At 36.1% G+C, this 62,409-nt stretch overlaps 6 protein-coding genes, 1 long non-coding RNA gene and 1 other non-coding gene across 13 annotated transcripts in view; 3 read left to right on the forward strand and 5 right to left on the reverse strand.

Annotated features, from left to right (window-relative positions):
- LOC130735801 (uncharacterized) overlaps window positions 1-1,735 on the reverse strand; it is a 3,610-nt gene extending 1,875 nt beyond the window's left edge. The window contains exon 1 of the mRNA XM_057587694.1: window positions 341-1,735. Coding sequence (XP_057443677.1) covers window positions 341-1,101 — 761 coding nt within the window. The 5' untranslated portion in view covers window positions 1,102-1,735. The remainder of the gene's footprint in view (window positions 1-340) is intronic.
- Window positions 1,736-4,597: 2,862 nt separating this feature from the next.
- On the forward strand, window positions 4,598-5,331 carry LOC130740476 (histone H4). The gene is made up of 2 exons (XM_057593108.1): window positions 4,598-4,733; window positions 4,816-5,331. The coding sequence occupies exon 2, from the start codon at window positions 4,835-4,837 to the stop codon at window positions 5,144-5,146; it is 312 nt and encodes a 103-aa protein (XP_057449091.1). The 5' UTR covers window positions 4,598-4,733; window positions 4,816-4,834; the 3' UTR covers window positions 5,147-5,331.
- Window positions 5,332-6,902: 1,571 nt separating this feature from the next.
- LOC130740477 (receptor-like protein kinase HERK 1) lies at window positions 6,903-10,305 on the reverse strand. Its single transcript, XM_057593109.1, has 2 exons — window positions 9,923-10,305; window positions 6,903-9,782 (listed from the first exon to the last, which is right to left on the reverse strand). Exon 2 carries the CDS (start codon window positions 9,745-9,747, stop codon window positions 7,231-7,233), a length of 2,517 nt encoding a protein of 838 aa, XP_057449092.1. The 5' UTR covers window positions 9,748-9,782; window positions 9,923-10,305; the 3' UTR covers window positions 6,903-7,230.
- A 3,037-nt stretch (window positions 10,306-13,342) lies between these two features.
- On the forward strand, window positions 13,343-22,047 carry LOC130740479 (probable NOT transcription complex subunit VIP2). Of its 3 annotated transcripts, XM_057593115.1 has the most exons (15): window positions 13,343-13,541; window positions 14,418-14,556; window positions 15,359-15,467; window positions 15,542-15,720; window positions 15,877-15,925; window positions 16,040-16,249; window positions 18,992-19,201; window positions 19,285-19,386; window positions 19,919-20,007; window positions 20,109-20,300; window positions 20,463-20,885; window positions 20,970-21,022; window positions 21,113-21,154; window positions 21,443-21,587; window positions 21,692-22,047. In XM_057593115.1, the coding sequence occupies exons 2-15, from the start codon at window positions 14,539-14,541 to the stop codon at window positions 21,749-21,751; spliced, it is 1,881 nt and encodes a 626-aa protein (XP_057449098.1). In that variant the 5' UTR covers window positions 13,343-13,541; window positions 14,418-14,538; the 3' UTR covers window positions 21,752-22,047. The 3 variants fall into 3 exon arrangements, with proteins under 3 accessions (XP_057449098.1, XP_057449097.1, XP_057449096.1); XM_057593114.1 differs by having other exon boundaries at window positions 15,359-15,428; window positions 15,877-16,249; XM_057593113.1 differs by having other exon boundaries at window positions 13,344-13,541; window positions 15,877-16,249.
- On the reverse strand, window positions 15,387-15,467 carry LOC130741660 (small nucleolar RNA snoR35). The gene has a single exon (XR_009020546.1). It is a non-coding gene; the product is annotated as a small nucleolar RNA snoR35 (small nucleolar RNA).
- A 515-nt stretch (window positions 22,048-22,562) lies between the features above and the next one.
- On the reverse strand, window positions 22,563-30,883 carry LOC130740478 (E3 UFM1-protein ligase 1 homolog). 2 transcript variants are annotated; one of them, XM_057593111.1, is made up of 20 exons: window positions 30,587-30,883; window positions 30,139-30,450; window positions 29,798-30,064; window positions 29,446-29,493; window positions 29,145-29,210; window positions 28,906-29,009; window positions 28,047-28,140; window positions 27,914-27,970; window positions 27,052-27,490; window positions 26,815-26,969; window positions 26,590-26,655; window positions 26,438-26,506; window positions 26,261-26,353; window positions 26,037-26,087; window positions 25,823-25,869; window positions 25,659-25,722; window positions 24,533-24,610; window positions 24,390-24,452; window positions 23,445-23,537; window positions 22,563-23,045 (listed from the first exon to the last, which is right to left on the reverse strand). In XM_057593111.1, the coding sequence occupies exons 1-20, from the start codon at window positions 30,758-30,760 to the stop codon at window positions 22,941-22,943; spliced, it is 2,445 nt and encodes an 814-aa protein (XP_057449094.1). In that variant the 5' UTR covers window positions 30,761-30,883; the 3' UTR covers window positions 22,563-22,940. The 2 variants fall into 2 exon arrangements, with proteins under 2 accessions (XP_057449094.1, XP_057449095.1); XM_057593112.1 differs by having other exon boundaries at window positions 30,555-30,730.
- Window positions 30,884-32,764: 1,881 nt separating this feature from the next.
- LOC130740480 (ankyrin repeat-containing protein At5g02620-like) lies at window positions 32,765-37,308 on the reverse strand. Its single transcript, XM_057593116.1, has 4 exons — window positions 36,971-37,308; window positions 36,003-36,537; window positions 35,122-35,531; window positions 32,765-33,794 (listed from the first exon to the last, which is right to left on the reverse strand). Exons 2-4 carry the CDS (start codon window positions 36,343-36,345, stop codon window positions 32,922-32,924), a joined length of 1,626 nt encoding a protein of 541 aa, XP_057449099.1. The 5' UTR covers window positions 36,346-36,537; window positions 36,971-37,308; the 3' UTR covers window positions 32,765-32,921.
- An 8,778-nt stretch (window positions 37,309-46,086) lies between these two features.
- Window positions 46,087-48,300, forward strand: LOC130740481 (uncharacterized). Of its 3 annotated transcripts, XR_009020134.1 has the most exons (5): window positions 46,087-46,421; window positions 46,616-46,843; window positions 46,978-47,413; window positions 47,631-47,909; window positions 48,006-48,300. It is a non-coding gene; the product is annotated as an uncharacterized LOC130740481 (long non-coding RNA). The 3 variants fall into 3 exon arrangements; XR_009020133.1 differs by having other exon boundaries at window positions 46,553-46,843; window positions 46,978-47,909; XR_009020132.1 differs by having other exon boundaries at window positions 46,978-47,909.
- Window positions 48,301-62,409: the final 14,109 nt, after the last annotated feature.

Below are 62,409 nucleotides of genomic sequence, written 5' to 3' on the forward strand. Positions count from 1 at the left end.
TCTTTTTAATCGAATAGTCTAGGCCCCCAATAGCCATTTTTACTAATTCGAATTCAGGCACATGAGTAGAACATCTAGTTTTCATATGCCTAAATCGAATTAAGTAGTCATCAATTGGCTCATTCGGTTGCCTCTCAACATTAGCCAAGTCCATTAATGTCACTTTGGTTTCTCCTCTAAAGAATTGCTCATGAAAAGCCATCTCCAATTCATTCAATTATGGATCGAATTAGGAGGTAGAGTAGTAAACCAAGTGAAAGCATTTTTCGTCAAGGAACTTGGAAAATATTTCATTTTCAACAATTCATTGTTAGCAAGATCACAAATTTCAAGTTGGTACCTTGCAATATGCTCAACAGTCGATTCACCTGTGTCTCCTGAAAATTTAGTAACTTTTGGAACCTTTCCTCCCCTTGGAAGTTCTGCTTGAAGAACTACTTCAGAAAACGGAGACGTGACATTTGGACGATTGGCATATCCAACATTGAAACCATGATGATTTAGAACTTCTTCGACAGCATTGGCCACATTTTGTGGCCCCCCATAGTCATTTTGATTTCGATTAACTAAGACATTGTTGTCTAAATTTTGATCAAAATTCTGTTGCTGATTTTGGACTGAATTTTCTTGTCCATTCAGAACTTCGCTTGGACCAAAATTCTGATCTTGAGGCAAATTTTGAGGCTCATTTTGACTAAAATTCTGAACTTCATGTTGAGTAAAATTTAGAGGCACACTTTGACCATAATCAGGAACTTGCTGGAACGTTTGGTTCAAAGGCGGTGCTCCAAGAACATCAGCAATTCGACACAATTGTCGAGTTAAGTGTTGAGTATTTTGAATGAGAGGATTAAACATAGTTGATATTTGTTGTGTCAACATGTTCACCATATTGTACCTACTTTCATCAATTTGTTGCCTAATTGATTGTAAATCAATATCAATGGTTGAATTTGATGGAAATAAATTCAATGAACCACTTTGAATCAAAGGCATAGCCATTCCCAATGTGTTGAACTGTGTATGTTCTTGACCATTTTGATTTGCTCCTTGCCCAGAATTTTCAGAAATGACATCATTTGTCATTCTGCCATTAAACATTTTCACAAAATTCTGAGTACTACCTGAACGAAAAATATCAATATACTAATTGGTGGCCAAGTTCCAATTTGAACTCAAATAGAATTCAATTCGTTGCACAGTAGCACAATACGTTGGCCTTCTTGATATTGGTTTTTAAATTCTAAAAACCAATTCTTGAAATCAAATGGTCAATTTAGACCAATATATCAAATCAACGAGATGACGTCAATAACTGGAATTCAGAACTGGACCATAAATGACACTTAAAAACTTAGTTTTCACTAAAATGGTCCCACCAGGTGTGCCAATTTGTTTACACTGATTTTTGGTAAACAAATAGAATCCAAAAGCAATTTAAGGACCGGATTCGGAGTCCTTTCTGGGTTCTTTAGTGAAGACGTTTTAAATGTCAAGGCTGGGTTTTTGTGAAGAACGATATGAACAAAAAGGAAAAAAGAGTAGAGGATCGAAAGGAAAAAGAGGAACAAAAAGTAAAAGGAAATCAAAATGGCAAAGGAAATGAAATTGCATTGAAAATTAAAGGTGAGAATCACATCACACTCTTAGTCTCTTTGTAGCCATATGTCACATGAGACTTGGAGGCATCCATGGAGAGTTTTGAGTAATTGTGTGAGTCTGAGTAATTTTACAATCAGATTTGCTACTTATAGAATAAGAAATGAAACTACCACTAGATCATACGGTAGAGATTAAATCTTAGAAAATAACTCCCTACACTAGAGCCATACACTTGGCATAATTACACATAAAATAACTTGCAGCAACTTGTATCAACTTCCCGTAGCTATATTTATGGTAACTCCTTGCACCACTTCCACCTCCATGATTGCCACGTTGTTCCGCTTTCTATGACAGCTGCCATCTTCAATTTATTCCATTGTGTCTTCAAGTTAGTTTCATCTTCATGCTACATGGATAATAACCACCTTCATCTTCTTGTCTTGGTCGAGGAGCTCCTTTCATGTGGCTATATATTACAAAGTTTCCACTTAGTATTGTTGCATCTTCTCCTTGTCGAAGTTATGTGGTCGAAATATATACATTGCAAATGCCACGTTATTTTAATTCCCTATGAACTCTTGACAATAAACACTTTGGCATTAAAATGGTGCCATCAACATATAATCTGGACCTCAAAACCAAGGCCATATTTCGACTAGGCCATATTTCGACTAGGAAAGCAATTGGCATATGATTTCAACCAATATATGTAATAATAATTTGGTAGAAAGTAGATATTATGCTAACACATGCCATGCATTTACATACTCAGTATATCACTGATAAATTTTCAAAGCTATAAATTTTGGTGTTAACACATACAAATTTGGAAGCTAATTTAAAACTAATATATAGTTATGATTTATCATTCATGTTTATCAAGGTTCAATTGACATCAGTGTGACTGAAGAGTTTTGAAGTTCTGATTTGGATCCTCATGCTCATCAACTTGAAAGAATAAATAAGTGCCTAATATATGGATGGTGGAAGCCATGATACTGAGCTACGGGCTACGAATAATGCTGCGCCTATCATATTGGAAAAGGCTTTTCTTAATCATTACTCTCTCTGTTCCCTTTTAAGTGTCATTTTAGCATAAAGCTCTCTAATTAAGATAGTGGATTATTAGAGTTGTTTTTCCCATTCTACCCTCTCACATCTCAATCATAAAGTCATAAATCTCTCCAATCAAGATAGTGAATTGTTAGTTTTTTTTCCCACTCTCTCATATCATTAAACCACCTACCACTCTCACCCAATCATAAAGTTTTAAAGGTCTTCATAGTTATTAAAAAAGAAGAATTTTATGGAAAATGTGAACTGAAGTTATTGAAAAAATAAGGGTATAATTGACAAAATGTAACCTAAAACATTAAAATGACAGTTAAATAGAAAAAAAAATTGTTCTAAAACGACACTTAAAAAAAATGGAGAGAGTATGATCCAACTTGTTAAAGCCGAAAAAAGATCATATGAGGGGCCTGCAGGACACTTAATTTTTTTTATCAACAGCTAGCGGGCCACTTCCAAAAAGTGTAAACTCCACTATAGGGTCTAGAATTTGTATGTGATGAAGTGATGGTTCTTTTCTTTGATTTTGCTTTAAGTTTTAGGCTTCGTTTGGTTGGAGGGAGGGGGAAAGAAAGGGAAAGAAAACACGGAAATCAAGGAGTGAACTTGGATTAAACTTTAGTTCAAATTCACTCATCGATTTAATGTGTCAAATTATAATTTCTCAATTAATACCTTAAAATATGTGAAATTTTGTTTACGTTTGAATAAAACTAATTTACATCTTGAAAAGTATAACTAACAATCATATGAATCATTTGCCATGATAAAATTGGTGAGATCATTGTCAATTACCACTGTAACTCTGAGGCTTTGATTTTCTCTTAAATTTAAGTTGTTTGTGTCTATAGAGATTTCGTCACGGGGTTTGTGAGGTGATGGTGATTTGAAGGGAAAGAGAGGGAGGCAAAAAATAGAAGGGGTGAGGGTTTGGGTTGGTTGTCGTCACAATGAGGGTTTTGTTTTGGGAAGGAGGGAGGAAGAAGACTCGATGATGGCTATGACAAGGCATGTTGGGTTTGAGGGAGAGGTATGGAGGAGGAATAGGAAGACGAAGAGTTTGAAAAATGAAGAATAACAAATTATTGAAAATTTGCATAAATTGAATCTAGCAATAAATTCATAACTCTTCATCCGATTAGGCCCACCATATAGGTTGGTGATTGAACAAAAATTGATTCATATAATCACTATTTTTTTTTACAATGAAAAGATAAATTACTCCTTTTAAGGATGTCCCCGAGGGTTAGTTAGAGGACATACGGGTTGGGAAGGGGAAGGTCCATGATAGGGTTCGAATATTTGAAGGAAAATTTGAAGGAGTTTTCTAATTTACTAACAACTAACCACTAACATTTGCCTATAAAAAAAAACTTCCTTTTAGGATTGATCCCTAAACCTTCCATTCCTCAACTCATATGTTTCCTAACTCTTACCTCTTGAGCTATCATATAAGCATTATGACATTATGTGTTTTATGTTTAAAAAAAATAAAGAACCAAAAAATACAATTTTCTTTCAAAAATCAATTTAAATTCTGGGAACATATAACACAAAATTTAAGCGGCGGTCCCAAGAAGGCAAATGGGCAGAAATCTGTTGAGTTATGATATATACATATCTCTCTATTTCTTTTCCACCTTTATTCTATTTATTTATCTCTTTTTTATCAATCAAATCACATATCACATATTTACTTTCTCTCTCGTTTCTTTCTATCTCTCTTTTCTTCCAAATTTCCACACCTCAAAAGTGAGGTGTGAAGATATAATTATCCCGATTTGCTTCCAAATTTCCCAAGGCGCCAAATTCCACGAGCCACTTACTCCTTTTTCAAACACTCAAAATCATCCACGTCATCAATCCGCACCCACTCCCATCTCACAATCTCAACCGCACATTAAAATCCCATCAACCGTCCAAAACGCCTCACAGAAACACCCCTCGGATCCACACCCTTGTTCCCATTTCAAATCTGGATCCTATATATAACACCACCCGAAAAAACCAACCCACACAGTAATCACCCAAACTACACATAATCTCTTTTTTTCTCGGTAATTAATCTACTTCATCAATTGCTTAATTAAGTTTCATCCAACTCAATTTCTTGTTCTATTTTTTTGTTAACTGTTGCAGATTGTGATTAGCGATAACAATGTCAGGGCGTGGAAAAGGAGGCAAGGGATTAGGAAAGGGAGGAGCAAAACGACACCGTAAGGTGCTGCGCGACAACATCCAGGGCATAACCAAGCCGGCGATTCGGCGTTTGGCGCGTAGGGGCGGCGTGAAGCGTATCAGCGGCCTTATCTATGAGGAGACACGCGGCGTGCTCAAGATCTTTCTCGAGAATGTGATCCGGGATGCTGTTACGTACACTGAGCACGCGAGGAGGAAGACGGTTACGGCGATGGATGTGGTGTACGCGCTCAAGAGGCAGGGGAGGACTCTGTATGGATTTGGGGGTTAGGGTTTGGTTGTTGAATTTGATTTTGTTGTTTGGTTCTAGCTGTTTTGTGTTGGTGTTGATGGAATGGGAATTGGAAAGTCTTGCTGTCAAGAAAAATGAATGGCTAGGATTGGGTGAGAATAGGTTAATATGCATTGCAATTATGTAATCTAATTACCATTGTAATGGAAATTTTAAGAACCATACATTGTTCCGTGTTTTTAACTTTAATCATTCAGTTCTGGATTCTAATTATGAAACTAGGAAGGTTCAAAAGATCGCTACCGATTGAAAAATCGTGTACAAAGTAATTCCTAGAATTTATTTATAAAGTTTTGGTTGATTATTTCTTGATCCCTGCATTATTATAAATTATGTTTTAGTGTACGAGCAAAGCTAGACAGAACATAGGCTAAGCAAGCTGAGTCATGAAGTTCATTGTTGACAATTCAAGTAGTAGTGTTCCATTGTTTACTCGAGGTATTGCTGAGGAACTGGGGGCCTTATCGAGCACAGGATAGGCCTATTCGTGGGGAATTATTCAAAATGTCAATATTTTACTTCCTTGTTGGACCAATACCAAAGGACAACAAATGTGTGGACTATTTTTTCTAGTAATGGTCAGCTCTTAAAATTGCCATTTTCCTTATAGTTATTTTTAAAATATAGGAACTGAGGTTAAAAAAGAAAATAAAAAGGGATTAAAAACAATAGTTTTTAATAATGCAGGGAAAATATATATTAAAGCTTAATTTTTTTTAAACACAACTCATTCTTTATTTTTATAACATTCCATTTTTTCATCTCACTTTCTAACTCACCGGAAAAGAAAGATCGACATTTTATATATGTATGAAGAATTTTTTCATATGCTTTTTTTTTTTGAAATTTTTGTGCTTATTTAATAAGTCGTTAATATTAGTTTGTTAATAAGTGCTTATAACTTATAAGCCATGCTATGCTTATTTTAATAAATTTATTAAATTAACTTATGAATAAATATGTGTCATATAAGCGCTTAATTAAATTATTTACTCAAACATACCCTTTTGTAACCTTTATGATGATTATGATGGATCTGATGTGTAGTCTTGCATAAATCTGCACTCCTGGATCTCCCTTGTGATATTTTGATTACAAAGGAATCTTGATTCAAAATCAAGATCTAAGGAAGAGAATGCAAACTAAGATCCCTAATGAATAATCAAATAGTTGTCTAAATTACACAATATTTACTTTGAGTAAAATCATCCTAAGTCCCTAACTTAGGTGACCCAATAATATTTTGACATTTATCTTAAAAAATAGTATATCATGACACATGTTAAAATATTATTGAGTCACAAGACTAGGGTGATTATTTTACCTAATATTTACCTCTATTTAGAGAACCCCTTAATCAAATGATTTACATTACTTGCTATTTGGAGAAAATTTGACCCGGTACTGAGTAGAACATCCACATATGTATGTGCATCTAATAAAGAAAGATAAGGCTAAAGAGTTTTGAAGCATATAAAACAAGCCTTTTAACTCAAATCAACTATAAAGAGAAACAAATCAAAGCATGGTGAAAAGAACATTTCAGGAAATCTGCATACTTGGCAGTTAGCTAAAACAAGTTATGTTTCAGCACTTATCTTGTACAAAATAACCACATCTCTATTTTGCAGTTTATAGCATGTTTGGAAATCCTTCTATAATTGATTCTAAACCCAAAGTTAATTCTAGAAAGTAGTTTCTAGGTGCTGCAATTGATTATGAGGAGAAATAAGCGGATTCAAACATGTCATAATACATTTCAAGATTCAGCTGTTTCTGTAAGTGGTAAGGTACCTCAATAATACATTCACACAACTTGCATTCACTTTTTTTCAAAATAATCAAGTCCAAACTTCAGAAATCTAAACATGGAAATGTATTGTTCAGATACCAATTAACCAAACATGTTTCACTAACTCTGGTATTTCTATACAACTCTATAAATTGTGAAGTGTCTCAATCCTCTGTGAGGGGGCAGAGAATTATTGTGCAGAAGACAAGTCACCAACATCATAAAAGAAAAGTAATGTAATTGCAGATTTTAGAAAATGTAGTATTCAAATTCACCTCCCCTCAGACTTCACTAGCTGTGAGAACACCTTACTCATAGAAACACCAGATAGATCATCAAGACTTGATGCTTCAAACTGAACCGCAGAAAAACTCGCTTCATTGCTGAAGTTGTTGACCTGTGGAGAGAGTTCACCGATCATATTCGTACTGTTCTCTTCAGGATCACCTTGAACAACAGCCTCTTGAAGTTGGAGAGCATACTCCAAATTCCACAACACATCTCCCATTGAAGGTCTGTCAACACCGAAATCAGCCAAGCATTTTTCAGCGGTTTCACCAAACTTCCTTAAAGAATCTGGTCTGATTTTCCCAGCAAGTGTTGGATCTATGATTTGATCCAGTTGCCCTCTCTTCTGCCACTTCATTGACCATTCTGCCAAGTTCACCATTTCTCTCGGAAGCGATGGGTCTATCACCGGCCTCGCGCATAGGACCTCGAGCAGAACTACCCCGAATGAATACACATCAGACTTTTCTGTTAGCTGTTGCCTCCTAAAATACTCTGGATCAAGGTACCCAAAACTCCCTTTAACAGCTGTGCTCACATGAGTCTGGTCAATTTCTGGCCCCGTCTTTGATAGTCCGAAATCAGCGACTTTAGCCATAAGGTTCTCATCAAGCAGGATATTCGCAGATTTCACATCGCGGTGAATAACCGCTTTAGCATAACCAGTATGAAGGTAATGCAGTCCTCTCGCTGCTCCAATGCATATCTCAAGTCTCTCCTTCCAGCTTAAGCTCGGGAGACCTGAACCATACAAATGACTCTTGAGAGTTCCTTTCTCCATATACTCATAGATCAAGATCATCTCATTCTTTTCATCACAATAGCCAATCAAGGATACCAGATGGCGGTGGCGGAACTGAGACAGCATTTCAATTTCGGTTCGGAACTCAGCAAGCCCTTGCTCCGACCAAGGATTCCCCCTCTTAACAGCAACTTTAGTACCATCATTCAATTCTCCCTTGTACACCTTGCCAAAACCACCAATGCCAATAACCCAACTCTCATCAAAATTGTTTGTAGCCTCCAGAACAGCCACAATAGGGATGCGGTACCCGAAATTCGAAGCAGCACTTGCTGCCGTGCCATGGGAATATTTACTTCCCATTGTGTGAGAAGTTCCACCATTGACTGATATAGGAATCCATGTCTTCGAATCTGTTTCTCGTGCCGACCATGTTCTCTTCTTGCGCACTACAAAGAAAACTCCAACCAGGACTAGCGCAACAAATATCCCAACACTCACCCCAACCATCACAGCAACTTTCTTAGAACTTGAACCAGAATTACTACTAGAAATAGGAACAGCTATTGATGCACTGAGACTGCTCTCAGAATTGTTCATTTTCATGATCTCAAGTCCATTCAAAATAGCATTAGGATAATCACTATTCAGAGTAGAAGGGCCAATACTCACAAGAATTTTGTTGCTGACAGATGGGGAAGTAACCAAATCCATATAATAAGGAGTGGCCAAAATATTATCATTTTCTATACTGAGATCAAGATCCTTCGCAGCCAAAGAGGAATCAACGTAAACATTGAAATAGAGCTGATTGAGACCTTTACTAACTATGTCACAGAAGTGAAGACGAACAAGGTACTGAAATCCAGGTTCCACATTAAACTTCCATGTCACATTGAAATTACTACGAGGATCGTACTCCGAGTTCATCTCTATCAGAGTACCATAGACAGAAGGCGGTGCAGTATTTTGTGTTGGTCCACCCTCTACATACTTAACAGAACCTACGCTAGAAAAATTCTTAGCCGTGTTAGGTTCTATAAGAAAGCTACGATCTTGAACCCAACTACGATGAAGGGGGTCACTGAAAGAGGAAACAATAGGACCACCCATGTTAACCCTGAAAACTGTCTCAAATGCTTGTGCCAACAACCCTGAGTAGCTTGTTCGCGGATTTAGCGTGGTAGCATCATCAGCAATGAGATCATCAGGGACTGAAACAACTTCAATGGCATTCACAAAAGCAATGGAATTGGTGGAAGGGGTAAAAGTGATCACAAGGGTTTCTGAGGTCACATTCACTGAGTACTCCTTCATAACAGGATTTTGATTCACAGTAAAGTTACTGAGAAGGACATTGTTTTGTGTGGTGACAGCGAAATTCGCAGCACTCAAATTGTGATTCTCATATGCAAATGCAAAGAAATAAAGACGGATCCAGTGCCTCCCCTTTTGGTTCATAGGGAATGTGTATTTTGAGGATGCATTGAAAATCCTTGCTGTTTGATAGAGAGGTGCATCAGTGGAGGAAGTGATTGATTTCAAGGAGGTATTGGCAAGAATGTCTTGTGGGGTGGAAAGGAAATTCTTGAAGAAACTATCTGATGTGAAATTTCGGCCATTTATTGAAGTGTTTGAAGGTGCACCACAATCTATAAGATAATTATCTAGAGGAACAAATTTAGCAGAAGAACATACCAAGGGAAAGATTGATATGGCACAGATGAATAATAAGCAAATTTCTCTACAACCACACATGGCTTTGATGGTGTTTTTCAATCTTAGAAAGAGTGCTGGTACATGCAAGGAAAGAAAACAATGAACTTTCTAATCAAGAATCACAAAACTGAAGAAGTGGCAAACAGAGAAACAGAGAAAACAGAGAATGAATAGAACAAGAATGAAACTGAAAAGTGAAGATTTCTGATTTCACCTTTGAATTGAATGCCTTCAGAGCTGCAACAGAACCAGCAAGACTCAAGCCAGAGAGAGAGAGAGAGAGCACGAGACAACTATGAAATACAGACTACCCTTTTGCTAAATTGAAAGGAAATCGATGATGCACATGGGTGGAAGAAGAAGATGAAACGCATGTTCAAGACAAGCTGGTATAAACTGATGACAACCTTAGTCCTAGATTCTTTCATGTTTTTATATTCTGAGAGAGAGAAAAGAGGAAAGAAAACGCTGAAACAATCAACATGGTCAAAACTCAAAAGGAGTATTAAAATTGAAACACGGTGTTTAATGAACTGGTTTATGGAGTGAAACCATGATTACCGAATCTAATGTCTGTGAAGGAAAAGATTAAAATATGGATTAAAGGAAATAAATTAAGGCAGGTGAGTTGGTAACTCGTTGATAAGCAATAAAAACATACTGTTATGTATCGGCAAGCACAAGTAACAGATGATGAATGTTTATATACCATTAATATTTGCTTGTGGGCTCGCTTGCTTTTGCTGACAGTATGAATGAACCGATAAAGGTCGGTAAGCGTGACAGGAGTATATAATACTATAGTTTATATAAGATTTCCTTTTACAAGTAATAATATTTTATAGTCCCTCAAGACTCAAGTAGTTGAGTTTCATTCCTTTTGAATGAAAAAAAATCTATTAATCAACCTACTATGTTTACAATGAAATGAAAGACTAGTCTTATAATTATTGAAAAAGTAATAGTATTGCAGTTCGTTAGTTAGATTTAAAATTGAGACTCAATTTGTCCTTTATGCCAATTTGGACCTTTTTTTTTTTTCCATTTTATGTTAAATTCGCACCTCATTGAGTATTTTCATGTTTAGAAACGATATCATATTTAAAAATGGATACAACTAAATAAGAGTTAAAGCAAACTTGTCCAAACCTGTTTCATGAACACCCCTCACAGGGAAAGATGATTCAAAACCTAACAAAAGACTGAAATTGATCACTACCGGTTACCACCAGTATAGGAAAGGATAAGGAATGGTGAAATTAGGCAATATTGCAGGGCATAAATTATTGGATTGCACGTTATAATGTGACATTAGTTGCCACTCGTTCAGGAGGAAGAAAATGTAAAGGAGATAGAGAGAGAAAGTGTTACTAAAACACCTGGCTGATATATGGCATTATCAATGACACATGCAGTTTCCACTATTATTGGGTGCGATCTGGAATCCATGTCAGTAATGAATTGTTTTCAAAATTGAAAATGATATTGATAGATAACATTCTACAATTCATTCCTTTCGTGGGTGCAAGAGAATAAACCCTTTTTTTTTTTTTCAAATTCTGTGGTACCCTGGAATTCTTTTGGGTACGGTACCCCGAATAGATGAAATTGTGAAATTGAAGGGTAGAGAAAGAGAGACAATTAGACATTTTAACTTTTGTTGGAATCTTAGAAATCATGCTCGTTGTTGCAGCTCTTTTTAAGTCAGAATCTAGTGGTGGAAGTGAAAATGTATGCGATGTAAGAACAAGAGAGTTATCGACCACAATAAGGGTGAGATATAAATTGGTGTCTGGCGAACAACAAGATAATGAGATAATCTACTAAAATGCTCATGAATGATGGTGCTAGAAGCTTTTAGAAGTTAAAATTTTTGGAGATAAATAAGTTTTACATCATTTAAGGTACCGTACCCTCATTTGGTGAAATGCAAATACAAACGGATATAAACGGGTATGATAAACAACTTAATTGGTGTTTATTAAATAAATACTTTATTATATGTATTTTATATCAAAAGAAATCAGCAAGGGGGTTCGCGCGTCTTAGGAGTGGATTTTCTTTTCTGGTCTTTCCAACATGTTATTGACACATTACCTGATAGATTGGAAATGTTTTATCTTGATTCGACCAGTTTAAAATTAAAAAGCAGTTTATATTAGAGGTTGTCTACATGAAAGTAATCGTAATTATAACTTAATCAAGATAAGGTTCAAGTTGAAATTCAAATTAGAATTATGATTATATCTTTTTTTTTTATATGAAATCAAATTCCTTTTTTATAGTTTTAATTTGTTATGGTCGGGACATGGGAAATTTGGGATGCATTTGTTTATTATTCATATCTCGAACATTGCCCTATGCCTTTGAGACTTAGTGGTTCATAAGTCATAACCAGTGAGATTTGACGCGACTTAATACCATGATGCCATAGGAGATGGTGGTCCATTTCGGTAGCGTAACTCCGAGGCTTGAACCAAACAACGCTGATGTGTGGACATGGGATGGTAACAAGACTGGTAGGTACACAGTGAGGAAGCGTTACTCCTAGCTCCGCGATCAAAACCTGCCACCTACATCAGTTCAAAATTGAGATTGGATGTGGAAGCTCCTTAATTATTTCGGAGAAGGCCCGAATGTTTGTGTGGTTGTGCCTCCATGATGCGATTCCGGTGAACTCCAATGAGTTTAGATGCCACATGGATGTGCCTGAATCCTGTACGAGGTGCTCTTCACCGAGGGATGAAGATATTCATAGTTTGAGGGACTGTCATCACTCTCATGAATTGTGGAGCAAAATGGGTGCATGGAGTTGGGTGAACTTCGGGTCCTTGGGTCTCTCGAATTAGACCATTTTCCATACGAGGAGCAGCCACGCTCTTTGTTTCCTTGCCGGTCTTTTGGGTGTGTGGAAATGATGTTTTGTCACGTGATTCTGGTCCCTTACCCATGGCCGCTGGAAATTGCTTGGAGGAAAATTTGCCATGAACATGATGAGTTCCTTCGGTTTCTCCAACCAGACTTGCTTAATGGAGAGCATGACATGATGGGCTCAGGCTAGCAACGCCCTACAGATTTTATGGAATTGAACGTGTATGATAGCTTTTGGGAGGTTGATGGTTCCATGGGCGGTGGTGGTGTCTTTCGTGACAATACATGTGGTTGGGTCGTTGGCTTTATGGAGCGTGGTAGGGATGGGAGCTCATTTTTTTGCAAAGGCACTAGCTCTTTGAGACGAGCTTCATTTTGTTTGGGACCATGGAACTCATAAGCTCTTGTGTGAATTAGATTGCCTGGACTTGGTTACCACAATAGCAAATCAGGATAGTGCGGAAACTTATATCCATGGCTCTATCCTTCGTGAGATCAGGGAGGTGTTGGGTAGGAGTTGGCGTATCGATCTTTCTTGGGTTGCTCGCGAGGGAAATTCGGTAGCGGATTAACTTGCTAAACATGACTCTTTTCTCCCCTCCCTTAAAATTTTCAGTTTTTTTTTTTAAATCGCAATTAAACCGACTCAAAGTCTGGAAATTGGGCCCAAGGTGAAGGTGGTGTCCAATCCAATCTAATCTATATTGGCAGCTAGGCCCCACCGACTGCAGAATTATATCCTCTATTTTCATTTTCCAACTGAATTTTATAAATCGTAAAACAGAACTTTCCTTTCCTTTCCTTTCCTTGTGTCCGTCGTCGTTGAAAACTGAATTGAAAACCCACCCAAACCGAACCTCAATCTCTATCTCTCTCTCTGCACCTTTGGCTTTCGTTTTCTTGCTCCGATTTAGGGCACTCAAACTCGCTCGTTGACTCAGTTGCTTTGATCTACTCCTCAGGTACTCAACTTCGATCTACTCTGCTTTCCACTCCTTCTATTAGATCCTCGTTGTTACATGCTTTCCTCACTCATAATTCACTGCTTTTGCTGCTTCTGTTCAACTTCTTAAGCTTCGGTTTATATTTTCAATGCTTAGTTTGATTTGAAATCCTTCTGTTGCCAATGGTTGTTGCGTGGTTTATTTCTTTGTACAGTGTAGTTTTTTCGTTTACTGTTTGTTAACCATAGGGAAGAAACAAGGTGTGTGTATGCAATTGGAGATTTAGTGTGATTAATTGAACTTAACTCATTGTTATTGATTCAGTGTACTGCTTGGACAATTTGGTTTGACTGTGGTTTCTGCTTCTTCGCAATAAGAGCAAATGAGATCAAATTTGACTTAGGGTTCAAGGTGTAATGATGCATAATTCACTTTTAATGTGTCAAAGTATGCTTATCGGATCTATTTTTGTGGTTTAAATTGTGGTTGGAGTTAACAATTTTTCTGTAAACAGAAAGTTGTGGTCTATGTTGTATTGATACAGGTACAGTGGCCGTACGGCACCGGATACGTGATTTAAAAAAAAAAACTGGGGTACGGGTACGCCTAAGTTGCCGATCCCGGCAGGTTCCCATCCCAGCCTTGGATGTTTTCACATAAATTATAAGGAGAGTTTTACAGAGTATCATGAGGATTAAATGTTAAAACCTGGAGGACTTGTAGGTTCTTTAGTTTAGAAAAGGGAACTAGATTGCAGTGGGACAAATTGTCATATTTGGATTTAACATTCATTTTTGTGTTGCTTTTGCTTTTTTGTTTTCATGTATGCTTGCAAGTTTCAACTGTTTTGCCACATACCTTATTATGTCTTTAATGCCATGTTATTCTATTTAGGTTGTTGGTTATTTGCAAGGAAGCTCTCTTCAGTCTTCAGTTTGTTTTGGACAATTCTGGATACAAAGGAGGATTGTTTCAGCAAGGAATGAATTTTGGCTCGACCTTTTGAAATTCATCAATGTCGGGGTTACTAAATGTATTTCCATATAACCTGAAAAACTTATCATTTTTTTTCATATCTCTTGGAGATTATGTGTAATATTTAATATTTCCTTTCACTCTTTTGCTTGGCCATGGCTACTCAATTGCTATAATGTAGTTGTTTGATTCATTTTCATTGAAAATATTGACTTTCTCTTCCTAGGTTGGAGTAGATGGCTTATATTGGGGTTTGATTCAAGTAGGTTCTAATATTTGATCTGTTTGGTAAATGATGTATTGCAGACATGCATGGTGGCTTTGAGTTTTATTTATTTTAAGAGTATTATGTGGTTAAAATGTTTCACTAATTCATCACACGCCAATATGCCATCGATTCTTGCTTTTTGTGGTTTGAGTGTGTATGCGGTTTTTAGAATGCTCTGCCAACATTTTTTATGCATGGATTTGAAGATTTGAGATGTTTGAGAAACTATCCAAAAGGAAAGTGACATAAATTCAAAAACTAGGTTATGTAGTTGGGGCAGAATAGTAGGACGTTTTCCACACTTTTTTTGTGACAGATTTTTTGTTTCTTTTTTACTACTGACATTTTCCTCTGAACATGGTTAGGAAATTATAGATTGCCAGGAAACTCTTAATATTTAAAACTGAAGCCTGTTATTAAACAATACAGGCCTTATACTTGTTGGGGGCATCAAATAGAATGATAATGCATTTCATAACTTGTAGTATTAATATTTTTTAAAATCTCCTAAGGCGTTGATTCCCACTTCTAGATTTTATTGCTTTTAACATGTTTACCATAAATGTAAATAATAACTGATTTTTATTTGCAGTCTTCTCTGAATGGATCTGCTTCAAATCTTCCAGATGGCGCTGGGCGGTCTTTTGCTACATCATTCTCTGGTCAGTCTGGTGCAGCCTCCCCAATTTTTCATCACACTGGTGGGGAGCATTTGCTGGATATATTTCATATTTTCCTCCTATTTAGTTGTATAATTACTAGGTTCTTGCTGCAGGATCTATTCAGGGGTTGCACAACATTCATGGGAGCTTTAATGTTCCCAATATGTCTGGTACACTCACATCAAGAAACTCAACAATAAATAATGTTCCGTCTGGGGGTGTTCAACAACCAACAGGGAGCCTTTCTAGTGGAAGATTTACATCAAACAATCTCCCTGTTGCACTTTCACAGGTATGTGTTATTTCATGTGTTTGACTATTAAGACAGCTTGGGGTAATACCGTAATAGCTGAAATATTGGGTCTACTATCACCTCTTGTTTCTGTAAATTTATTTTTGCTGTTATGTTATTTACCATTTTTTCCATCTGTTGCGTATATATTTGCAGTTATCTCATGGAAGCTCCCATGGACATTCTGGAGTCACCAATAGAGGAGGTATAAGTGTTGTAGGAAACCCTGGATTTAGTAGTAGCACAAATGGAATTGGTGGTTCTATTCCTGGGATTCTTCCAACATCAGCTGCGATTGGTAACCGAAATGCTATTCCAGGATTGGGAGTATCCCCAATTTTGGGAAATGCAGGTCCTCGAATCACAAGCTCCGTGGGAAACATGGTTGGAGGGGGAAACATTGGAAGGACTGGTGGAGGATTGTCTGTGCCTGGTCTTACTTCTCGTCTAAATTTGGGTGCAAACAGTGGATCTGGTGGTCTAAGTATTCAAGGACAGAATCGATTGATGAGTGGTATGCTTCCCCAAGGTATGCATCTTTATAGCCACAAACGCATTAAAATGGTGTCGAAGTAATTTTTCTCCTATGTGATTCTGTTCTGATGATGACTTGTTGATGTTATCTTCACATTTTGCATCAATTTCTTTCTGAAGGCTTATGTATTTATTTGCTCCAAAATTTGTTTAATTAGTTCCTTTACTTATAAAATTAATTGTGCAATGAAATTTATTACTAGACTCCTTTTCAAGGATAAGTTTATTTTCTTGCTAGTTTCAATTTCTTGGATGCTGTGTAGTAGTGTCTTGTTCATAGCATCGATCGGTAAGTGATTTGATAATTTTTAGAAGTTAGTCTCTTACAACCGTGATTGGTCAACATAATTTAGTTTCTTCAGTCATGGTCCTGCTATGGGGTAATGCTTTCTTGTGTATCTTACCATCTTTCATTTTTGTGTGATGAGGGAGGGGTAATGCTTTAATGCTTCATGCTATGGACATACTATATATATCATCTCTGTCGTCTCAAGTATCACTGGAAATATAGTAGTTTTTTTCCTACTTTTCTTCCTCCCATCTGTATTATGGAGTACTGTGAAGTTGAGAGAAAGTGTTGGAAACAGACAAGAAATCTGAGAACTTTTTAGAATAAGATTTTGATTTCATTATTACTTAATGTGTATGTAGAATGGTATTTGTTTATACTTTCTATACAAAGACAAGAGATGGCTTTAACCTCTAACAGCATCAGGCAACCGTTATGATGACAACTGTCATCCAACTGCCGGATGTGCCAGCCCCTCGATAATACATGTGAAATATAATTCTTATTGTGATGAGTTTAACTACAGAGTCTCAGAATAGTCAAAACCATGTCTTTGATGGAATCCTTTGGCCACTAACCTGGCCTTGGACTTGTTGATAGTATCATTAGGGTTCTCCTTTACTCTAAACACCCACTTACAGCCAATAGGGTACCAGTTAGCCAGGAACTTTACCAATGACCAAGTATTGTTTCTCATTAAGGCATCATATTCTTCTCTCATTGCAGCCAACCACCTAGATCAGATAAGGTATGTTTAATGGTTGCAGGTTCAGCTTGTGCGAGTAACAGGGCAGTGATAAGTGAAGTGTTGTTACAATCTATCTAGCACGTGGTTGCATGTGCACATTAGCAGGATGAATGAATGGTGAAGGCTGGGAGATACTAAAAGGTGTAGGTGAGGTGGGATAGGAATGTGAAGTAGAGGGAGGCTGCTGAGAGGAGTGTTGAAGGGCTGTTGAGAAACACTAGCAGATGCAGAGTGCTGTTGAGAGACACTTGCAGCAGAACTGACAGAGCTGTGGTTTGGCACCAAAGATGGTGCTGGAAGGTTGGGAACTAGAGGAATAGTTGCTGGGATACCAGAGGAAGGTACAAGAGACTGATTAGATTGAAACAGTTTTATAGATAAAAATTCAACCTGCAGTGTCTAGATATTTATCGTCTTTACGGGTAGGGGAATAACCTAGAGAAAGCACTCTTGAGAATGATATGGCAGCTTAGATGTGTTGTATGGCTTAAGAAATGGAAAACATGCACATCAAAACAGTTTAATAAACCTGCGATTAGGAAGTTGACTGAACAATTTGAAATAAGGACTTTGGTTTTGGAGGGCAAGGGTTTGCAGCCGATTTAAGTGGCCGTAAGAAAAGCATAGTCCCAATAATGAAGTGGCAACTTGCCATGTGCAGCACTTGCTAGAAGAGACAGACCAGTCTCAACTATGTGCATATGCTTTCTTTCAACACTCCCATTTTGGTGGTGAGTAGGGGGTCAAGTCCCAAATCAGCCAAGAACTGTGGCAGGGATCTAAATTCTCCCCCAATCAGTTTATACGGCCTTGAGTTAATGATTCAGTTACCAAGTTAGCCATGGTTTAAAATTGGATAAAGGTTTTTAAATGTGTTAGATTTGTTTTTCTAACTCTAAGGGGATAGATCCAAGTTAATAGGCATCAACATATGTTAGGAAATAATATATCCACAAGAGGTCTCTTGGGAATCTGGTCCCCATAAATCTGCAAATGCCAATTCTAAGGGAGTGTGATAGACAGTAGATGATGTGTATGATGGTAATCTGTGAGCTTTGCCCCAATAGCAGGTTCTAGAATCAGTGAAATTGAATTTATTCTGGTAATGGTATATTACAATGAATTTATTTCGTATTACGATGAATAAGGGCAGCTTTAAGAGCCTCATTATTAGGGTGCCCGAATCTATAATGGCACATTTCATGCACATAGGGACCTAAAACTACTGAAAAACTTGTTAAAGAACTTTGCATGTTTGAGATTTATATATAATGCGTGTTAAAATAATTTTTTTGATGCATGTTGATAGAACCTGTTGCAGAAGAAAAGAAGTAAATAAGTAGTTAGAGTTGAATAAGGATAGTTGGTTGTATATTAGTTGGGTGGTTAGCTTAAATAGATGGAGGATAGTAGATCACTCATTCTGCTTTTTTATCATTTGAGGCCTGAATCAATAGCTCTGTTGTACAAAGGGGAAATGCTTTGTGAGAGGGAAACCCTTGCAAGGTAATTGTGTCCTTACGGTATAAACAACTATCAAAGCATTCTTTTTCCTCTTCTTTCTCTATTTTATCCCATTCTGAACCCATTTCTGGTTCCCAAAACAGGATGAATACAAACATATTTTTTCCTTTAATTAATGTCAGTTGATTTTACATAAATATATTTTACTTTGTTGTGACAACATCTCCTTGATTCAGGATCTCCACAGGTACTTTCAATGCTAGGAAATTCTTATCCTAGTGCTGGAGGCCCATTTTCCCAAAGCCATATTCAAGGAGTGAATAACTTGAACTCTATGGGGATGTTGAATGATGTGAATTCCAATGACACTTCACCTTTTGATATCAATGACTTCCCTCAACTGACCAGTCGTCCTGGTTCTGCTGGAGGGCCTCAAGGACAGTTGGGTATGTGAAGGAAAATATTATTATATATTTGATATGTTTGTTTACTTTACAGACAAAGTAATGATACAATTGAAAAATTCCAGGTTCGTTACAGAAACAGGGTCTTGGAGTTAGTCCCATTGTTCAACAAAACCAAGAGTTTAGCCTTCAAAATGAAGAATTCCCTGCTTTACCAGGATTCAAAGGTGCAGTATGTTTGACAACGATATTCGACATAATTGGTTATTACACATTTGTTTGCAATTTTGGCTGCAATTATATAATCATATTGTATAAATACCATCTAGTTTGTAGGTTAAGATGTTTCCTTTTAAAGAGATGAGTGGTAGGATGAAATTTATGCTTTCTCTTTAGAATCTTCTGGATCTGCATCCACATTTACTTTCAGTGCTTGGATTTATTTCTATGTATTTTATTCCCATATTGCTTTTTTGATCAATTTTGCTATGTATATGTCCTATTTTTGAGTGTCAAGTTGATCATCTGTATTAGCTGTTATAAGATTAGTGATGATGCTTTAATATCTCTAAATGTTGCAGAGGATTTAACTATTTCTTAGGTTTGCACTGATGAATCTTTGATTTATATGATGAAAATGACAACCTAGTGACTTTCACACCAATTTTGCTCACCTCTCTTTATTTGCAGAATTCTTCTAGATTTAAAGTTGCTCAATTTACTTCACTATTTGTTTATATGACTATATTATTTATACAGGTGGTAATGCAGATTATACTATGGATATGCACCAGAAAGAACAACTTCATGACAATGCTGTGTCAATGATGCAATCTCAGCATTTCTCTGTGAGCTACATGTTCTAAATGATTAACAAGCCTCTATATACATATCCTGTCTATAATATTCATGGATCAGAAACTGTTCTTACCATGCTTTCAATCTTCAGATGGGGAGGTCTGCTGGTTTCAGCTTGGGGGGAGCATATTCATCACATCGAGCACAACAGCAACAACAACATACTCCCTCCATCAGTAGTGGCAATGTTTCGTTTTCATCTGTTAACAATAACAACCAAGATCTTCTCCATCTTCATGGGTCGGATATTTTTCCATCTTCACATTCAGCCTATCATTCACAGGTCTGCATGTCTGTATTCTTGTATAGGGGAATTTGTTCTTTTAATGAATAAGCCTCTCTCATTTAACTTGTCTTTCAATATGAGGTGCCCTCTCAAACTAATATTGTCTTTCCCTCTAGCAAGCATTCCTGACATTCGAACCACTTATGGATTTTGATTTAGACCAGTGGACCTCCTGGCATTGGATTAAGGCCTTTAAATTCTCCAAATACAGTTTCTGGTATGGGTTCATATGATCACCTCATTCAGCAATATCAACAGCAGCAGAACCAGTCTCAGTTCCGTCTTCAAATGTCAGCTGTAAGCCAATCTTTTAAAGATCAGGGCATGAAGTCTATGCAAACTGCACAATCTACCCCAGATCCATTTGGTTTGCTTGGCTTGCTAAGCGTGATCAGGATGAGTGACCCTGACCTGACATCTCTTGCTCTTGGAATTGATCTTACTACACTTGGGTTAAATTTGAATTCATCAGAGAATCTTCACAAGACTTTTGCATCTCCATGGTCTGAAGACCCAACTAAGGCTGACCCAGAGTTTAGTGTGCCACAATGTTATTACACTAAACAACCACCTACTCTTCATGTAAGTTCTTTTATTATGTTTTGTAATTTCATTTCCCTATTGTCAAACCTTTCCTTTGGGCTAATTGTTTATTGCATGATGCAGCAAGGTTATTTTTCAAAGTTTTCGGTGGAAACATTGTTTTACATCTTTTACAGGTGCTGTTAAAATCTAAAACCTTGCTTTTTCATTGACTTGCTTGGTATTATAATCAAATATAAGATTTATCTTTTTTTAATTTTTTGCAGCATGCCCAAAGATGAAGCACAGTTATATGCTGCAAATGAGCTGTACGCACATTTCCTTCATTCCATCGTTTTTTTTTGTTTTTTTAATGTTTGGTTAATTTGGGCTTATTTTAAAATTATTTTGGGATGGTAACAATTTTGGGATCAAATCAACTGGTTTAGTGGTTAATCCAGACAAGGTTGGCACATTAACCACCCTTTGTTAACCACTTATCCAGTTTGAGTATTTGTGAATTACAAATATTGTGACAGGAATTCCGTAATTGTTATTATCTGAATTGTTTTTTCCAATCCAATCATTTCTAACGATGTATGGGTTATTGCTTTCAGTAACAACAGAGGATGGTTTTATCACAAAGAGCTTCGTCTTTGGTTGATAAGAGTTCCCAACATAGAGCCACTGGTTAAAACAAACACACATGAGAGAGGATCATATCACTGTTTTGAACCAAACACATTCGAAATCATCCGCAAGGTTAGTTTTAGACAACATTATATCAGTGATGTTCCTTAAGTTCTGCTGTTTTCCCGCTACAAGCATTGTTCTATTTTTTGCCTCTAATTTATGACCTCTTGCAGGATAATTTTGTCCTACAGTATGAGTTGTTGGAAAAGAGACCTCATCTGCCTCAACATTGAGGAGGATTCCAAAACATCATTGTAAAGTGTCGATTATGGTTTTAATTCCTTAGAAAGTCATTTTGTAGCTGTGGTGTTCCTTCATTTGGGCATTTCTTATAATCTTGTTGATTTAGCGATCCAAGCCAGTATCTATCTTTCCCCTGCCTTAATATTAACAATAATCAAGTAGGTGTCAAGATAACCTAGCCGTCTGTCATGATTTTCTGCCAGCTTTGTAAAATACACAGAAAAACAACTGAATTAAAATTGGTTGTCTTGGAGTTATTCTCCTAATGCTGAAATAATTTATCTTAGGGTGTGTTTGAGTCTTAATTAAACACTTTCAATAAATACTTATCATAAGCTTATTTGAGAAGTTTATTTCAAAAGGACCTTATATATAAGGATAAGTGCTTATTTATTAACTAATTAGGTTACATAACATCTATTTAAGTGTTAATGTTATAAGATAAAAATAAATTAGCACTTCCAAATGCATTCTTAGCTGTTAGGATTGCTGGATGGAGTTCCTATGTGTAAATTATTCCCCAAACATAGTTCATATTACAGCCTGCAGGAGAACATTTCATTCTGCTGAAATCAAATACATAAATATGGATGAAAGAAACAATGTTTTACAAAGAATTTCTTTTTCATCTTATAGAAATTATTACAGGTATCAATTTATTCAACAATTTGGGTCGTTGGCATTTTTGTATTTCTAGTTTAGATATTCTTTCCAGATGTAATTGTAATTGAGCTGAAATTGTAGCTATTAAAAAGTCAGATGTTTAATTTTTAAATATAAACCCAAATAACAATACCAATATTTAGTTCAGGAATTTGAAATCTGAAACAAATGCAGTCTGGCCTTTTTTTTGTTAGAAAACAAATCAATATAATGGGTGGGAAAGTTGAAAAAACTTAATGCCAACAAGTTCCTTTTTTGTATAACCATAGGTATCTTCTATTGTGGCAATTCTAATCGGCCCGAGCGTGATAAAGGGCAAAGGTCTCCCCAAGAGTGTGTCTTCTAAGGATTGAATTTTCGACTTCGCGGGCGCAATGTTAACAAGTTTATATGGACTAAACTAATTAATTTATATTTTACACAAGTTTATGTGGACTAAAATATTAAATAAGAAACATGAAATTAGCTCATCCCTACAATAAAGCTCGATTCAGGTCACCTTGCCTTACAAATGGTTTATGAAGGCTGTGAGGTGCTCAAAACCAAACTTTTGAGGTCCGGCATTTTGCTCTCCAGAAGCTCCCTTTTACTTAAAATTCTATCGGATGCACAACTCTCCTCCTGCAAAAAGATGGAAAGAAAAAAATAGATCACAATCTATACTTTGTTCTAATTATTCAAAACTCAAACTAATCAACATATTCAATTAGTAGATCAAAACACTGACTTAAACATCTCCCTTCTCAAAAATATTAAGAAATATATTGCTTTTTAATTCTTATTTTCCGTTTGGATAAGCTTTCTAGATAACTGAATAAAAGCTGTTTTCAGCTGCTGCTCTATTTATTGTAATTTTTATAAAACTTATTGAAAAGATCTCATGTAACTTCATAAGATTTGGATACTGCATATAATTTGGGGTACTTTGATATTTATCTCAGAAGGGAAACATAAGAATTTTACAAGATGTAACTTAATATAATATGCTTATAAGAGGAATGCATGATCATAATTACTCACATCATCAGGTGCAGCTGATAATAGTGCCAAAAGAGTCACAGTAGCAGATTGATAATCAGTTAAAATCTTGTATGCCGACTCATCTAGCTTATCCTGACAAACAAAACACGTCAAACAAAATCAAGAAGTTTTGAAAAAACAGGGGAACCATTAAAGCTCCTGCACATAGCAGGGGGGAGGTCTGAAAATTGTTATCATAAACTATTTCATGGACTGAATTGATTAGACTACTTTGGGTCGAAAGATATAAACACTCCTTTAGTCCTTTAGGTGCCCTATGATATTCAGCTTTTGATGGCAGTTAAATTAAACATGTTGCTGTGGAGTTTTTCAATCCCTAGTATTCCTTGTTCTTGCTGGAATCTTGAGGATTCCTTTTTCATGGTTATCTCGTGCTAATTATTGTCAGGGTAAAAACAATCACAGAATCTAAAGTATGCAAATTAGGTATGTGATGCAAATCTTTCAACAAAGTGAATGCATAGGACATATGATTGTGTTGAAACATACTGATAGTCTACCAAATTTGAGCCAGTAAAATCCATATGATGGTTTAATGCATCATACAAGAAATCAAGAATCATGAATAGCTTTACATTACACAACAATACAAGTGTGATATAGGATAGGCTATGCTCAGATCTAGGTTCTATCTCTGAGATATTTGACCCCCAAAACAAGTCTGGGGGAATACTCCAGCCACCACAAATTAAATCTTAGTCAAATATCACCACCAGGTCTCATTGCAGTAACACAGTAAATTTCAAGCTTTCAACTCAATTTAATTTTTTTACTAACTGTCAGTAGCAAAATAAAAACTGGATAACCTATTTTGATGACCATTTATTCATTATTATTCTATTCCTTAGTTTAGTTTGTGCAATCCAATTTACTTATATTTGGCATTTATTTTACTGTTTTCTTTGGTCATGTGACAGAACATACCTTCAATTGGGAAACTGCAACCGAAATGGCCCTTCCAGGGGCTTGAAGAGCTTTGTGGTGAACCTATCAATGCAAATATCCATGTTATAATGAGAAAAGCATGTTTCATCTTTTGTGGGTGGGGGTGGTAGCACTCAAGTTACCTGGATATAGAGTAAAGACACAACTTTTGGCAAAAGTGACACAGGGTCAGTCTCAGCAGAAACTTGAGATGTCAATTCCTGATGGTAACAATGATAAAAAATGCATTTTAAAAACTGGCTGAAAGTTCTATATGGAGTTGGGTCATTAACAAATATAAGGGAAATTACAATTTGAGAAATCTTGACAAACATGTCCAATATTAGAGGAAGTAAATGAAATTGTAAAGAATAGCAAATCAATGTTGAATGAAAGTCAATTGTGAAGCAAATACTAACTAAATTAATTATAAATCTCAACATAGTATTTTCCCTCCCTAGAACATTTTAGATATTTATGGTAGCATACTAAATCTGTAAACTCACGACCACCTTGTAAACATTTTCACTAAGGCCTTTGGACATGTGAGACAAGTTGTTAGCCAAGATACAAAGTTTAGGATTCAGCAGTGAAGCAGATGTTACGTGGCACCAAGATTTGGAAGAGGTATCGCAGTCCTAGGAGAGAATAATAATATTTTATTGGTGTTTGTTTAGTAGAAGATCATGTATTCTGTTATGATACAATAATATACATTCTGTTGAGTGTTCTGCTATCAAGTTAGTAAATTGTTAGGAGTTATGATACAATAATATACATTCTGTTGAGTGTTCCCCCTTGTCCCAACCGGTACCAGCTTGAAGCGGAGTGTTAGAAATTTAGAATGTCTTAGATATTTATGCTGGCATATTGTATATGTATGGTAGAATCAATTATCTGCAATCTTTGGATCTATTCAGGATCTCATATCTATATATTTAAGACTGAATAATTTTAACTAACACTAAGACTCTGAAGAGATCTTGTGTGAACTGTCAAGTAATATCCTAATCAAACTGTTCTTAAAATTCTTCCATTCCCTATAGAAAATTTGCATGCCAAGACTTCTTAGACTAGATTTCTCCCTGACAGTTGTTGTGAATAACTCATTTTTCAGTAATTTCTCGCTATTCTTAAGTTTTACCAGTCTGATAGTTTCAATGCCACAAACAGCATCATCAGATTGTTACATTTCTCCCTGACGATTTTATGTGAATCTAGCCTCAAACAAATTCTAGTAAATTTCACATAAATGTAAAGCATAAATACCTTCCGATATGAATGTAAAAGTGTCCTTTCTAGTTTCTTGTCAAGTTTTTTCAAAGGTAACCCACTGGAAAAAAAATTAACCACATATCAGGTTTCACATCAGAACTGAAGCTGGGAAGGGCAAATCAACAATGAAGTTCTAGAAACAAAGACAGACACATTACCTCTCTTCTGTTACCATTCTAAATGCATCCATGAATACTTCCATCCTCTGTAGTAGTGAATATTCAAATATTAGTCATACTATTTAAAAACCAGATAGCTAAGTTTCACAGATATTTCCAGCCAACCAGCTGCAATTGTGAACTTAAAAGTGACTTAGAAAACATGTACAATGTAATAAGACTAACGAGAATTGTTTCAGTGAAAAATCCTAACCTTTCCTTCCAATGCTTCTACAGCAGCAAGAGCTCCTGGAAAACTCTTAGACTGCAAAAAAAATAATAAATGAGATATTTGAAGTCATTTTAATTTTTTAAGTGCTCCTCCCAAATGACAATATTCTACAAAAAAAAAAATATATATGGCATGCAAAATTTGATACACCAAAAGTAAAAAAAAAAAAAAACTTATAGTAATGCAAGATAAAGCCTTAATCTTACAACTGCAGCTCTGTCTCCAGGACTAAATGAAACAGATTCGGAATTTGGAGCTTCCTGCACATCAAGTCCATTCTTTAATTTGTTGTGCTCATCCTACAAATGATGAATCCAATGTGTTAGAGATAGACCTCATTATACCTCATGAAATATTAACAAAGAACTCATTGTAAATATTACCAGGTTATGAAGAAGCATATCCACCATAGGAGCTGCTACAGTCCTTAGTAAATGCCTATGCAGAACAACCTGGGCATCATGTGCTCATTAACCTACTCATGTTCCTCAATGAAAATAGGTCATCAAATTTCAAATAACTTAAACAAACTTACAGATGTTGATTGGTCATCTTCAAACAATTCTAAGGCTTTTTCATACAGCTGCATGTTTAAGAAAGACTGCCAGAAAAATAAACAATCAACATAAAACTGAAAAATTAAGGCTACAAATTATATACACATCGGAATAAGTATTCTTTAGGAAAGAAAAATAGATATATAAAAATGGAATAATAATGGATCTATAAAATACGAAAAAATGTTACTTAGCAGTCAAACCTCATCAAGCTTCTTCTGCAAATTATCAAGTAAATGTCTCATTCTTTCTGCATTGTCTGCAAGTAATGCCTTCTTTTTCTCCATCCAAGAACTTATTATAGTAGGCCTTAATCTGTTAGCCAAAGGCCTAAGAATTGTTTCAGGATCATCCATACCTATGAATTTAAAGCACAGATTTTGAGATACTGGGTAACAAGTACAGGAAGAAAGAACAGATCTAAAGTCAGAATCCCAGACCTTGTTCTTCCAAATCAGGAATCAAGGTTGCAATCTTCTGCATGATCCATTCTTCTGAGGGACTACTGTGATTATCCTCTTTCATTTGAAGTGATTCTTTCCTAGAACTTGGCTTTGAAACTGACATTTGTGAAGATGTATCCTTACCCCTTCTCTGGCTTTTCTTAGATTTTGTGGAAGTCTGTTCTTGGTTATCTGGACCACTTTCAGATTGATTTGCTGCATTTCCAGAGGCTTTACCCTTTTTCTTCTTTGACCCTTTATCAGCATGCCTGCTGGCACCACCATCACTCACCATTTCATTAGATTCATTCAACCTACTTGAATCAAACCCTACTTTTGCTTCATTGGCTGATTGTGAATCACCAGGTATCGCAGTGCCAGAAGACCCTAAAATGCCCAACGTCTCCAATTTTTTTACCATGCGATCACAGATTTCCTAGAAGATGAGGGAGAGAGAAACACACAGGCATCAGGAAACCAATGATAAAAAATAGTTTAAGCGAGAAAGGAGAGAAGATCATGAAATCAAAAGCTGAATATAGTAAAGGAAATAAAAGATAGAAAAAATATTTCAAGCCCAATAGGGTGTATAGCGCATACATAATAATCTAACATCTAACTCAGTTTTGTATAGGTGATTATACTGCAGACATTTTATACCACCAACATCTTATTTTTTGTTCTCATTAGTCATTAACGATACTAACTGAAAACTTATGTCCATTAACCAAATCTATTGAAACTAATATTCAAACAGGACTTTATTAGTAGCATGTAACCCACAAAATGAACAATGCGGAAGTTAAAGTTAACTCATTAAATTGATGTGCATATGCCTATATTAAAAGCCACAACACACCTTCATAAAGCTGCTGCTGAACACATAAACATCCCCAAAAATGTGTGCTTTGTTAGACTGCAAAGAAAATTAAGTTTATCAACATTTGAATCAAAAGAGCTGAGCATAAATTCACAATGTGGTTGAATATCACCTTAAGAGCCAATTGAACAGATTGACAGAGGGACAACATTTTAGATGCATCTTGAGGCGTAAATGATGAGGGCAATAAAGAAAGAGAATCACTCCTGCAACATTATTATGAAAGAATATAACAATGAAAATTTGTCTTCCAAAGAGTAAATATAACTAGCCAAATTTTTTGGGAACAATGTCAAGGGATCTCTTCCACTAAATCTCACACAGCATAAGGAGTTTTAAAAAAGTGAAACAAATTTTTCATGCATGAGTTTTAAAACCCAATGACACAAATGCATCTAGACAGGCCCTGTCTCGGAGCATGAACGCACAGCCGCACACAGAGCGAGAGAAAGCAGAGCAGAGAAAATGGGATCAGTCATTGTCATTCAGTTGGAATAATCATTATCCATACAAAGTAAATTTCAAATAACAAGGGTTAACAGAGGCAGAGGTGCCCCCTATCCACCCACTCATCCAGAACCCCACAAAATAATAGTCACGCATATCAAACAGTAGCCTAGGATGAGCATCAGGTAGCAAATTAAGGTTACATAATATGTTTTGTAGTCAAATTTGGATTTCTTTTTTTGCTAAGCCAATAACTAGGTGATGCAGAAGTCTATAACCGTTATTACATTAAATGAAGGGACCGAGGAGACAGAGGAAGCTTAAACTTTTACAACAATTATCCATCAGATTAGAATGCCACCATTATATACAAATACAAAACAATAGTAATACAAGTTCTTGGTATATACTTAATAGCTTTAAGGGAGGATCAAATGATGGTATTCAACCTGGTTCAATTCAGTAAAGTAGAAAGGAATGAAAACCGAAACTGACAAGAAAGGGGCAAATGCTAAGGCCCTTACCAGGTACCACGCTCAAGAGCATCCTCAGTAGTAGTATCTAGCATCTCGATCATAGATGGGTGAACAAATGTTGTAACAAGAGGTTTGCCTTCAGGATATCTGGACTAAATTGGATTACACAAACTTAGGCTTCACTAACTAAGCTAGGGAAAACAAGTAGTACAGGTATATATTTCACACATGTCTATGATCCTAATAGCTATTATTTGGAAATAGAAACATAGGAACAATTTAGTTACCTGCAAAAATTGAATGGGCTGGGGAATTCCAAGTTTGTGCAGAACCTCATAGTTGATAAAAGAATTCTATAGCATAAAAAGAAACACAGCACAAAATGAATACAGCATTTCAGATTTCCCCCAACAGAATAGATACAGGGTAAAAGAGACATCTTACTAAGAATAAAAGGGGGAAGTGAGTATAAAAATTCAATCAAACAAACTTAGTAGTTCACGTGAATGAATCATATACTGTAAGTAGGTAAAGATTTATATGTCTTAAATGAAAGGAAAAGATGATAGAAGAAGTGACAGTTCATACCTGTGAAAAGAATGAATCCACAGATTCCTTTTGAGCAACAGCAAATACCTGACATGTTAAAAAGTCAAAATCACAATAAATACCTTATAGGAACTAAGTTAACTCCACCAATGCATATGCCACAGCAGTTGAATACAGCCATTACCGCCCATAGACACTATAAGCCAAAGGACTACATCTAATAAACTTAAAATGGAACACATCTAAATAATTTGAATACTCTCCTAACTGTTGCCACTAAAACACTGATTGTAGCAAGAATTGAACCACTCGAAAGGCTCAAATACACATGAAAACCATAAATCAGCTAATATCACTTTAACAATGTCCAATCAAAACATGCAACACTTACAGCGGGTGTCCAATGCACTCCAGCACGAACCGACCCTAAAATCTCCCCTCCCTTCACAAGTCCATTAAACAACGACTGGAAGAAAGCTCCTTCAACAGCCACACCACTAGCTCCATCCATTTCTTGCAGCAACTGCTGCAAGGAGCTCCACAACACCGCCAGATTCGTCGGAACCGTGATTCCCCTGGCAGCGCCACGAACCATAGCACTAACACGAGCAACATATGCAGGGGTGTACAATTGACCACCTTCAAGCCTTCCTTTCACCTATATCCAAAATAACCGGTCATCAAATCAATCATTTCGTCATTCCAAACACAATGCCATCACAAAAAACTTACAATAGTTCCCAGGCGCGGCTCCAACACTGAGGCAACAAGGTCCAAACCAACATTCAGTTGTCCCGCAATTTCTGTGAGTGCAATCTGGCTGCATTCCTGAAGCCGCTCGTTAATCTCTTCCGCGGTCGAGTCCCAATACGATTCCGTGATGATTTCCCCTTGCGTCAACATGAATTCTCGGTGATCGGTTACAATGCTGTGAGCGAGCTTCTCAACATAGAACAAGTCCACTCCAGTAGCTTCAGCAAGATCGATGACAGAAATTCGCCCTAATTTGTTCACCTCCTCCACCATCTCATTTCTCAGTTGATCCTAATCACATTAATAACAATAATAATAATAATAATAATAATAATAATAATAAGCATTTGATTAGTGATGAAATTCAAATTCAATGAAATTGCGAATGAGAAAACCTAATCGAGAAAAGGAAAAGGGGAAAACGAACGAGAGTGATGTATTCTTTGCCGGAAACAGTGTGGAGAAGGTCGAAATCGATGATTTGGAGTTGCTGCAGTTTCTGGACCAATTCGACGACGTTCCGATCAGATAATCGGATGCTTGATTTTGCTTGCTGTGCGAACTCGAATTGTCGCTGAAGCTCCAGCAATTCGTTGTCCATGATTCAGGAAATTGCTATGCGTATCTTCTGCTCCTTCTTCTTCTTCTTCCGGTTCTGGGTTTTGATCACCGAGACTTCGGTTTTATGTGACGCCTCAAACTATGACGGTTGTCACTTCATTTTTTTTTCATTTTGATGAATGTTTTTTTCCTTTTTTTATACACTTAAAATATCGGCAGAGACTATTTGGACCATCCCTCTTTACTATCCACACCATCCCCTTAAGTGCAAAAATACATTTATACCCCTAAATATTTTAAAAAATAACTGCTCCAATTTAAAAAAAAAAACCCTAATCCCAACATAAGGGAAATCGACGTCTGTTAAATTTAAAATCTTCCGCAATCAAGATAGCGATAACTACCGCAGTCAAGATAGCGGTAACTTCCGCTATCAAGATAGCGGACACAACAAACGTGAGCATTAGACAAAACATAAGGGAAATCGACGTCTGTTAAATTCAAAACATTCCGCAATCAAGATAGCGGTAACTACCGCAGTCAAGATAGCGGTAACTACCGCAGTCAAGATAGCGGTAACTTCCGCTATCAAGATAGCTGTAACTTCTGCTATCAAGATAGCTGTAACTGCTATCTTAATAGCGGAAGTTACAACTACCTTGATAGCGGACGTTACAGCTATTTTAATTGCGGTAGTTACCGCTACTAAGATAGCGGTAGTTACCGCTACTAAGATAGCGGAAGTTACCGCTACTAAAATAGCGGTAGCAATTAAACGTCCGCATTTTAAGTGGCGGAACGAACCAGAACCCACATATTCAACCCAGATTAACGTGAAAAACCCGTAAAAATCCTAAAATCTCACCTATTTTGAGCTTCTAATCTTCTCTTGATCTCACCCACTTATCTTCTACACTGATTTGGAGCTTCAAGGTGTGTGATATATTGATTTAGAAGATGAAATAGGGATGTGGGAAGGTGAGAGTGGAAGAGGAAGAAGGAAGAAGAAGGTGAGATTGTGAGAGTATTTTTTTTTACTGCTTTGTTTATTTTCTATGTGGGGGGTATTTTTGGAATTATAAAAAAAGGGGATGGTGTGGATAGTAAAGAGGGATGGTCCAAATAGTCTCTGCCTAAAATATCTTTATACGAGGAAATGAGTCGAGAATATCCACATCATGACAAAGTTTAACTCTCTTTGGTTTTTTTCATACTCAAAAACTTGAACCGGATATCTCTGTTAAAGATAATTAAATATATATCACTTGAATTAACCACTCGTTCGTAACTCGTTCGTAGAACATTTTTTACTTTGCTAAAGATTATTAAAAGAGTTTAAAAAAAAAGATTATTAAAAGAAATTGCAAGCTTTAATTTTATATATATAATAATTATGAATTTAATTTTGATGTACTATATAATTATTTAATGTGTCACGTAGTTTAAAAATAGTTATTTTTTATTTCAATTAAATTACAGACTTGTTTTCTGCAGTTAATTATTGGATGTTTTTATAAAAAAAATTATACTGATTGTTCAAATTTTTAGTGTAATTGTCAAATTGAGTATTAATGGTTTATTTGACAAGCTCACAATTGCCCTTATTTAGGGCGTTGCTCTAATACCTATTAAAAATATGAGGGTTTGGTACCTTTTCAGTTAATTTTTAAAAATTTAAAGAACTAAATTGTAAATTATAAAAAAATTATTATGGAATAAAACATAACAAATCAAGGCAAATGAGTGTGGAACCCCCTCCACTTTTGGATAACTAATAGTTAGTTGTTACTAACAGCATTGATTCAGTGTTATAGTAGGTTAGAATTTGCTTCTTCTGTAAGCTTCCGCTTGTAGTATATATATATATATATATATATATATATATATATCAGTGAAGCTGTTGTAAGACAGTTAGTTGAATCAGTGAGAATTCTTTCAAGTTTTAGTTATTACTCTATTATTTATATCTTCATAACTGAAAATTGAACCACTAACAGGGTGGGGTAAAAAAGAGACTATAAAGCATATAAAGTGCAAGTGAAAAGGAGAAAAAGGTCTAATATCATATTATGATTCCACGGTAAAAATGCTCTATAACCACTTCTCATAATCTCATTAGAAGCTACAAGTCTTATCTTCTGATAGAATGTGCCTTAGATTATGTGCAAACCGTGAAACTAGACATGTTGCTATAAGTAACTCTATATCGCGTACATTACATTGTTCAGTAGCTCAGAATCTGATAAAACAGATGCTGAAAAAGACCTTGACCTGCTTCCCATTGAAGATTTCCTAATGCTCCTCAAATTTGAGGCCTCAATTCTGTGCCTAATGACCCAATAACTCATGGTGCCCAAAGTTGTAGCCATTATAGTAGTCCCTATAATTGTTACTCCAATTGCAAGCCACCTCTGATCCTTCCCTACCACAATAAAGGACAAAGCCAAGAAGGCCACAGAAACTGAAACACAAGCCAGCCACATTAGCTTGTTAATAATGGCCATCATCTGCTTCTTGGCCTTGCTTTCTATAATGACGATCGACGTCTGAACCACCACCACGGCCAGTGAAATGAAGAGCGCGATAGAATCGAACACGAAGAAGATGAGAAAGGCAGGCTGTGGGGCTATGTTCGCTTCACCGAGCGTCATCTTCTTAGGAATTTGCTTCGGATCATCAACAAACTGGCCCGGGACGACGAAGATGGCCGCGAAGGCCACTGTCGCGATGAGGACTGCGACCACGGTCGTGGAGGTGATTGCATTGTTTAGCCCTTCAGCGTGCATTTTGTTGAGGCGTTTCGCGATGCCTTGCACGCTTTTTCGCGTCTGGCGCGTGTGTTCTAGCTGGTAGTGGACTTCATGCTTTATGTCACTAACTGTTTGTTTCAGTTCTCGGGCTGTGCCGGTTGCTGGCTTTGCCTTTATAGATTTGGCACTTTGAACACCAAGTTCCACCAAAATGTCTTTAATTTCAGAATTCCCGGTTTTCTCAGCAGTGTCTAATGCAGTTTCACCAGACTTATTAACAACCAAGGCGTTTGTTTCTGAATGTCCAAGTATCAACTTAATAATCTGCACAAACAAATATTAGAAATTCAGCCTGTAACTTTAATTTAATCCAACAACTTTGAAATAGATATTGAATTCTGTAATGAGTTCATCAGCATTAAAGCAAATTGAAGAAGAGTTGAATTCGAGGGATAGATTGAGATGACTCAGATGCACATAGGGTCATTACTCATTACACTTCCTGCTAGTAGGTAAGTAGAAAAGGATGGTTTTTAAAATGTATCTAATGCTACCCTTTACAGTTGCATCTGTTTCCTTCATGATGAATATCTTATTCCATGTCATTACTTAATACTAATGACATGTTTGGATCTGCTTCTCTTTTTTTCAGAGTCAATTCTTAAGTCTAGAAGCTACTCACATAATAGTTTCTCCCCATGATTGATTCTGACTTCAGAATCAATTGTAGTTGAATTTCCAAACATGCATTAATCCTGTTCCTTTACCCCAATAATGCATTTGCCATCAATGTGAAAATGGATTAAGATTGATTCCAAGTCAAGAATGTTTCAACATTATTTTTGGTAGTTGATTCAACTTAAGAATCTAGGGATTAAAATAAGGTCTTGTTCTCAGAAATTTCTTTACTTTTTATGTTTTTCATATTTTCCAATAACCAAATCAGTAAGAGATTGTCCCAATAATTTATATGGTGTCCGACTAACACAGTCTCAAAGACACTTTCAGAATTTAGAAGCTAAGGACTATAATCTTCAAAAAGGATCATACTGCGAGACCTAGGCCTCAGCTAACAAAGACCTGTACTTGAACAATGTTATGAATATCACAAATCAAACATTGACTGGCTGAATAACATATTTGACATTTATAGAAGTTGGAAACTTGGTATGACTGCACATATGGTTGAGCTGGAAAATTGTTCAAGTCTAAATTTGGTATGTCCACTCCTGCAAACTTTCCACTCTAGATGCCTAGCTCTGAACATGAGGGTTGTCAGTCTCATATAAGTCCTTATAGAAGGGTAGTGCAATCCCCCCCCCACCCCAGCTAGTTTTTTGGGTAGAGTCATGCCTAGTCCAAATTCTAATACAAACAATGCAAGGGGACCAACTAAGTAATAGGTCATAGCAGAAACTCTTAGATCAGATTTCAACCCAAATGTTACCCAAATATATTCTTATCATTTTCATTTGTGGCGGGAACAAGCACTTACCAGTTACCAAGCACTAAATGCCTGACTCAAGATAGCTTAAGATAAATGTCTCCAATTTGTGACAAAGATTGAGTAGTGATATTCATCACAACCTTATATGTGAATTTTTTTTATAGTAAACATTAGCAGAATTATGGCAGGCATAGACTAAGTTACCTGAGCTCTGGCCTTCCTGGTTGCTATATGCAACGCCGCATTACCCTTATTATCAACCATGTTTATTGTTGAAGGGTCTGCTTTTATCAGCTCCACCACCACCTCAAGACTTTGCCCCTTCACCGCCATGTGAAGCGCCGTCTGCCCCTTCTTATCAGTCCGTGTCGCGATCACGGGCTCCTTATCCAGAAGTGATTTCACAACCTCCAAATGCCCGTTCCTCGCAGCCGAGTGCAGAGCTGTTTTCCCATTACTTCTAGCAATGGTTGCCAAGCTACTTCCTGATCCCAAAAGAAACTTCACTATCTCAGTATGCCCTTGTGTTGCAGCCGTGTGCAACGCCGTGGTGTTTGATGGATCCACAGTCATTGACAATTCAGGATGAGCCTCCAATAGTATCCTCAGCACATCTGCAACAGGCAAAACAAAACAAAACAAAAATTATATTCCCTATGAAAATCGAATTAGGATCCTCTCATGTGGAAACTTGAGAAATTGGTTTTCATAAATCCAAATCCTCTCGTGTGGAAACTTCACATGACAAAATATATAAAGATCGAAATAGCTGCTCCTAGGAACATATCTATTTGGATAGAGGATAGTAGGATACAGGGAAACCTGTCATAGAGCAGTCGAATAGAAGTAGAAGACTGTTAGCCTGAGAGAAGGCAGCCTCCCTCAAGAAACAGTCATGTGAAACTTTGTCTATCTCTCACTTCATAGATATTTAGAGGCTCATACCTCTCTAATAGGTATAAAGAGAGAGATTAAACAAAATGTTAACATGACAGTGTCATGTGAAGTTTTCAAAGAATCCTGAACCCTGAAAAGCACAAACTACACAAGAACAAAGTAAATAAAAGACCACAACAAAGACAAACCTAAATCCCCTTGTTTGGCAGCAATGTGGAGTGCATCAAAACCATTTCTTGCTTTGATTCCAGCATCAGCAAGATCATAATGTTTAATCAACTCCCTCACCATATCAACATGTCCATATTCAGCAGCAACATAAAGTGCTGTTTCTCCAGCTTGGTTCTGCTTTACCAACAACTCTCTCAATTCCCCTTCTTCAGCACCACTGAGTGTGTCCTTCAGAGCTGCCAGATTTCCTGCCCTTGCTGCAGAGTGTAAAGGTGCATCATCCCTTTTCCCTGTAAATTGTTTGGCCATTTTTTTCCTTGGAGGGCTTGCTTGTGGCTGCAGCACAGTTTGTGTATCCATTGGATTCACCTTCCTAATGAACCCCTTTTGTTTTCAACTCTAATTAGTGTATCAGAACCTTCTTTTCTTCCTTCCAGCAAAAACCCAGATCAAAACTAACATCTTTCAATCCACATAATTATCATCTAGGAGAGTATCATCCAAAAAAATCAGAAAATTTTGATACTTCAGCAAGCCTCCATAATCATTGCTCTGATCACCAAAAAACAAAAAATGGTTTAAAAATTAAAACCACGCCATCAAGATATATATATTTTTTTGGAATTTGTCCATGTTCAAGAGAAAGAGAGAGAAGGGTAGGGAGGTGAAGTTCTAAAAGAAGCAATCACAAAGCTGAAAATTTAAGAAAACAAAAACAAAAACATCATCAAGTGTTGGATTAAATTGATGAACAACTCAAATAAGAACATAGATGAAGCAGATTCTAAACCGTGTCCCGAACTAGATTCACTGTCCTCAAGAGTTTTATTCAGGTTGACACCGAACAAATGAAAAATGTGAACCTTTTGAAATACTCTAATTTTCCAACATCAAAGTAATTCTATGATGACCAAATAGGTGCAAAGATAGAATAAGAAAGGTGCTGAACTTGAACTTCAAAAGAAAAAAGAAAAAAAAAACTCACCTTTTGTGTGTTGTAGTGTTCCTTCTACAACCAAGAAAAGCATTGAGATTTGAGGGTATAGCTTATAGGGAGCTATGAACTTGATCTTACTTCTTACACCCTGTAAAAACGAGCTTTTCTGGAGAAGTGCTTACAAAAAGTGATTTCAAAGAGTCAATAGATTTTTTTTGAAGGAAAGGACAAGAAGAAAAGGAATAACACAGGCAAAAGAGTCTAATGATTAAGAATCAAAAGACAAGATAAACAACTTTATGTGAATCTAAATCAGTGGCATAGGCTCAATGCTCATTATACACACCATAAATAAAAACTGAATGATAAATAAAGGGAGTGATGATGAAAGGAGAAAAGTGGTGTGAATATTATTTTAGAGCATCAAAGTGAGGACGAGAAGTGAACAGAAGAGAAAAATAAAATAAAATAAAATGATAGAAGTGGCAAAAACTAACCTCGTGGCCAATGCAGTGAACGACAAAAACTGAAACTGTACGAGGCATGACAACGGAATTAACAGAACCACGCGCACTGGCGCGAATGGACAATATATGCTTTCTTTTGAAGAAACAGTTATTCAGTTGACTCTACTTTCGTTAATTTAAAGTCCACGCGTTATCCACGTCTTTTCTTTCCACTTTCACTTGTTTTCTTTTTCTTTTTCAAGGATACAACTGAATGAAAATTCTGGGGATAAATATTGCCTCATACTCCAATATTTTGGTTCACTCTAAATTAAGGGTAAATCAAGTAGAGAGAAAAGATATAGGAAAAAAGAGAGATAAAGTAAAAATCAAAAGTCTAGAATATGATAGGCTGGCCAATTTAAAAATTTAGAACTACCTGACTAGCCGTCGTTCGGCTAATAGTGGATTAGCAGTAGTTCGTCGGCTAAGAGTTGACCCAAGAAGCCAAAATTAGCTATCTAATTTGGAATGTCCTAATCAGCTAATTAGCAGTTAATCCATCGGTAATAATTAATTAGCAGTCAATCCATCGGCTTACGATTGATTGATGGTCGGTCCATCGACCAACAACTAATTGACAATCGATCGGTCAATTAACAACTGATTATCAATCAATTCATCAACTAACGATTGGCATAGTTAGCACATTGCAACTCATCTAACTTAAATCAAATGTCATATACTCAGACAGTCTAAATCAGTTGATTAACAGCTAACGCAATTCACTGAATTTCTCTTTATTTTTGAGTGCTAAAAATAATTATTAAAATATTTTTTTTATTCAAATAAATGTCTACTATAGAGTTAGAATATCCCCATTCCCCACATACATGGATTTTTTTATAATGTACCAAAAATCAGAAACATTAATATGCATTTGATAACAGTGTATATATATACATAATAAAAATATTAATCAAGTATTATTGATTTAATTTGTATATGTTTTATTCTTCTTAAAAAACTACTCATATATAAACCTCATTGAATTCATAATTTGAATATTATCGACTCAAATAAGATTGCACATGTATTAAGCCAAAAAGTGCAAATATTACAAAAATAATATTCACTTCACAAACTAACCTGTCATTATGAGTAAACATAAATTGCATATTTATCCTTTTTTTTAAATAAAAATTGCACATGTATGCTTAAGAAAACTAATTATAAGTAGTTTTATAATGTGTAGGTTAAAAATCTAATTTCAAATTTAAGATTGAATTGTTAAACTTAATATTTATAATTAATGAAAATAAGAAAAGTATGCCAGTAAAGTAGATTTAATATTTTATTGAATTAAACTTTAATTTAATTTATTTTTCTAATTAAATTTTAGCACCAAAAAACTATAATAAGTCCAATTCTATTAGCCTCAACATTGGGGGGGCCCATGAGATTGGACTTTGAGGGGTCGCATTTGGATTTTGGACGGACGTGGAAAGTGGCACATCCCACGCCCAATTATTATTTAAATTAGATGAATATTTATTATTCATAACATACTCATTTAAATATTGGGTCAATATTTAAATGAAGGTAACGACCCTATTGAAGAGGAACCAAAAAAAATATAGGGTCAATAATGGCCCTCTCAATTTTCCATTTTTTAAATTTTATGTCCTTATAAAGTTTCTACACATGATCTTCGAGAGAGAGGAAAAAAAAAACTTACACGATCGAACTTGCTCTCCCCGTGCAGTATAGTATATATAGATTTGTCATGTTAGAAAATTATCACTTTTTTACCTCATGGTTACTTGATGATGCTGGATTTGCCACCCCAACCATTAGATTTCACACCCCCCATTTTCGGATTTTCAAGTTCCGAATTATTTCAGAATCTTAGATTCCAAAATTAATTCGTGATTTGTAGTGCAAAATACATGTAACACCCCACTTTTGAGTGAAAAATGCTTCGGAAACCTTATTTCCGAAATATTTCGGAAATTAAGTTTCCGTAAATGGGGTGACATTTCTAATAAGTAGGGTGTCAAATCTAATGATCTTACTTGACTTGAGGAAACACCTTTGGGTCTTGCTTCTGAAGCTCCAACTAACTTGTTTGAGTTTAATGTTATGAACTGATTTACCCTTAAAAAAAGTTGATTCATGTTGATATAAATGTAACAAAATGTACTATGTATTGATATATAGTTTAGGATAAGTCTATAAGCTGCTTTAACTATTTTTATAGTTGTTCAGATTAACTTGTGAATACATATATATATATATATACAAGTTATAAAGAAACATGTATACCTATTCACAATTTATTTAAAAAGAAATTATGAATTTTTTTTTGTTCAAATTTACGTGATAATCATATATTAACACTTAATTAAACTATTCATACAAATTTTCCAAATGCTACCCAAAAAAGACTACTCATACAAACGTATCTACGTTGAAATTTGAATCAGTATCGAGAATTGAGATGCTCCATTTGGGTGACCTGCCCCGACAAACACTGAAAAACGCATATGGTATTATCCCCACAGGACCACACAACTAGTGTAAGAGATTCTAAACTATCTATCTTGTCTTAAAATTCATCCATCACAATTAAGTACATTAATTACATCGATTTATTTTTAAAAAATAAGCAACAACTTAGTAATAATTCCTTAATTACAATTACTTGATTATATACATTAATTATACAAAATTATGTGCGTTAATTAAGTAAATAAAACCTACATACATAAATAAAAAATTCAGAATCAAGTAAAAAATTGAATAACACATTAAATTTTTTAAAAAGCTCAACTTATACTAATAAAAATTCAAGCTTCAACAAAAAATAATAATAAATCAAAACAAAATCAATTAGGAATCACAGAAGAGCAATATATATATATATATATATAAATCACAGATGTATACTAAAGTATATATATATATATATATATATATATATATATATATATATATACTTTAGTATACATCTCCTTGTATACACAAGTTCAGGCCAAAATCAACATACGTTAGTTTTCATCTCCAAAACTTCCTTGATATATATATATATATATATATACTTTAGTATACATCTCCTTGTATACACAAGTTCAGGCCAAAATCAACATACGTTAGTTTTCATCTCCAAAACTTCCTTGCATCATGAATCCGAACTATAGCCTACTTGGCCAACTTACTCCTTTAGCACATGATTGGACTGTTGTCGTTCGAGTAATAAGGGCGTGGTTTGCTGAAGAAGAGGAGGAAGAATATGAGGAATAACACGATGGTTCGTTCTATAATCTGTTGTTGATGGATCGAAAGGTATGTAAACCAGAAACAATTTCGCTATTATTAAATATGTAATTGTATTTTAATTTAATTCACGGACATAAATTCATATGAAAGTCCTTCATTTCTAGGGTCAAACAATCCATGCATAGTGTAGGTGTAACCTTCATGAACGTTTTGCCAACAGAATCACAGAAGGTTTGGTATACCGTTTTGAATATTTATGGGTATGACATAATTTCCGAGGTCTTAGTGCATCTAGGCATATCTACAAGATACACTTGAAAAGTAGAACAAGGATTGTTCCATATAATAAAGATGTGTTTTCTGTGCGTGATCTGATATTTGACAACGTGCATGAAATTCTAAATCCTGACTTTGACGAGCGGTTCTTAGTTGGTATGTAAATATTTACCTTCATTTAAATAACTTCAAATACATCAACACTTTCATGTATTGACATTACCATTAAAACAGATGTTATGGGCGAAGTAACGCACGTCGGAAATTACAAAGGATTTGAGCGGAATGGAGTCCATACGCAGAGTAGAGACATTGAACTTGAATCTCAAGGGTAAATTTGCTTTTATCAATAAAAAATTAGTATTATTAATTTCTATAAATTCCTACAGAAGAAAGTTAAAAACTTTTATTTAATTTTTTTCCAGCAAAAAAATTAAATGTTTTTTATACGGCCAATTTGTCGACGAATTGGATGCACTTCTAAATTCAAAAGACAACAAACATGTTGTGATTATCATATTGTTGAGAGTTGTAACAATTCATCAAGGTACATTTAATTATTTTGAGCAACAAACAAACATAAACTTCTATATAATAAATCAACATGTTCAAACTTAAACTTACCATCGATCGCTAATTTTTTTTGAGGGGAATATAAACTAACTGCTGGGTTAAACTGCACAAAAATAATGTTCAATCCTTACATTCCACAAGCAGTGTCCTACAGAGAAAGGTATGTATGTACTGTGGATTTCATATTACTTTGAACAAATTTAGATGATAAATAACAACATAATTTTTGTCTCTTCGAAGATTATTTGAGTGTGATGGAGTTCATACTCAAGTAATGAACGTTATGATTGAAAGATTAAACGTTACTGAAAAAGATGAGTTCCTGACGCTTTTCCCAAGACAAGTATTAAAAATTTGGTTACTTGCATATCAGTATGTTCTCATCACTTTTAATTTAATTTATTAGACTTTTTTTTATTAAAAAAAACAGACATTGATTTTCATTCAACGTTTTAATTAAATAAAACAATTACTCATTATATTATTAACTTAGTATTAATGAATGCATTATTAAATTAGTAAATAAACATATAATGTTAGGATTACACTAAACAAAAATGCGTTTTAAATAAAAAATTCATGGGGTTAGAGATTTTTAAACACTAACTACAAACTTAAATACTTATTAAACTAATTTAATAATCACCTATTATGGGAAATTAACAACACATGAATAATGAGATAAAATATCAATTAATTAGACCATAAACTCTTATACTCTTTCATTGAATTTAATTGCTTTAAATTCATAATGTTATAATAGGAAAAAAAAAAGATTTTGATACACGTTTTATATTCATAATGGTTATTTATATCTACATCATGATTTCTGATAGACTTAAATGCATTTTTGGTGCTCCATGAATATGTTTCGTGCAAAATGAGTCCATAACCTTCAAAAATAGCATTCTTGATCCCAAACGTTATACTCCGTTAACAGTTTTGGTCCCTCTTCACTTTTCCATCCAAAAACTAACAGTTTCTGCATTTTCCAGAAAATTCAACCACTTCTTCATACATCCTTCCATTATCTTCATCATATTCTTCAAACCCATCACTCTCACAACATAAATTTTGAAACTTTTCGCACTACCTTCATATCCAACATTTTCACTCTCTGACTCTTTCTCTCTCTCTCAGACCCAAACCCAGAGTCTCCTCTTCTCCTTCAAAGCTCGAGTTCTTCTTCTCACAAGATTAGCCACCACTTATCTCTCCCCAGATCGCACCGTCGCCGCTCCCACTCCTCTTCTCAGATAAACCGCCACCACTTCTCTCTCCCCCAGATCACCCTAACCACCGATCTAACCCGACAACCGCCTTCTTTGTCCAGATCGCACCACTTCCAGTATTCCCCTTTTCAGCGCCGCCGAGACTTCACCCAGCCACATCCAAACCAAATCGAGACCTTCTCCTCTTCCCATATCACGCCGCCGACAACCATCTGCTCCTTCTCCTCCTTCCAGCAAAGCCATCAATAGAAAGAGAGAGAGAGAGAGAGAGAGAGATTTCAAAGATGAAATCCTCATATCACTCTTCGGCTGAGGTGTTGTGAAGGTTTCGTTGGCTATTCATGGTAGTGGGACGAGATTGTGAGGAAGGTTTCAACCTGGGTTTTCAATTTTTATTGCTTATGGGTTTCAAAGCTTGAGCAAGGTTGAAACTTGAATACCAGATTTAGGGGAAAAGGGTTATGTTGTTGAGAAATTTCTGAGTTTCTCACCAGATTTGGGGGGAAAAGGGTTTTCAATAATGGAGTTGGGGTTACAGTTTTGATGGGGTTGGATGAGTTTGGGAGATGTGGTTTTGTAGTAATAGGTTGGGAAAAGCTTCATAAACACCAAAGATTTTGCTGGGTTTGTTGTTTCAATAAAAAAAATTCAATTTAAATTTTATTAAAAAAATCCACATAAGCACAAACCGTTAGTTTTCTAACGGAATAAGGAAAAGGGACCAAAACTATTAACGGAGTATAACGTTTGGGATCAAGAATGCTATTTTTGAAGGTTAGGGACTCATTTTGCACGAAACGCATTCGTGGGGGGCCAAAAATGCATTTAAGCCTTTCTGATATTTCCGATTCAAATGTAAAATCTCTGACTGAGGTACTGGTCATCACTATTGTAAAATAGGTTTGGTTTAGACATTGGTCATCACTATTATAAAATAGGTTTCTTTTGCAGACAATCACTAAAAGTGGTAAACGAAACACACCTCCAGCTATAGTTGAATACTCCAACACACCTATTAAACGTCGTTCAGACGATGATTCCATAACAGAAGTTGTTGGAAGTAAAGATGCAAAAATGTTGAAAAAGATCAAGGTTTCAAAGATTTAGTTGCATTTCCTTAAGATTGTTTGCAAATAAATAGCGTTTGTTCTAAACTTTCACTTTTATGTCTTTACCCACGTTGACAAATTTTTTTTTTTTGGTAAATTGACCTCGGTGGTCATTTTCAAACATTTTGACTTTTTTTTTTCGTATATTGACCATGTTACTAAAATATTCAATAAATCATTTAATGTTTGCAAATCTTCGTGCATACGTCAATTTAAATGTACTTTCAACCCTTAAACACATTACTTTGCAAAAAAAATAACCTACACCACAAATGTGCAAAAAACGAAAAATAAACCAAATACCTATATAGAATAAATAAAAAAAGATATTAATTGATTAACAAAAATAAAAAAAATAAATTCAAAATTAAATTCCCTGTGCAAGGCACGGGTTAAAAACTAGTTGATTAATATTGAGACTAAAAATTATGAATTTTTTTTAGAGGTTCAAATTCAATGTACCGTTATTTCACATTGACTAAAAACATATTTAAGGCTAAGATGCATCTTGTGAATAAATTAAAAAATCTTAGTAAAAATTTTGACTAAGATGTAAGTTGACTCAAAGTGGCGGTCAATTCAAAGTAGATGCAATGAATATTGAATTTCACCACGTTCACGCGTTAAAGAAAAAAATGTAACCAATGGTAAATATATATACATCATAACAATCCTGATACACGTACTACGATACAGTCTAGACCACTTCGGACACCCACTTTTGTGGGAATATATGACCTCTACAAAGTAGGAAATGAACGGAAAAATCAACTTTATCACTTTGTGGCAGTTTAAACCGCCATAAAATGTGGTGTTGAAAGTGGTCTACTATTGTTACGTGGGCTACGAATCTTTATTGATACACATATATTTGGAAAAGAATTTAATTGATATACTATCTTTCTTTTTAAAATTATAATTATCATATATGGGGCAAAATGGTAAAGTTCTATTGGATAACTTTATCTAATTATTTACAAATGTTTTATTAAGGAAATTAATTAAGAAATCTAAAAATATTTGATTAAGTAGTTTTTTTATGTAATTGAATTGTTAATTTATAAGAAGAAATTAATTATTTAAAAACATGAAACACAAGTCATAATGTGAAAATGTACATGAGGCCCTTGCCGTTCTTAATTAATTAGTGTTATAATCTGAAGAAAAGCAAGATGACCAAGAAGGGAAAGTACCAATGTGGGAAAGGAGGGCTTGGCTTAGCTTGGTATGTACTATATATGCTAATGTTAGTGATTATCTCATGATGATTTTGTGCAAGTTGCTTCTAAGGTCCTTCAAAACAAAGTTGTTTCTAAAGTAAGATCATTTTTATATATCATGCAATGTGTCTTTTTTTAGTCCAAATTGACTTATCTCAATTGAGGTACAATATTTTGTGCTTAATGTACACATGTGGCATGAGTATGGATAATTGCTTCCTTTCGAGATGGTGTCGATATAGAAATTTAACTGGTGATGGATGATAAGGAAGCAGTTGTGCCCAGTGTTTTTTTTTGTAATTATGAGAGCCTAACATGTGAGGACAGTGAGGTAGAAAAGCCTCTCAACCTTGCCAAAAATAGTACTGAACCACAACTGAAAAGCCTCTCAACATGTGAGGAATTTTCTTTCTTATAGAATATTGATATATATATGCATATCACAGTTTTTTCGAAATATACTACATATGTATGAAGAAAAGGGGAAACTAACAACTGAAAATATTCGGAAATTATAAAGGACACTATAGAAGCTATATAACACTGTTACACTGTACTAACCTCATTGAATTTTCTTTTAAAAAACACACTCGTTGAATTAAATTAGTAGCTATATAGTAGCTGTTGGTTAACACTTTCATTTTCATGATGGAAAGTTTACCCAACTTTGCAATATCCATAAATATAAATATATGCTGACTGCATCCACTACAAAAAAACTTGTTTTTAGTGGCACTAAATTTGTGGCATTTACCAAAAAGTGCCACAAACAAATTTTATTCTGGCATTTAAGTAGAATGCCAGTAATTTAAAACACATTCCTAGCTAATTGGCAGCCATTTGGCAGTAATTTTCTGAAGTGGCACTTAACTTAAATGCCACTAGTTTAAAAATGTATTCTTAGCTAATTAGCAGCTATTTGGTAGCAATTTTCTGAAGTGGCATTTCACTTAAATGCCACAAATAACTCTTTTCAATTTTAATATATAAATTTTTTTGTTAACTTTTACTCACACAGTTTCAGATTTTTAAACCAAAAAGGAAAAACAAAAACTTGTTTCTTTCAAACTCTCTCACGCGATTCACACCGTTTCTCCCAAACACTTTCTTCTGATTCACGAACGCTCGCGGAAGCTTTGTGTCGCAACGCAACAGCCATCGTCGTCCTCGCCAATCGTTCGTCAATCTCGACCATTGTGAAGCAACCTTCGCCGCCGTCGAGCGACCACCGCTCCATCTCCATCGCAGCCACACACCACGCCTCGCCGGATCTGTTCTGCCACTCGTTGGATTTGCTCCATTTGATCGCAATTCTAGATCCATTTTCTACCAATTGAACACATAGGTTAAACCTTGTGAAGCAGGTATTCTTCTGATTCAATCTTTCTTGCATTTGATCACTGATTCTCAATTCATTGCATCGAACATAGCGCAATCGCCATCTTATGATTTTGAAGAAACAAAATTATTTTCCATGGGTAACTTTTTTGTTAAGGCTTATCTTCTTCGCTTTGATGATCAACTATGGCTTTTGGTGGCATGGAATTTGAATCTGAAGTTGTCTGCAACCGAATCACAAGGAAGTTGTTGCACACTCAGAGTGTGCTCCATCTCCGCTCGTAAACGTCGCGTTCGTCACTGGGCGTTGGAAGATCCGAACGGAAAAAGTTCCAAATCATCATCATCAAAGCCAAGAGTTGGATCGCCGGGAGAAAGTTCGGCCTGTGGCATCTCAACGACTGCGGCAAATCATCTTCATCGACATTCTAGTTCTTCCACTTGTGAGGTCAGTTCCAATGAATTCCTTTGATTATTCATTTGGTTGTTGTGCTCATTTTTCCTTGTACATAGAAATCAGAACTATTCTCAATTGTTTGACTTTCATCTTTATTGCAACCATTCAAATGGTAAATGGTGCAGGTTCAAAGGTTTTGGTCAAGCAACCAAGAAGGTAAGCCACGATTAATATACTATATAGTGTTTTGAATGTTTTCATTAAGTAAATATTCCATAGATGCAGCTTTTTTAATTTGTTCCCATAGACATCCTGTGTTTTGAGATACCTTATGCAAGTTCTAGTTTCATTTGGCACTACTAAATACTAATCATTGCAATATGTTGTTTCTATCTATCTTTTGCTTCTCCATTGTTAGATCTGTTTTAATTTGATGCTACATAGTTTGATTTATAATGATTTCTCTTCCTATCTAGTAGAAGGAAAAGAAACTGCTAGTGGTTTCAGATGAAATCTAGATAAAAAGAAGTCCAGGATTAGGTCATGAATTATCTTATTCGAATTCAATAATGGCAATAGTTGAAAACAAAGAGTTATCTGCTCATCAGCAAAGCCTCTGATGTAAGCTTCTCTGCTCTCTCATCTCATTTAATTGCCACTTGCTTGTGTTGTCATTCCAATTTCATGTGATTTTAATGACAGTAGATTTGATTTAGAAATGATTCTTATTGAACTTTATTCACTATCATGTTGTTTACTTGTTATGTTCCAAGTAAGAAGCTTCATTAGTGCTAACTCTCTCTTCCCATTGGCCCCAAACAAACCATATTACTTCCAGTGAGATATTCTCACTGATGCATTCTTTGGAAGGCCTAAAACATCACGGTCCTGCTGAAGCAGTATGGCTAACTAAAAGATCTTTCTTATGACATTCTTTTTCTATTTATTCAACGGTTAGTCAGCAATAGACATATCAATATAACTCCTTCCATGTCTGGACTGTTTATATATTTGATAAAAGAAAGTAGGAGAACTCAACCCATAATGCTAATGTCTAACACATAACTTCCTCTATGTTTATGATGCAGGAGCCTGTTGCAAAGAACCTGCTTCTGAGGTATTAAAAGTTCTGAATTTTTTTATAGCAGAGGAATGTTGGACTTCTTTATCTTAATGATGATTAAATAATAATAAGTTTTTATGTTCTATGCAGATCCTTCCAATACCAATTTTGACAAAGTACTTGCTAGGAAAGACATATAGTGAGCAAAGCTGATGAGAACCCCTTTTTGCTTTCAATGCTATTTTTCATTTCTTAGGTATTGATATAGTTCGTTTTTTTTTGTTTATAAGAATAATTCTTTGAAGAGAGATTATTGAAGGGAACATTGTAGTTGTTTGTGTTCTACTATGCTTTTGAGGCTATGTAGTTTCAAGCAAAAAATTTCATGTGGCAATTTTAACAGATACTAGATTATAGCAATCTTTTATGTGTTTAGTTTTGGTAACTCTGGTTTAAATTTGACTTAATCTATCCATTGTGTCTATGAGATTGCATGGGAACTGTTGCTGGTCTAATTCTATCCATGATTTGTGCTAGAAAAAAATGTGTATGGATAATCAATTATTGAAAATTCAACATTTATTAATATTCATTTTATTTGTAAATTCAATACTGAGTGTGAGGACTGATGAGTAACACCTAATTTGGATTTTGTGTATATATATTGTGGCATTCAAAAGATGCCAATAAAATTTTAGTCTAATACCACCGTTGATGAATTTTGTGGCATTTAAAAGGTGCCAGTAATTGCAGTGTGCAACAAAACCGGCATTTAAGAAAAAAATGCCACAAACCAAGTTGTGGCACCTGTAATAGAGGCACTTAAGGTAAATGCCAATAATAACACTTGTGACATTTATTAAATGCCACAATTTAACAATATCAATGCCATTAAAAATTACTTTTTTTGTAGTGATTGTTCAAAACTTTAGGGGATGACTTCCACTCATTGACTTTGCCAGAATAGGGGTGGCATTGTCAATGGCTCATCGTCATTCATTGATGATAGGGAAATTTTGAGTAATGTTACATCCACACCTCTCTTTTGATTACTATATTGATATTATAAATATATATTTTTCATAGTTATTCAATTAGGTTAATTTACCGATGTATCATATTATGTTTTTTTTTCTTTGGTCACCAGTCTCCACGGGGAAAGGGGTCTCACGTGACTAATCTGACTTGGGATACGGTAGTGATGTCCCTGTCACAAATGTATTATTTTTTAATTTACCTCAGAAGGGATCGAATCCGGGTCAGAAACCTAAGTCAATTGAAATCTCTTAAGAAAATGTACATTCCCCACTTATGCCACCCCTTGTGGTTATATTATAGCTAGTTGCACTAAATTTGAATTGAAAAGTCTTTTAAAAAATTGAATTGAAAAGTATTTAAAATAAAAATTGAAGAAATATGCTAAAATATAAAAAGTTATACATATAATATAGTTTTTTTAGTAAGAATATATATAGTTTTAGGGCAAACAAATGTATAGTAGTGCTATTTAACAAATAACAAAAATGCCTAAAATAAGAAACTTAATGATTAAAATTAAATATAACTTGAATTTGAGTTGTTGAAAAAAGAAAACCATATTGTGTAGGGAACCCAAATTATTATGTTGTCAGCGACATATCGCATGTCTTGTGCATATGCAAATTATCTTTTTTTCGTGGGGCCTGTATTATTGTGTTATATATTTTTTAGTTTAGAATTCACAAACAATAATGATTAATTCCTTTGTTGCATATGTTAGATTAAGTGGTAAATGGATAACTATAAAATGTGATTAATTTTCATAGAAAATCATTTTTTTCTGAAAGATTTATAGAAAATTGTTGAACTCTCAATCCTGTGATTAAATGATAAAATGAGCTAATTAAACTAAGCACTATACGACACCTTATTTTTTTGTGTTATATTCTTATTTTCACAGACACTGTTAAATTAAAATAGGTATCAATATCTAATAGAGCTTATATAAATAATACTATTAGATTTTGTAATATTAGTTATATTTTTTCGTAAAATAAAATAAAAGAAGTAAAGAACTAAACCCCGTTCATTTGCAGAGCAAGTGGATGAGTCTGAATATGACTATCAATAAGATGCCGTAATAATTTCGAAGCATTCATGTCATGAGTTTCAAAACCTAGATATTAATTTCACACGTGCTGTTGTGCGCACGTGGTTGGCACACACCACAACAAGAGAGGAAAATAACACCACTAACATAACAAGAATGAAAATATATTTTCAATATAACTTTTTAAGATACTTTTTATAATTAATTTATAAGATTAATGTATACTTTTTATGTCATTTCTCCCTTGGGTCATCGTTTTACATTTTTATTTGTTTTCCGATGTAAAAAAAAAAAGGAGGATTGTGTTGATTTTTTCAAAATGATGACTCCTAAGTTCTAATTGTTGGTCATTATCACAGATGTAGTTCATCATCTTGTGTATATGCGTAAATGGGAGCTCTCTCTATCTCTAATCTAAAATGTTATTCACCAAATAACATTAGAAAAGGAAAACATTCAAATGCGTAAAGAAGAGCTATATTTCTAGAAGCTTGTTTAGCCGACTCACTTGTAATTAACAGTGCTGCTTTTTTTTTTCTTTCTTTCTTTATGAATTGAGCATAACATTCCAAACTAACTCCTCATGCTACTGATACTTAAAATAATATTCCTTAGCCTACGATTTTAAACGTCAACATCACTAGAAACTAGCTCTATAGTCTCCATACAATTAGACTCGTAAGCAATCTCCTTGTATTGGGCTCCAATGCATGGCATAACCTCCTCCACCGCAAGTAACTCAACATGAAGAGGTTCCAAGGCAACTTATTTACGTTTTTACATCAGCCTCTTTCTGGTCACCTTCACACCACAGTCTCTTAACACATAATACAATCGTCTGCGCTTTCCTAATTTTCATATTATCTCTTGCGCAATCACCATAAAATTGTCCGATGCTTGTGACTTGGTATTAGAACTCAACCATTCTAATTTACCAGTTCTCAAGACAATGAGCCATAAAAAGATGAAGTGTGTGTCTTCAAGTATAAAAGAATTGACTTGAGACATATCATCCAATATAATTAATGAATTCTACAAAAAATTCAAATAATTTATTTTCTTTTTGGCTCGTGAAATATTGATGCTTAATTATATGAAAAATGGGAGAAGAAATATATGAAAGCGATAATTAAAGCCTAGATTACTAAATTTGCTACAAATTGCTTATGGATATTTAATCAACGAGAACCAGGAAGTTAATTGAAAAGGGAAGGCCTAAATATTTTTTCTTAAGAAAAAAGGATGTCAAGAAAGGGATACAAAACAAAACGTCAGAAAAGATTATATATACTTCACAACCTAAAAGTCACATGGACAAGGTGGGCAAGCACCCAACCATAAATCCAAACAAAGGTGCTGAATACCTCTTTTTAGCTTAGTTAATTGTATTATTCAAAAATAAAAAACTTAGTTAATGGTAACATTTTTGTGGAACCTCATTAAAGAAGGAATGTTTAAGAAAAAAAGCTGACTGAGAGGCAGTAGCAAGATATAAAACAAAACAAGTTATCTTTAGATATCGTTGAAATCAGTACAAATGTATATTAATTAGCACTCATTAAAAATATGAAATTATTTTTATAAATTGATATGAAAATTCGTTTCATTACACTTAAGTAATATCTAAAAATCAAGAACATAAATGTGCGTGAACCAACAATTATAAGTCCACCCACGGGTCATTGGATTTATCATTATATAACATCGTGCCTGAGAAATGTTTTTGTCACTCTGCAAATAACTTGTAAAAATTGCCCATTAGTATCCATATACACTACTTTATTTTAGTCCAACGAACACAAAAAAAATTGGTTTGATAGTGAAATACAAGTTGACTGGGTAGATTAAGTTTCTGGTTGTTGAGTGTTGACGATTGACTGAACCAATAATTAAGCATGACTTGACTTGACTTGTGGGTTTTATGCTATTGGACCATCCATACTCTCATTCACACACATATCTTTTATCCAGCATAGTCAGTCACTTTTGGCATTAAGTAACTGTGTTCATGCCATATGTTACAGCAAAACTTTACCTGACATGGAGGCATAATTCCAAGACATTAGGTGAGATTATGTAAATAATTGAAGTGGGGAAAATTTAAAATTCATGAAAGCCAGTAGATGAATTGAATAAAATACTAAAAACAGTTTACACAGGAATTTTTCTAGTTCCATTCTACCCTTGTACCAGGACAAGATTTTTAAGATCTGTTTGGTAGCTGAAACCTATGCATAAAAATTCATTCTAGCAACAAGAACTGGAAGTAGAAGCAACCATCTTGGAAGATGGTGCTGTGACATCATCCACCAGATGGAACACAACAAGTGATGAACCAGAGTCAGAACATGGTTAATCTCAAATGGATCAATTTGGAACAAAGACATGCTTATACAAATTTGAATTCCTGTTAGTAGAGGGGATAGGCCTATTCTATTAGCTAATAACCTTCTATTTTCACTTGATTTAGGGTTGCTAAGTACAGAGAAATTTTTGTGGGGTTTTAGTTCTCAGCAGTAATCCTTGCAAAGTCTGAAAACCATCCATTTTATTCTTTCAAAATCCCCACTAATTGTTATGAGAGATTACCTAGTAAACTTAAGGAGGTGCTCATGGATATGTATGGACAGTTCTCTCAATCTGCTATTAAGGTGAAGGGAATTAGGAAAAACAACAAAGAGGACAAAGCTCTTAAGGAAAACAACAGAAAAATCACCTAATGGGCTGAAACCATTAAAGTAAGATGTAGGCCCAGAATATATTAGAGCCTCTTCAGGAGGCATAAATATGTTCAATTTTGTTATTCTAGACACATTTAAGAGTTAGAGCAAATGGGGCTGGGAGATGAAAAATAGCAGAGAAAAAAACATAATTATAGTCTTTTGTTATGGGGGTTTTGATACAAATACTGCTACTGTTTTATAAAAAATGAGGTTGCTTGAGCTAATCATGGGTCCAGTTTTAATTTTCTTACTTCATGAATAAGTTGTCATACGCTTAATTTGGCCAACTTGGCATAAGAACCTCCACTATGGTATGGTGAACATGGCTTGGTATTCAGAAATTCAGTCCGCGATTATATTGCAATAACATTTTTGGTGCCATTTGCAGGATCGACATTCAAACAAATACAAGGTGTTTCCAATCTCTATTATGTATCATGTGAATAATGTTGTTACTAAGCTTCCTTTTCCAATTGTTTTTTTCAGTACCTCTTGGATGATGTTGCTTTACACCATAGTCGATTGAATAAAATTCCTGTCCAGGTACCCTATCAGTGTTTGTTTTTGGCATTAGAAGATACAGCCAACAATTATTCATTGGGTTTTTTGTTCATATTTTTTTTTATTCATCGGAAAAGTATATATTTTTATTCAATCGACTAGGCTAATCAACTTTTTGTTTTCACTCCAAATAATATGAACATCAACCCAGTTAATATTATTTGGTGTTGGAGGTGAGTTTCGTGGAGGTAATTTTTTTTTATAAGTAGATGGTGAATTTTTTTTTTTTGAACTTGCAGATGGTGAAAATGATGAAGAAGGATTAGAGTTAAAAAATTAGGACTAAAATTAAGGGCCCGTTTGGTGCGACGTATAGTATAAGGCCTGATAGTATAAGACCTGATAGTATTAGGCCTGATAGTATAAGCCCTGATAACTTTTTTATACTATCCAGCGTTTGGACATACTCTGTATAATTTACCATATCGTTTAAATTGATGCAATTTTATGTTTAATGAAGTATTGAATAATGGTATATAATAAAAATCAAATATGGAGATGATTATAACGGTGGTGGCGGTGGTGATGGAAGTAGTGGTAGGTTGGTGGTGGTGGTGGCAATGGTGGTAGGTTGGTGTTGGTGGCGGTGGTGGTGACAGTGGAGATAGGTTGGAGGTGGTGGTGGCAGTGATGGTGGTGGCGATGATAGGGTGGTGGTGGTGGTGGTAAGGCGGTGGTGGAGGCAATGGTGGTGGTGGTGGCGATAGGGTGGTGGTTGTGGTGTCGGTGGTGGCAATAGAGTGGTGACGACGATTATGGTGGTGGTGGCGATAGGGTGGTGGTTGTGGTGTCGGTGGCGGCGGTAGGGCGGCGGCGGTGGTGGTGGCGGTGGCGGCAACACCGGTGGTGGCGGTGGTGGTGATCGGGTGGTGGCGGTGGTGGCAGCGATGGTGGTTGTGGTGTTGGCGACGATAGAGTGTGATGGTGGTGGTAAGGCGGTGGCGGCTTAGTAAGGTGGCGGCGATGGTGGAGGGTGGAGGCAATGGTGGTGGTGGTGGCGGCGACGGTGATCGGGTGGTGGCGGTGGTGGTGGTGGTGGCGACGACGGTGATCGGGTGGAGGTAATGGTGGTGGTGGTGGTGGCGGCGACGGTGATCGGGTGACGGCGACGGTGGAGGGTGGAGGCAATGGTGGTGGTGGTGGTGGCGGCGACGGTGGAGGGTGGAGGCAATGGTGGTGGTGGTGGTGGCAGTGACGGTGATCGGGTGGCGGCGGCGGTGGTGGTGGTGGTGGCGGCGACGGTGATCGGGTGGTGGCGGTGGTGGTGCCAATGATGGTGTAAGTTGGCAGCAATAGAGGGTGGTGGTGATGGTGACTTATACATCACAACCTTATCATGCCTTATCCATCACTCACATGATGGATTAAATAATACGTCATTTTAACGTATAAGGGGACTTTGATGGATAAGCTTATACAATACAATGTCATCACCAAACAATGGATAAACTCATAATGTATTGTATAAGCTTATACTATCATGCCTAATACGGCGTGCCAAACGAGCCCTAAAGATTTAATTTGGGATTAAAGTTAAATAAATCAAGTTTTTTATCTTTTAGAATTTTAAACAATTGCTTTTTTCAATTAATTAGGTTTTTTTCATTTAAAAGAAAAACAAATTTACATCAGTTCATTAAACTGACGTGGCAATCAGACAATGCCACATGGGTCACCGGAGCTCCGACGTTGACCCAGAGCTCCGGAGGGACCAAAACCAAACCTTTTGACAAAGGTTAGGGACTAAAGCCCACCTTTACTCCAACGAGAGACCAATGCCAAACATATGGTAAAGGTTAGGGATCAAAAACTTATTTAAGCCCAATGAATAATTGTTGGTTGTATCTTCATAGAGGGGAGAAGTTTGAGTTGGGTTAAGTTTTGGAACTTCTGCTTTTATCTTAAAAATATTTGAAATTCTCTTATTTCTATGTTTCATGGAGATTGGCTTATTTTTTAATACTTTAATCAAGTTTATGAGTTATACTGATTGTGACTTCTTTCCGATGTATAAAAAAAAGTCAGTTGCGAGAGACCATTATAAAATTTGGAAGGAGACTCCTAGAATCAATTGTTTAATTTATATGCACTGACGGTGTAAAGTTTTTTTACACCGTCAATCAATCAAGGATGTGAGATTTTTTTCAATTTCATTAATTGATGTGACACGTCTTTACAATCTGATTGATTGACGGTTTAAAAAAACATTACACCGTCGGTGCATCTTCCTTTTTCTCAACAAAGCATTTAACTTCAAGAGACTCGTATACATCTGTTGTGCTCTTAGGAAATGTGACACGTATACATAATACACTGTTACACCTTAGCAAGGAGTGTAAGAGTCACGACGACCAGAGCAACCATTATTGCGACGCTGGCGAGATCCACCATTAGAGTTTCCACGATTTCCACCACGAGAACCGCCACCAGAATTTCCACGGTTGCCACTAGTTGAAGACTGAGAACTAGAAGAGTGGGGCTGATTGCTCGCATGGAAGGCAGTAGGCGGAGGGGTCACTGATTCTTCAAGAGAAGCCTGAAAAATAGCATGACTCTCGACCTTACAAAGAATGTCAGTAAAGAAAGGTAGGGGTACCTGATCAAGCTAACCCGTGGAAAAATTTGCATATGAGAGGCCAAGACCACGAAGGAACCAGTGAACTTTATCATCATAGGCACAAGGGCACCAATAGCAGCCATCTGATCAAAGATAGTGCGAAATTTCCGCCCGTACTCAGAAACTGATAGAGAACCACGACGCATGAGTTGAAGTTCATCATGGAGACGTAGTTCACGTGCCTTGCTGCGTGAGGCATAAGCAGAGTGTAAAGCAACCCAAACATCACGAGCAGTGGTTGCGCTTAGAGTCTCAGATAAGGCCTCCTCGGTGAGGGAGAAAAGAAGCAGACTGTTGACATTACGATCTCGAGCCTGCCACTCAGCATAAAGAGGATTTGGAGAAGGTGCACCAATACGTAGTGGTTGAGCAACAGTTTGTGCAAATGTCTATTGAGTAATTTATGGCGGAGGATCGACGGTAGGGTCAACAATATCATACAAGTTCTGATTCTGAAGAAGAGCAGTAACCTGTTTACGCTAGAGAAGAAACTTATCTGGTTTAAGTTTCACTGTAAGCATATGCACTAAAGTGTTCATGGAAAAAGTCGAAGGAGTAGCATCAGAAGCCATAGGAGAAAGGCAATTTGTCAAGAAAAATATGAACCACTACCAAAGAAGTCAAGTCTAACAGAACCAAAAAAGGAAATGTGACCAGAAAAATAATAAAATAAGGACCGGCAGTGACAGAAGGATGCAAGGCGCCAGGCTGCTACACGAAACACATGCACAAGGCTGCTACACGAAACATGAGCCCTGGAAGGTCAGAATCTTGTCTGACAGCGCGGAAAAGACAAGAGACAGGCTGCTGAAGTCTGCGTACACAGAAGAGAGGAAAGCAACAACACATAAAAGGAGAGAAGACACCGTGTGGGTCACGTGGGAAGTCAGCGCACAAAGCACAAGGCTGACGACGCACGAACAAGTGGCAGACAGGGCAGAGAGAGGGAGCAGCGTGTGGGACGCGTGGAATAGCAGCGCGCAAAGCACGAGGCTGACGACGCACGGAAAGACAGGTGCGGGCCGGTGCAGAATGCTGAACAAAATGTATCCGACAGCTGTTTAGCTCGATTTTTGAGGTAGAAAAAAAGGAGAAGAAAATGGCGGCACAAAGAGAGTTTGGAGGCTAGGTTTGAACCTAAAACCTAGGTTTGAACAAATTGTGTGTGAGGTAGACAATGTTATTTATAATAATAAAAGTACATAATATGCTAGGAATACTCTGAGGCATATTACAAAATAAGTCAATAAATAAATAAAGAAATATCCCGTAGGATATTACGCCTATTTATCTCTAACAGTACTCATAGGTCTCCAACGGCCTCAAAAAGTAAGAGCAAACTTCGATATCTCTGTGTCCTGCTTGAGTTTATCCAGCAGCTCACCAATATGTTTAACATCTAGGCCAAAGTCATCCTGCACTACTTGTTGATGTTGCACTCGATGAAAGGCAACCTGATGTGCTGGCTCATTATCAACTCGACCGATCTTCAAAAAGTAGCAATAATCAAAGGATGCAACACCATTCTTAATTATTTCAAAGATCAACTTGCTCTTTTGATGGTCGCGACCAACTTGCTCTTTTGATGGCAACTGTTTAGCTCGATTTTCGAGGTAGAAAAAAAGGAGAAGAAAATTGCGGCACAAGGAGAGTTTGGAGGCTAGGTTTGAACCTAAAACCTGATACCATGTAAGATTGGATACTCTCACCACAAATTGTGTGTGAGGTAGACAATGTTATTTATAATAATAAAAGTACAGAATATGCTAGGAATACTCTGAGGCATATTACAAAATAAGTCAATAAATAAATAAAGAAATATCACGTAGGGTATTACGCCTATTTATCTCTAATAGTACTCATAGGTCTCCAACGACCTGCAAAAAGTAAGAGCAAACTTCGATATCTCTGTGTCCTTCTTGAGTTTATCCAGCAGCTCACCGACATGTTTAACATCTAGGCCAAAGTCATCCTGCACTACTTGTTGATGTTGCACTCAATGAAAGGCAACCTGATGTGCTGGCTCATTATCATCTCGACCGATCTTCAAAAAGTATCAATAATCAAAGGATGCAACACCATTCTTAATTATTTCAAAGATCAACTTGCTCTTTTGATGGTCGCGATTAACTTGCTCTTTTGATGGCAGCTGTTTAGCTCAATTTTCGAGGTAGAAAAAAAGGAGAAGAAAATGGCGGCACAAGGAGAGTTTGGAGGCTAGGTTTGAACCTAAAACCTGATACCATGTAAGATTGGAAACTCTCACCACAAATTGTGTGTGAGGTAGACAATGTTATTTATAATAATAAAAGTACAGAATATGCTAGGAATACTCTGAGGCATATTATAAAATAAGTCAAGAAATAAATAAAGAAATATCCCGTACGATATTACGCATATTTATCTCTAACAGTACTCATAAGTCTCCAACGGCCTGCAAAAAGTAAGAGCAAACTTCGATATCTATGTGTCCTTCTTGAGTTTATCCAGCAGCTCACCGACATGTTTAACATCTAGGCCAAAGTCATCCTGCACTACTTGTTGATGTTGCACTCGATGAAAGGCAACCTGATGTGCTGGTTCATTATCATCTCGACCGATCTTCAAAAAGTAGCAATAATCAAAGGATGCAACACCATTCTTAATTATTTCAAAGATCAACTTGCTCTTTTGATGGTCGTGATTTGCATGCGAACTATTTAGAGTACCAATAGTATTGTCATTGTCGGAGAAAAATCGGACATTATTGTAACCCTTCTCGATGGCAAACGTCATAGCTGCAGCAACAACTTTCTTCTCAACATATGTGGAGTGAAATTTATTTTGCCCGTAAGTTTTTAAAACTCCTGCAGTGAGCAATATAGAGCGTCCAGCTATGAAATTGCCATCCATATCACAGACAATGATTGCAATGCAGCAGCTCCCTCGATGCGTGCTTGCATCTTTTGTTATAACCTCGATGCGTGCTTGCATCACTTATGTTAATAAATTAACATTTTCTGTTAAAAACAATCGAAAACCATAATTGCGATGAATGTTCATCAACTTCATCTTCTTCTTCCACTATCTTCATCATCTTTTCCTTCATAAACCCAGAAAATCGTTGAATTCAAAATCCTACAATTTCTCTTTTAGAATAATAGAACTTATCAGCTATTTTTGTTGCAAATCCTACTAACATAGCAAATTTTGTTTCAAATCAAAACAAGAAAAGGGGTTTTCCCAGTTTCAAAACATGAGCTTTTGATAATAATCAATACAGGATGCAAGCACATTATTAATGCTATAAATGGCAAGAATCTGCAATAACACTTCACCTAAGCCTTTTCCCACCTCATTTTTCACGATACAAATGAATCAATTTTCTGAGGAAAACTCAACACCCCCACAAAAAAAAAATTAAAAAAGTAACCTTTTTTATTTTAATTCGAAATTGAGGAAAGAATAAATGGTGTGGGGACGAGGGTGAAATCAAATCAGAGAGAAGATATGGAATGCAAATGGGGAAAAATTAAAAGTGTCATACAGAGAAAAAATTAAGAACCCTAGAATTTCTAGATTTGGGGTGAAAGGAAATTGCTTAAATAAGACGAGTTTGTTAAAGTTGGGTGAATGAAATAGGAGGAAAGGTGGTGTCGGAGGAGAAGATCAGACAGAGGAGCTAGCAAGGTTGATTTCAGAATAAATTTTAGTAAAGAAAGGTAGGGGTACCTGATCAAGCTGACCCGTGGAAAAATTTGCATATGAGAGGCCAAGACCACGAAGGAACCAATGAACTTTATCATCATAGGCACAAGGGCACCAATAGCAGCCATCTGATCAAAGATAGTGCGAAATTTCCGCCCGTACTCAGAAACTGATAGAGAACCACGACGCATGAGTTGAAGTTCATCATGGAGACGTAGTTCACGTGCCTTGCTGCGTGAGGCATAAGCAGAGTGTAAAGCAACCCAAACATCACGAGCAGTGGTTGCGCTTAGAGTCTCAGATAAGGCCTCCTCGGTGAGGGAGAAAAGAAGCAGACTGTTGACATTACGATCTCGAGCCTGCCACTCAGCATAAAGAGGATTTGGAGAAGGTGCACCAATACGTAGTGGTTGAGCAACAGTTTGTGCAAATGTCTATTGAGTAATTTCTGGCGGAGGATCAACGGTAGGGTCAACAATATCATACAAGTTTTGATTCTGAAGAAGAGCAGTAACCTGTTTACGCTAGAGAAGAAACTTATCTGGTTTAAGTTTCACTGTAAGCATATGCACTAAAGTGTTCATGGAAAAAGTCGAAGGAGTAGCATCAGAAGCCATAGGAGAAAGGCAATTTGTCAAGAAAAATATGAACCACTACCAAAGAAGTCAAGTCTAACAGAACCAAAAAAGGAAATGTGACCAGAAAAATAATAAAATAAGGACCGGCAGTGACAGAAGGATGCAAGGCGCCAGGCTGCTACACGAAACACATGCACAAGGCTGCTACACGAAACATGAGCCCTGGAAGGTCAGAATCTTGTCTGACAGCGCGGAAAAGACAAGAGACAGGCTGCTGAAGTCTGCGTACACAGAAGAGAGGAAAGCAACAACACATAAAAGGAGAGAAGACACCGTGTGGGTCACGTGGGAAGTCAGCGCACAAAGCACAAGGCTGACGACGCACGAACAAGTGGCAGACAGGGCAGAGAGAGGGAGCAGCGTGTGGGACGCGTGGAATATCAGCGCGCAAAGCACGAGGCTGACGACGCACGGAAAGACAGGTGCGGGCCGGTGCAGAATGCTGAACAGAATGTATCCGGCAGCTGTTTAGCTCGATTTTTGAGGTAGAAAAAAAGGAGAAGAAAATGGCGGCACAAGGAGAGTTTGGAGGCTAGGTTTGAACCTAAAACCTGATACCATGTAAGATTGGATACTCTCACCACAAATTGTGTGTGAGGTAGACAATGTTATTTATAATAATAAAAGTACATAATATGCTAGGAATACTCTGAGGCATATTACAAAATAAGTCAATAAATAAATAAAGAAATATCCCGTAGGATATTACGCCTATTTATCTCTAACAGTACTCATAGGTCTCCAACGGCCTGCAAAAAGTAAGAGCAAACTTCGATATCTCTGTGTCCTGCTTGAGTTTATCCAGCAGCTCACCAATATGTTTAACATCTAGGCCAAAGTCATCCTGCACTACTTGTTGATGTTGCACTCGATGAAAGGCAACCTAATGTGCTGGCTCATTATCAACTCGACCGATCTTCAAAAAGTAGCAATAATCAAAGGATGCAACACCATTCTTAATTATTTCAAAGATCAACTTGCTCTTTTGATGGTCGCGACCAACTTGCTCTTTTGATGGCAACTGTTTAGCTCGATTTTCGAGGTAGAAAAAAAAGGAGAAGAAAATTGCGGCACAAGGAGAGTTTGGAGGCTAGGTTTGAACCTAAAACCTAATACCATGTAAGATTGGATACTCTCACCACAAATTGTGTGTGAGGTAGACAATGTTATTTATAATAATAAAAGTACAGAATATGCTAGGAATACTCTGAGGCATATTACAAAATAAGTCAATAAATAAATAAAGAAATATCACGTAGGGTATTACGCCTATTTATCTCTAACAGTACTCATAGGTCTCCAACGACCTGCAAAAAGTAAGAGCAAACTTCGATATCTCTGTGTCCTTCTTGAGTTTATCCAGCAGCTCACCGACATGTTTAACATCTAGGCCAAAGTCATCCTGCACTACTTGTTGATGTTGCACTCAATGAAAGGCAACCTGATGTGCTGGCTCATTATCATCTCGACCGATCTTCAAAAAGTAACAATAATCAAAGGATGCAACACCATTCTTAATTATTTCAAAGATCAACTTGCTCTTTTGATGGTCGCGATTAACTTGCTCTTTTGATGGCAGCTGTTTAGCTCAATTTTCGAGGTAGAAAAAAAGGAGAAGAAAATGGCGGCACAAGGAGAGTTTGGAGGCTAGTTTGAACCTAAAACCTGATACCATGTAAGATTGGATACTCTCACCACAAATTGTGTGTGAGGTAGACAATGTTATTTATAATAATAAAAGTACAGAATATGCTAGGAATACTCTGAGGCATATTATAAAATAAGTCAAGAAATAAATAAAGAAATATCCCGTACGATATTACGCATATTTATCTCTAACAGTACTCATAGGTCTCCAACGGCCTGCAAAAAGTAAGAGCAAACTTCGATATCTATGTGTCCTTCTTGAGTTTATCCAGCAGCTCACCGACATGTTTAACATCTAGGCCAAAGTCATCCTGCACTACTTGTTGATGTTGCACTCGATGAAAGGCAACCTGATGTGCTGGTTCATTATCATCTCGACCGATCTTCAAAAAGTAGCAATAATCAAAGGATGCAACACCATTCTTAATTATTTCAAAGATCAACTTGCTCTTTTGATGGCCGTGATTTGCATGCGGACTATTTAGAGTACCAATCGTATTGTCATTGTCGGAGAAAAATCGGACATTCTTGTAACCCTTCTCGATGGCAAACGTCATAGCTGCAGCAACAACTTTCTTCTCAACATATGTGG

The sequence above is a fragment of the Lotus japonicus genome, chromosome 2 (assembly GCF_012489685.1).
Source record: "Lotus japonicus ecotype B-129 chromosome 2, LjGifu_v1.2".
NCBI classification, from domain to species: domain Eukaryota; kingdom Viridiplantae; phylum Streptophyta; class Magnoliopsida; order Fabales; family Fabaceae; genus Lotus; species Lotus japonicus.

What these genes read in the sequence shown, in the direction of transcription:
- LOC130740476 (XM_057593108.1), top strand. Translation starts at nt 4,835, where the DNA reads ATGTCAGGGCGTGGAAAAGGAGGCAAGGGATTAGGAAAGGGAGGAGCA.
- LOC130740477 (XM_057593109.1), bottom strand. Translation starts at nt 9,747, where the DNA reads ATGTGTGGTTGTAGAGAAATTTGCTTATTATTCATCTGTGCCATATCA.
- LOC130740479 (XM_057593113.1), top strand. An exon ending in CCCAATTTTTCATCACACTG is followed by an intron (nt 15,468 to 15,541) that starts GTGGGGAGCATT and finishes TTCTTGCTGCAG; the next exon opens with GATCTATTCAGGGGTTGCAC. An exon ending in AACAACCACCTACTCTTCAT is followed by an intron (nt 20,886 to 20,969) that starts GTAAGTTCTTTT and finishes TGCATGATGCAG; the next exon opens with CAAGGTTATTTTTCAAAGTT.
- LOC130740478 (XM_057593111.1), bottom strand. Translation starts at nt 30,760, where the DNA reads ATGGACAACGAATTGCTGGAGCTTCAGCGACAATTCGAGTTCGCACAG. An exon ending in AAGATGACCAATCAACATCT is followed by an intron (nt 26,507 to 26,589) that starts GTAAGTTTGTTT and finishes CATGATGCCCAG; the next exon opens with GTTGTTCTGCATAGGCATTT. An exon ending in TATCAGCTGCACCTGATGAT is followed by an intron (nt 23,046 to 23,444) that starts GTGAGTAATTAT and finishes ATCTTTTTGCAG; the next exon opens with GAGGAGAGTTGTGCATCCGA.
- LOC130740480 (XM_057593116.1), bottom strand. Translation starts at nt 36,345, where the DNA reads ATGGATACACAAACTGTGCTGCAGCCACAAGCAAGCCCTCCAAGGAAA. An exon ending in TGCCAAACAAGGGGATTTAG is followed by an intron (nt 35,532 to 36,002) that starts GTTTGTCTTTGT and finishes TGCCTGTTGCAG; the next exon opens with ATGTGCTGAGGATACTATTG. An exon ending in CCAGGAAGGCCAGAGCTCAG is followed by an intron (nt 33,795 to 35,121) that starts GTAACTTAGTCT and finishes TTGTTTGTGCAG; the next exon opens with ATTATTAAGTTGATACTTGG.